At 38.7% G+C, this 72089-nt stretch overlaps 2 protein-coding genes and 2 long non-coding RNA genes across 6 annotated transcripts; 1 reads left to right on the top strand and 3 right to left on the bottom strand.

Annotated features, from left to right (window-relative positions):
- Positions 1-12884: 12884 nt before the first annotated feature.
- Positions 12885-44566, bottom strand: npm1b (nucleophosmin 1b). Its single transcript, XM_017704042.2, has 11 exons — positions 44483-44566; positions 43928-44010; positions 43470-43589; positions 40880-40973; positions 40496-40587; positions 39799-39875; positions 39536-39590; positions 29431-29514; positions 19034-19141; positions 16379-16453; positions 12885-14518 (listed from the first exon to the last, which is right to left on the bottom strand). Exons 1-11 carry the CDS (start codon positions 44532-44534, stop codon positions 14474-14476), a joined length of 885 nt encoding a protein of 294 aa, XP_017559531.1. The 5' UTR covers positions 44535-44566; the 3' UTR covers positions 12885-14473.
- Positions 31554-39498, bottom strand: LOC119263867. Of its 2 annotated transcripts, none has more exons than XR_005130593.1 (3): positions 37160-39498; positions 33369-33460; positions 31554-32610 (listed from the first exon to the last, which is right to left on the bottom strand). It is a non-coding gene; the product is annotated as an uncharacterized LOC119263867 (long non-coding RNA). The 2 variants fall into 2 exon arrangements; XR_005130594.1 differs by having other exon boundaries at positions 31554-32607.
- A 1190-nt stretch (positions 44567-45756) lies between the features above and the next one.
- Positions 45757-48741, top strand: LOC119263905. The gene is made up of 2 exons (XR_005130623.1): positions 45757-46012; positions 48480-48741. It is a non-coding gene; the product is annotated as an uncharacterized LOC119263905 (long non-coding RNA).
- A 2594-nt stretch (positions 48742-51335) lies between these two features.
- tlx2 (T cell leukemia homeobox 2) lies at positions 51336-71236 on the bottom strand. 2 transcript variants are annotated; one of them, XM_017704032.2, is made up of 5 exons: positions 70223-71236; positions 61445-61682; positions 52261-52441; positions 51876-51985; positions 51336-51712 (listed from the first exon to the last, which is right to left on the bottom strand). In XM_017704032.2, the coding sequence occupies exons 1-4, from the start codon at positions 70701-70703 to the stop codon at positions 51911-51913; spliced, it is 975 nt and encodes a 324-aa protein (XP_017559521.1). In that variant the 5' UTR covers positions 70704-71236; the 3' UTR covers positions 51336-51712; positions 51876-51910. The 2 variants fall into 2 exon arrangements, with proteins under 2 accessions (XP_017559521.1, XP_017559522.1); XM_017704033.2 differs by lacking the exon at positions 51876-51985.
- Positions 71237-72089: the final 853 nt, after the last annotated feature.

Genomic DNA, 72089 nt, shown 5'->3' with positions numbered 1-72089 from the left:
TGCATACATTTTACGTTTGTACTTGGACACCCATATGAACCTTGTCCTTGAACTCAAGTTTATACATGTATTCTTTTTTCTTCAAAAAAATGAACACAATAACTCATTTTCATGGTTTTCATGTCACACGAGCTGACCTGGTAAACCAAATCTGCCTAACCATTACTCAAAAATGGCCATTTTTTCAATATTTATGAAAGGGCTACTGGCCTTGAATTTGCACCATGAAGGTCATTAGGGGTCTTCTTTATAGTGCAATAACCAGCCCGCTGTTTCTTAAAAGCCTGTCAGAAAAAAAAAAAAAGTCCTTTATTGTTGGTTGAGCCATTTGACATATAAGGAAATGAGAATTTATGGACAAAAGCTTTTCAATTAGTTAAATACTATTTTGAAAATCATGGCATAACTATTTTATTTAGAATTTTATTTGAGAAAATTTTAATAGTTCAATATGATCTGGATATATGGTTGGGCAGTCACACCACCTGACATTTTTAGACTTTGAGAGGCATAAATGCCTAAAATGAATTTTATTTATACCCTGAGAATGTATTCACATAAAGGGGGTATTGTAGAATTCAATGGTATATGATTGCATTTAATAAATTATTTAAAATGAAAATAATGGACACAAAGAATGCATCCCATGTCATGGACCCACATTCAAACCAAAAAACCATATAAGACCCTTTATTTTAAGAGCATAGTCTTAAAATGTTCCTTGTCTCATGTCAACTGCATGGAACCATTTAGTGCTACACTGAAGTGTGTTTTTTGGTGTGGGTGATGTTGCTTAGATGTGTGTGTGGGAACGATAGTGTGTATGGGATTTAAGTGTGTGTGAAGGAATAAGTGGGTGCTGGTAGGTCAGAAGTGTTTGTATGGGAGTAGGTGGAAGTGAGTGTGTGAGGGGGTGCAAATGTGAGTGAAAATGGAGTTGTCTGTGATCCTGGTGTGCCACTATGAGTGTGTGTGTGTTGGGAAGGTGGGGGTGCTGTTCTGAGACTACTTTGGCAGCTGAACTTTGATAATTGTCCTGTCAGTCCTGTGCAAATACTGGCGTCCGTATAGAATGCATTAGCAGGTCTGTATGAGCGAGGAGCGCAGCGTGCCGCTAATGATGATATTTCCCTCCCGCTCTCCGAACACGATCCAACATCATAAACACTCGCTACAGCTCCCTGGTCACTCACTGCTAACATATGTTTTTATTTTCGGGACTGCATCAATTTGCACGCCTCACTGCACCTCTCGTTCCTTAATTATTCCGCAGTCGTTTGGGGAAAGCATTTTGCTATGGAGGTTAATAGATTTTAAAGAGCCTGGCTGTCGGAGCCTGTCACAATAGAGGAAAAGCTTGAAATTGAGGGTGAGTAATTGGTTCGGGAAAGGTTGCCCCCCCCCACCTTCTGGCACATTCTGGCCCATTCTGGCCAGTCTGACGGACCATGGCCGAAGAGCCTGGGCAGCAGCGACTAATCACACGCACCCATTTGTCTCATCAGTCCTGTTGCTGAAAGATGAGGTCTGCGTTACAATTCAGAAGTGGGTGGATATGGCCAGAGGGGGTTAACATGAATGATGTAAGACTCGTGTTGATGTCTTATGAAACACTGCCTTAATTGCCTAATTGTGGTCCTTAAGTAGGATACATGAAGCAGGCCCGGCACAAGAACTAAATCATAAGTGGGCCATCCGAAAACCACAGTGAGCCCGAAGATATGTTAATTCATGTGGCCAGGTGCTGCTGTTTCACTTCAATTTGACTTTTTTTCTGGTCGCCACTACAAAAGTACATACAAAATACTGTGTTTTTGCTTAGTGAGACACGATGATTGGTTGGTGGGGCATGACCCCCTGACGCTGGGCCTCTGCATCATATATGTGTGGATGATGGCGTATATTACATTTACACTGTCAAAGAATCCCTCTGCCCTGGACTTGACCTTATTTACTGCATCTATATAAAAAAAAAACGCAAAGGAGTTTGAAAACTAAAACTAAGCATTTTTAAAAAAATGTCTTGATGTACAAAACCTAATTCTCAAATAACAGTAAACAGAACACTGCCAAGACGTCAGAGCCCATCATGGTTCAGCTAAAGTCATATACTGTAGTTTAACAGACAAGCTTTGTTCCTACAATAACGACCCTAGTCAGGATTGAATGCATCCTGGTTTGCCAGTTGAATTTGATATGCTCTCTCTCTCTCTCTCTCACACACACACACACACAGGCAAGCAGCCTTGCTTGCAGGTGGAGTGTGGTCGTGGTGTTAAACGTTAAACGTACCCCTCCAGCTAGTTCCAACTTGTTGGCCAACTCCAGTTCAATGGGCTAATCCATTCCCCCTCTCTAACACCTAATGGGTCGGTCCAATCCATTCCCCTGTCTAACACCTCCTTAGAGCCTGCGCTTCCTTTGTTCTGACAATACACAAACTGCCATTCACATGGCCACTCTGTAATCAGTGAAATACTAGCCTCTGGGCCTTTGGGAGAGAGAGTGAGGGAGTGAGAGAAGGAGGGAGAGAGAGAGAGAGAGAGAGAGAGAGAGAGAGATTCAGCCATGACCAATCCACCTTAACTACCTGTCTGGCTTCTGGCTGCAGATGTTATTTGAAAGAGAAAGACTAGAAGTGCCCATACCAGCTGTAAAATTCAAATATCAAAGGAAGAGACATTGGCACCGCCACTTCAGCAACTCAAAAGGTTCCATACCTCACACTTTGACAAACTGTCTTCCTTTAAATTTCCAAAAAATATATTATGCATTTCAGGTTTAAGTATTGCTGGTGTTCTGGTCTCATCAAGCTTCATGCCTTGATTTATGACTTGACCTGTGCTGCAAAAATACATTTAAGATCCACACCTTCAACTTTTTTCACAAATATGACTAAGTTTCCTGCTTGTATGAAAAAGATCTGAAACACTTTCTGATCCTTGTCCTTGTTGACCTCTGCCATATCAACCAAATGCTACAACTAGGCTAGACTACAGCCTTTTGGAAGGACTGATAGAAAGATGTTTCAGTGAAGAACAGTTCTAGCAGTGCCAAAACCAAATATTTGATAGTTTTATGACCAATACATTTCACAAATCAAAGTCAAATCAAAGTTGGGATTATGGTCAAGATCCACAAATACAGTACAGTAAAAGGTACAGTTAACATGACTGATATGAACTGGGGTTTGGATCCAAGCCATGATTTGCTAATTTGACAGTACTGCCTAATCCATATTTCTGTGCTGCTCATAGATTGTTACAAGTTTGGACACTTCACAGCACAAACACACATCTGTTGTCTGAATCAGCCTGGCCAAGGCCAGACGATAGACAGAGGCGATCGCATTGGCACAAAAACGTTGTAAATCATGCGGCTTGTCACAGACCATTTAGCCGCAAATGGGTTCAATTCATCTTGATAAGAAGCTCCAGAACACACTGTTGAGTGCAGAGCAAAAAAAAAAAAAAAAAAATATTGCGACCCCCGCCCAATCATTCTCACAGGGCTACAGGTGCCCCACGCAACCCTGGCCGGAGAATGCGTTTGAAGTGCAATACAGCAGTAAACCTCAGGGGTAACAATCTCCTTGAAAATCCCTTTTTTCTCCACTCGGGAGATGTTTAGAAGTGACAAATTGTGCTTTTTAGCTTCTCCGTTTCATAAGAGGTACATTAGCAAAAGGTCTGTGTATGAAACATGACTCCAAAGCTGAGGCCACAATGCAGGAAGAGCTTCAGAGAGGAGGGGGAGAAATGGGGGAACAAAAGGAGATGTTTAGAGGGTAAATGAGTGCTCTTTGCCTCGTTTTCCTACCCCATTACCTCTCATTATAAAGGACGATTGCCCGCCTCTCCTGTGTTCATGGAGACCATCACTAACCCAGTCAGATTATTAGCATGATAATGTAGCTACTTTGCCATTCAATGGTTGCTGAAGTGACATTCTGACTGAGTTGTAATAACCGCTTCACAGAAGAGCCCCTAAACATACAAACAAGATCAAATGATGAAGAAGAACCTCCATTGTCTAACAGGCTATGGAGTAGCCAGTTAATTACACATGTTCTGTCTAAATGTATTAAAGTGGCCATCTTGCATTCTTCCCCTTGATGTCCATTAATAACTTAGGGGTCATGTACCAAAAACAGTCACAATTAATTTTTAATTGACCGTTTTCCAATCACTCTTTATTTCTTAGAATTAAAAGACTGCTTTTGTTATTGAATTGAATTCAGAATCATTAGCCAAGTGTGTTTTGCACACAGATGAATTAGACCTCTGCATTTAACCCATCCATGCAGTGAAACACCCACATACATGCACACTAGTGAACACACACACCAGGGGTCAGTGAGCACACTTGCCCAGAGCAGTGGGCAGCCCGATCCACGGTGCCTGGGGAGCAGTTGGGGGTTAGATGCCTTGCTCAAGGGCACTTCAGTCACGTACTGTCAGCCAAGGGGATTGAACAGGCGACCTTCCAGTCACAGGGCTCCCTAACCTCCAGCCCTTTAAAACAGATATATGATTTGATAATGACCTCTGTCATGATTGGCTGCCCTGTGTAGCGTTCAAAAAAACAGTACATGCTGAAATACTCCTTATAACTTCGATGTAAATTGGGCGGTGTTAAGATGCTATAAGCTGAATGGGAGGACTTATGTAAATGTGTCGTTTTTGTGATGTCAAATCGACATATTTACATAAATCCATACATTTTCAAACTTACTTGCTGAAATAATATTAAAATACTTTATTTCAATGAAGCAAGTGAAATTCAATTTTTCATCATATGAGGTATTCCACTAATTTTTTAAGATTTCTGCACAGTTTTATTGTTATGCTTCATTCTAGCAAAATTTGCAGAGGAAGAATTGTTCAGACTGGTGATGATAGAAACTAGACAATTGTGGTCTAAAATATATTTTGAAAAAGCCATTAATGCTGTAGAGATATACTCTAAGAAAAAAACGATCTAATATAACGATAATAAAATATTTTTTAGATTTAGCACTACTTTACTATCATCAACATATAAAACCTCAGAAGACCCTAGGCTGATGTTTATCTCATGATGATGGGCTTTTCAAAATGTATCTTTTAAATCAGCTTTTTTTTTTTCCCTTAGGCCCGGATGCCTAATTTTGAGCAGTGTGACTGAAAGTCCTGTTTGTCTTCCTTACAGATTAGAAGAGGTTAGACTGTCAAAGAACTGAGCTGTGAAAAAAGAAGAAATCCCTTGCAATGACAATGATGGCTTTCTCTCCAACTGATATAACAGCAGGTTTTCCTTCCACATTCAGTTCAAAGTCCCTCAAACAAACACTTCTTATGGTTATATCTGCTTTGTAGACATCGGGACCACTCATTCCTATCACCACCACTGAAACCTGTGCTGGTACATTTTTCTATAATGAATCATTTGACAACAAACAGCTCTGAGTGACCCTGTTTATGTTTAATTGGTTTAATAATGCAGATATTTTGAATAATCTGCAGAATTGTCCTTTATGCAATACGTCTATTTCTTATTTAACAATGGAGATAAGGTCAGAATGTTTCATTTAGATCCAGTAGGCTGTTCTTCTTGATCTGTCCTGTTCTATAAGTTCTATAGCAGGACTCTCATGCTGGGCTGGGTGTTGATGTGTGAGCCCAGGGAGTTTTGTGGGTCGTGGAATGCAACTCACATCTTTGCCATAGCCAGTCGTGAAGGTAATGTGCTCGCGTGTTGGCGCATGTCGAGAGAAGCACACGTTCTCTCATATTAATAGAGGCAGCAGTGCCTTACCAGCACTCAGTGCTTATCTGTTTCAGCAGTGTGAGAGAGGACACTGAACATCGCAACCTGCAATCACCGCACTACAGCTGTCCTACACTGATGTTTAGCTCATGATGACAGGGGATCTTTCAAAATATATCTTTTAAAATTGTTTTTTTTTCCTCCTTAGGCCCGGCTGCCTTAATGCAACTGAAATCTTCAGCCATGCGATTGAAAGTCCTGCGTCTTCCTTACAGATTAGAACAGGTTAGACTGTCAAAGAACTGAGCCGTGAAAAAAAGAAGAAATCCCTGACAATGACAATGATGGCTTCCTCTCCGACTAATATAAACATACCAGCATGATCACTTCTTTCCCCCTCAGGCAGCAGTATTGTTCCACTTCCATTTTGAAAGCTCTCCACAAATGCTTGAAATGTTTCCTTGCTTTTTTATTGCACGGTATCTAGGCAATGTGTTAACGTGTCACTTTTGATGTGCGTGACTGCTAACAGCTAAACATACAGAGCACAGTGAGTTTGAAGAGAGAGACTGTGCTCAGACACTCTTCTTGTATGTATGCACAAACACACATGCAAAAACATGTACTTTCCACTTTTACGCTAAAAAAAAAAAACTTGCCAAAAAATGATGCCAAAGAAGAACATTTCAGGGGAATTCTTTAAAATTCATTTTGTAAATAAGATCTACAGTGTGAGTGCAAAGAGTTTAAGAGCCATACCAGAACGTTTTTTTTAGTAAGTTAATCTTGCTCTTGTGAGCACACAGGTACGAAGTTTGTCCCGTGAAAAACTTTTACTAAATGGAAAAAGTCCACTAAATGGCCAATGTATTTAAACTCTTTCAATGTAAACTGGGCAGTCCATATCTTGGGGTACGTGTACATAAACATTATCTTTACCAATCAAAAGGCTGATGTGGGATGTCCTGACCACACAGCTTTAACAAAACCATATGTTCCCCTACAGTCTCTCTGTTTTCAGGTTGGAGAAATTTACCAAGTGAAAGCTAACAACCAAGTGAAAGCTTATCCAGCAAGCATAACAGAGCTGGAAATCTAGCTCATCTGTCAGCCAGCCCATCCATCCACTCATTCAACTGGTCACACAAGCATTCTTTACCTTCTATATGACTATAAGACATCACCATATAACAGCCAGATGTTTAGCGAGCCATGGACATAGCGGAGACAACCCACAAGAGCACCTCCATATTTAGGGCCCATTTCATTCATTCCTTCCAACTTGTATTATTTAGATCCAGTAGTTCTATTTTGCTTGTTTTTTTTCTTTCAAACTTTGTTGGATGTTTAATATAACCCCCCCAATATGTTGATGTCTTACACAGTGTTCCTCTAACTTCAGTGGTGTGCTTGAAACTTCCATCTCTCTTGAGATGACACAGAACATTTGCAAATGTATTTCATTCATGCATCTTCACTTATCTCACTCAAATTCTGGTTAAACAGTGAAACCCCAACAATAAGCCGACTAAGAATGAAATCAAATCCACTCCTAGCTCTTGATAGGTCGTGGTAGGGTGGGATGCACACAGACATGAAAGATTTGCTTCAGTGCTTTTGGGGCCGGCTGCCCAGACTGTGAAGAAAAGTCTGAAAGCATATCCTACCTATGCCTCATATGCTGCATGGCCTACTCCAGAAGCAACAAACGGGACCTTCACTGGGTCCATCACTACAACGTTGTGTTAATGTTGTGCAGCTGTTCAGCCAGCACTAGCTTTCCCACAGTCCTCTGCTGTGCCTGCGCTGGTGTGAACTCTCACAGGTAGCGTGGGGCTCTGGAGGAGTGGATTGCATAATCCTTTCTCTGCCAGAAGACAGAAAAAGAAAGCCTGGAGAATGAGACGGATGGACTAATTATTCTGTACATATTGCACTGGAAGCGGCACAGAGGCAAAGTTGGGTCAAGCATTGAATCAAAAGATTTGGAATCCTTACAAATCATGGCACCAAATCATCAATTCTCAGCCTCTTTAACCGAGGCACAACTAAAAAATTAGTTCCTGAGTAATTCACATTCATTTCCTTTGGAGTTCACCTGAGTGTAACTAGGCAACTATCTTGTTGTGCATATATCATACCTGCTAATGGATATTCAGTATTTTTTGAGAAGGAGTTTCCTTAAAAGTCATACAGCTCATGCTGTAGACAAAAGAAACTATTAATGTAAGATTTAAGTCTATTAGCAACTTTTTCCAAACATTTCTTGCATGCTAATAGTCTTCTACTTCCACTTCCAATCAAAACGGCCATTAAGTACAAGTTATTCTTTTGTGAGAAGATAGAGTAGAAATCGACAATCCAATTGTAAGGAAAGGGTAAGTCAAAAGAAAATAAGTAAAACAAATAAACCTCTGATAGTTATTAACATTTTGAGAAAACTCGAGTCCAACAACTGTGCAAGATCTTGTAGACCATCAAAGCTGTCACTATAAATTTTCATTTTTGAGGTAGGAGAATATCAAGCTTCACTTTTACTACAGGTCTGATAAAAATCTATCCTTCCTGCAGGGACACAGAAAGTGGGGTTGCTGAGGGGGCTGCAGCACTCCCTGATTTCAGCACTGCCACTCTTAGCAATAACAAAAATAATAAAACATTCTGAACTTTACAATAATCTGAGCACAGGAAAGACCCCCATGTGTACTTTCTTAACTGCAGAGTTTGTATGTTTATATTTTCTAAATCTGCAGTAGCTGTACTGTTTAAAGGAATGACGTATTTTCACTACAATGAGCCAAAAACTGGCTGCATGGGTGCTGCGTCGCTGAAACATACAAAGGCTGAGGTTCAAAGCAGGAAAGTCTATGCATGGTATTGGGCCCCAGAGAGGCCTAACATTGCTTTTTTTAAATTGAAAATAATTATCTTTGGTTATAATAATGTTTTATCAACCATTATATCTCCATGCTCACCATGTGCTTGTGAGTGTAACACAAACGATTACAGAGCCACATATGAACAATCTGATTGGGCACTAAAGTTCATTCAGAATGAGAGAGCAGAGCGATGATGTGAGTCAGTGGTTTGATGTGTCAGTTGTATTTATATATGGTTATCTTTTGCTTCATTGTAGAAATGCATGACACGATCTGATTGACAAAAAATATTGAAATAAATAAATAAATAGAGGTAAATAATTTTGTGTGATGTCATCGATCACTTCACACATACGCTGCTTAAAATTTCAGCACCCCCAACTTAAAACATCTTCCCGTGTCCCTGCCTTTCTGTCTATCCTTTCACTCAAAGAAAATACAGTGTGAAAGAATGTGCAGATGTCATAATGCCTTTGATGAGAAAATAAAATATACAAAAAAAAATGAATATTTCCAAATCAAAAAAGCTAAAGATATTCTCAGAACAATGGACTAACCACTGGGGTCCACACCTCAACATCACTGAAGGTGTTTGTAATTACTTGGATTAAATATGTACTTTCTATTTATTCCCCCTTTCAATAGAAAGTAAAATAAAAAATTAAACTTCTACTTAATGGCAGTTTTGACTAGAAATAAGATTAATGAAGGTGGTCTCTGACTTTTGCGCAGCCCTGTATATCCATTGTCTTCTGCATGATCTCAATGTCAAACTGCTATCAAACTCTTCCCCAGACAAGTCCAAGTTCTGTACACTACCATCAACAGCAGGCAGCACATCAGAAGAAGCCCAAGCCCAAGCTTCCACTGAGATTATGTTGATTTAGGGAATAACAGGGTCATAACACTACCTACTGAGCCATGATATAGTCGAAGAGAGAGTATCTGGGAAACTAAACTGTATCTAATGCGCTAAAGTCCTCTTGGGCTTTCCAGTCATTTCCGTGCCCAGCTTTCGAGCCTGTCTCTCATTGCTACACATAGCTTGCATTTCACCCATTACCTGTCCTTAGCCAGGCAGTAGGTTAGAGCCCAGGGACTCAATGTCCCTCTTATGCTTCTGTAATACTAGCAGAGATATGGGTCAGTGATGGAAGCCAACTAACCTTAAATTCTTTGACTTTAATGCAATAGCTCAGGGAAAAGTCTAATTCACAAGATCTTCCTCTTACTTCATATATAGTCGATAAACCGGATAACAAATAACGGAGGCTTAATACCATCTATTAACATAATGTAAACAACATGCCTGAGTCAACAAACATCCTCAAACTATGTTGTGGTTCATATAGCATAGTGGGCGAAAGCACTCCCTGCTACACAAAAGCCTAGGGTTTGATTCTCTGCCCTGGCAAACATACCACACTATACCAATAAGAGACCTTAAACAAGACACCTAATGCTAAAATTGCCTTCTGATGTAACCGGACAAGTCACTCTGGATAAGAGCATCTGCCAAATGCATAAATGTTGAGCTATTAAGCAATGGCAAATAGACTTGCTTCATGGCAGTTCATGGTTTCATTGGGAAATCATTCATCAAAAAGATTTGCCATTTCTTGTGGAGTCCCTCAAGGTTCAGTTTTAGGGCCTTTGCTTTTCTCTTTGTACATGCTACCTCTAGGTGCTTGCTACCTAGCTGTGTGTGAGATATTTCTCAGTGGATGTCACAAAATTTTCTACAACTAAATCGCAAAAAAAAAAAAAAAAAAAAAAATGGAAATACTGATCAGTGGTACAAAATTCAGAGAAAGCTGATTTATGAGAAAATGGTTATTTAGCTATATATACCAAACCTGAAGTACGAAACCTGGGTGTGAATCTGAGCTCTGTTTTATCCTGAATGTAAACACAGTCACTAAAATAGCTTTTTATAATTTTAGAAATATCACTAAAGTTCGGCCTTTTCGATCTCGGAGTGACGCAGAGAAACTATACTTCCACTTTGAAAGAACTGCAGTGGCTGCATGTATCGTTCAGGATAGATTTTAAAGTTCTGCTACTAGTTTTTAAGTTGTGTTAAGTTTTAAGTTATGTTCCAGCACGTGATCTTAGATCTGCAAATACTGGCCTTCTACAAATACCTTCAGTAAAATAAAGGAAACACAGAGAGGCCTCGTTCAGTTATGTTTGTTAAATATGGAACTCAATTAAACTTTTTATTAGACAGTCAAGCTCAGTGCTCACTTTTAAGAATCATCTAAAAGCCTCTCTTGAACCTAGCCATTAATTAAAATTCTACGTCTCTTGGTATTTATCTTTTTAATTTGATCTGTCATTTTCTTATGATTCTACATTAATACTTATAATTTCTTGCATTGTTATAATCTGTCTGTAAAGCACTTTGTAGTGCTAAATAAATAAAATGATTATTATTATTGCTTCTAACACTGTATGGGAGGCTCCTGTACTTGTGTCAGTCTTGAATATTCATCCTTCTTATGTATTTGGTCAGTACAACTGTTACAGCTTCAAGTGTTCTCAAGTAATGATCTGGCCACCAATGTCGTTTACACAACAGTAACCAGACACACAAACTAGGTAGTATGACTTTAGAAAGTACTATAAAGTGCTAACCTGCAGCTTCAAGTGAGTCAGACCTAGACCAACTTTGATGTTTCCTGGCACCCTGTTATACAGTCCCTCTGTCCCAGAAAAAGGGAAATTCCACACACCTTGCGGCCTCATACAGAGTCATGTCCTCACACACACGAGGGCACCATCTGCTGAGCTCACTTCCTGCACTTTGAGATACAGGAAATGTGTACAGGTGTGTAGGCCCTGTTAACAGGACATTAGGCATATTAGAGGGGCAGAAGGTATATTCAGGTAAAAAGGGTGATTAATTGTCCTTAAGCTACATTGGGAGACATAAATCATAGCCCACCACCTTTACAAGCTATTACCGCCACCAAGTGGTGACTACAAGATGAGCTACTGCATTTCAATTAGCTAGTCCAAAAGAAGTTTTATTTGAGATTCATTTGCGGGCCTCAACAACTTTCAAAACGATCCATTAAAGGTCTCAGACTGTGGATTGTGTTACAAAAGGAGAAATCATCACTTTTTCAAAATAGCTGCATCGTTCTATTGTTAAGGTGTATACAAAGTAATTCAGAGTGATCTGATATAAAATGCACCTTTCCAGAGAAACTGTTGACAATGGTAGTGATAGGAACCAAACAGTGTTTGACCCTAAAAATTATCTGACAAAGTTATTACATGAAACGGTTGTGGATATACTGCCTGATGCCTGGACATTGTTTTAGAAAATAGGTTTTGGCCTAAAATCAATGTTTTAAAAGTTATTCATAGTGGAGACATATATGCAGGGCATTGTAAGGAAATATAGTGCCCAAATAAAACTTTTGTTGGATTTACCACTATTTTACTACCATCAATATAATGCATAAAACACAGAAGACATGTAGGTTCACTGGTCATTCTGGATACCAAATAAAATGTTTACTAGCATTGCAGACCTCACGACTGCTGGTTCTTATTACCTATATAAAGGAGTTGTGAACATCATGACCTTTAGTTCTTATCACAACCACTGGAAAGATGCTGTGAACATTGTGACCTCTGGTTCCTATCACCATCACTATAAAGAAATCTGAGCAGACAAGTTTCTATACAATTAATTTCACTCCAACTAAACCACTTCAATTGACTCTGTATTTCAACTACTGAATTATATAGAAATTTAGAAACATTGGTAGGATACCCCTTTAAGAAGCATGTTCACTTACTGTTGGACTGAATTTTAGGCAGACCATTTTTCCTAAGACCTTCAACAGATGAACAAGAGTTGCTCTCTTCACCTTTGTTTATGAATCTCTGCAAACGCACATGAAAAATTACGCAATAAAAATATGTGCCAGACATAACATAACTCAGGCAAGCTGCATTATAGCATGGTATACACAGCACTTTCATAGCTTCATCTGAGTAATGAAATGTATATTTAGGCAAGTGTAAGTAAAAGGGGTTTTTAGCACATTAAGGAAGTAATCTTCATCCCAATCTGGATCCATCACCGTCATCCTAAAAGAGAGTGTCTGTTGTGTGCGATGCACGTGGTGCGAGCCAGGTGCCAGTGCAGAGAAAGTCTGCTGTGGTGCAGTAGCTGCGCCTGCCCCATAAAACCCTGCTTTGTGCAAGGTCCACATGGCGAAGACAGGGCATGGCACAGAGTCTGGATCAGTTTCATTTTATTCCTTTCATTCCAGGGAAATACACATGTATATAAAAAAACAGGCATGGATATGTTGAACAGCTTCAACTGTTGCAAAGTACAGTATTTCCAAAGAAATTAACCATCTATCACTCAACAAACTCAAATGTGGAGGACTGCAGAAGATTCTGAGAACAGTTTCAAACCACTGGCATTCATTCAGACAGATCAGAGACAGCAGTCAGTCATGAGTGAAACTTGCTTAGACCATCTCTCAGGCAACATGCACCTGGACTCAGCCAGAAAGATGCTGTCCAGGTGTTAAGGTGTATCTGTGCATGTGCACATTCGTGAGAAAAATGTGAACTCTTCAGGTAATGTATTAAAAATGATCTACCCTACTACATAAATCCATAATTAGAAACACTAGCCCTGATTCAATAGCTAGACTCAATAGCTACACCTGGGTACTTTTTCTCAAGACATTTCTGGAGTATATGATATCAACCCCCCTCCCACTCCCCCTAAAACACTCAAAGGAAAAGAGCAGTCCTGTTTAAAATCCCTTTTGAAGTTTCACTCACATGAGTAAGTACCACAACATAAAACAAATACAATTAGGATCTGTAAAAGCTTACGGGATTACAGTATATATGTATTAAACATTTCAATAATGACACAGTAACCAAAAAAACTTAAGAGTGCATTAATAAAACGAAATACTAAAATAACCGACAAAAACACACACATTAGCTATAATGCTATAAGTCAAAGCATTCTAGGAAAAATTTAAGCCAATGACCATCTTTCACTGTCATTTTCTGGCAACAGGACCATGGGTAACCTCTTAAATGATCACATTATATGACTCAAGTGCCTAGGCAAAGAGAGAGGCCATCATTTCCATTCACTTGCAGCATGTAAAAGACAGAGAGCTATGGTCCTGCAGCCAGACGGCATCCTCATAGCTGCAAGACCTACTGTGAGCCAGACGGACTCCTTGGTCAGATGGAACATTTTGAGCCAGACGGAATGCTGACAACCAGACAGAATCTTCAGCAATATTTCAGCTGCCATGTTTGCGTATTAAAATGAATAACACTATTTACAGAAAATGAACAGAAATTTGGGGTAAAAAAAAAAAACAAACAAAAAAAAACTGTGCAGAAGCAGGTACTGTAGGGCAAAAAGCTAACCTGTTCAGATACAGCAGGAGATACATTTAGAAATACTGTTCCTTAAATACAACAAACCAGTGCCTGTCAGTCTTAATTTGCTGCTTGTACTAGAACTACCTAAACAGATGTGTTTCCAGTATAACATTTAAACTACAAATTACCCTTACTACATACTTTATAGCTGTCTTACCATACTGACCACCTCTGTGCGGTTCTTCAGCTGTAGAGCAGGTTAAATGATGGTCATGATCTCCCTGTCACTACTCAGTGTTTTTCTACTCTAAACTGCCTCATTACACACAGAGCAGAGTGGACGGATTCCATTTGAGTGGAAGAGGCCAGAATTCACAGCTGAAGACAGTCACTAGATATTCTTAGTCTTCTGGTACATGAGGGGATGCAAAAATTGGGGGGGGCTGCAAATGCTGCCATTACTTTTTCAGTGTTTGTACAAAGTTCCAAAGGTCTTTGATCACCTGCAAGGAGAAAAATGGAGGGAGAAAGGGACAGACAGAGAGAGAGAGAGAGAGGGGGGGGGCAAAAAATGGAGAGTTAGTGGGACTGGAAAAGGGGTCCTCTCATGTGGCAACATGAAATTGCTTAATAATTAGACCAGCATGACTCGGTTTTGACTAAAAAGATCCACATTAGCGCGTGCCCGAGGGATAATAGAGGCCGAGAGAGAGAGGAAGGCGGGCGAGCGAGACTTGTACATACCAGAACGTATGACTAGTGCCTCTCTCTGACAGACATGTCTCATATCTCTGCCTGCTGCCTGGACCAAAGTGCTTCCAGAACTGGTTCCACACACACACGTGCATGCATGCACACACACACACACACACACACACACACACACACACACATACACACACTCACTCCACCCGGTCTCCATCAGAGAGTACACCTGCTCTGCTCAGAGTTTGGAATGACATGGTTCTGCTGCACTAATGGATGCTCTGTTACACCAAGGCCACAGTGCATCATCACACAAACCTCATTATGGATGGAGCTGACTCAGTGTGTGCCCCTCCTTGAACATGTGCACACACAGACACAGATGCAGATGCACGCAAATGCTTGCACACACACACACACACACAGTCAGATGCATCCTGAGTAAATGTATGCATGCGTATAAACGCATACTGACTCACAGGATACACTCTGTGAAAGACAGCATCCAAGCAAGGACTGACAGCCCACCGAAACAAAAGGAGCATTTTAAGAGACATCATGCACTTTTGACCTAAACACTGCCATGTGATAGGGCCTGAACAATATGAACATTTTATTAGCAATAAGGAGCTAAAAATTCTAACTTAAACAAATCAAAACATAACCACAGATTAAACAGTGATTTACTGACTCATTATATTCTTAATTGTCAGCTGTGAAGTGTTACATTTAACTGTTACTTCTCAACTGTAAATATCTAGTTAAAATAGCCATGAAGTAAAATACATTTTTAACAGCTTGGAAAAAAAGCAGAAAACATACATTTAACAGAACATTACAAGAAAACAAAAAAACGTAATATTTTTATGAATTTAAGGCACCCACACTTTGCTTTTATTACAGATTCTATGCTTTTTGGGAGACTTGCTTTCAGTCGCTCAAAGAAATCTGAGTGTAAGTTAGTGTAGGTTTAGCTGCTAGCATGTTACAGTGCTGCAGTCTGCACTAAAGAAACTCACTTCTCTTTTTTTTTCTTCTTGAAGTGGGAAAGCCCATTCAAATACTGATTATCTCTGATCTAGTAGTAAGTCGGTGAGGCCTTGAAGCTGCTGAAGTGCCTGGTACCAACAGCATACCTCCATCCTGTGCCTTCATTAAGGAGCGCAAGAAACACTTTACAGAGAACAGAGAGAGAGAGACAGCGAGGAAGACAGAAAGAGAGAGAGAGAGAGGGGCCACTAAATCATAAGTAGAGATGTTAGCCTTGGCAGTTCCCTCCTCCCTTCTCTCTGGGCTGTGAGTGGGGCAGCCTTGAGCATATTTCACCCTCTGCTTCACAGGCAGTGAGCTGCTCTAGAGAAATGAAAAGACAAAAAGAATGGACAGAGGGAGGAACGGGCCCTGTCAGACGCTCTTTAGCGCGTGGCCCCACTGACTATAAAAAGTCAAGATGCTAATGCACTTGTTGCACTTCTGTGTTTGAGAGCCTACTCATCTTTAGTGTAGAAGTTCGGTCATTTCTTAAATATAGACCTCTTTACGACACTGATGAACGATTAATGCCGAAGCTGTAAGAGGCATACATATGTTTCACTTCACTTGTAAATGTTCTTAGAAACAGGACAATAAGAAGAATAAATAAGGACAATGATACTCACTTGTTTATCTGATATCTTAAAACAGCTTTTGGCGTAGTTCTCAAACTTCTGTTCCGTCTTTGGAAACGGCTTACCCTGTTTGGGAAAAAAAACAACAAAACTAATTTTCAACACCTCTGTACCTCCACTGAGCTTTGAGATCTTGCTGAATTTCAGCCAAGTCATCACTCTGCTGATGAATAGGGTCAACTGCAGGGTGTTGGACTGCTCGTACTGAGTTCGTATTCCTGCTGTATCTAAGGTCTAATTCAGTTTCCCTTATCTATGACTGCTGACGCAAATGACTTAAAACATGCATATCTACATTCGCTTACATCAACTCAATCTAATGCTGTATTCCTAATCCAAACATCTTCATTGTTTATTGCTGTTATGATGTACAGAAAATCTGCACAGAATAATAAGTAAGGGTTGAATGAGCACATTTTCTGATAATCAGTTCACGTTCTGATATTTTCCAGAGTAGCGAACTGCTGGCAGATAAAATCAATGCAGTATTTCAGAGTCAGGATTCTGTAATGCCTAACAAATCAGCTGGACTCTAGAGGATCAAGGTGATGGTGAGGATGATTACCATGATTACAAGGGTCTCTGTGTGCAGTTGTCATCGTCACCATTACTTTCATCCTCTATGGAGACCATTTGGCCAGGGGCGTCAATGCCCAGCTCCAGTGAATACTGCATGTGGTAAGTGGTAAGTGGTCAGTGGAGGTCAGCGCTGATCAGAGTGTGTTGGGGTTGATTGAGGAAGTGAGTTGGCTGACCCATGCTGGCTAATCCTGAAGCAAGCCTGATATAATGATGCAATTTGAACAGCATGAGCACGAGCCTGGCTCAGGCTAATGTGAAGCTTTACTAACATTAGCTAACACTTCTGGAGAGCTAATCTATTTCTAGCTAATCCAAATCAGACCCCAGTGCATGGCAAGATGTGTTAGAAATACTGTGGAATATACTGAGATGAATAAAGGCCTCTATAGTGAGAGAAAACCTTAAAAGATGAGAAGAATGATATATAATATAGCTTATGCTAAATGTTTTGACGTGTTCAGTCGTATTTCAAGAATGAGTTCTATTTTATTTCAATGTTGTAGCCTCCCTACAGCCGACTGACCTTTACACTCTTTTAAATTAAACATATTATGTACAGACTATATATCTCTTACATGTAGGTGCAGCCTGAATAATTTGGCATTCTGAAGCTTTGTCTTTCGAAATCAGAAAAGGTGTTAGATGTGTTTTTTAGTTGTTGTTTTTTTAGCGGGTTTAGTTTAGAATTTATCGTAAATTCAGGTCAGGCATCCACATTACCTTGCCTTAACAAAAGGTTGGTGGGAACACAGTGGAGACACAAGAAGTTTAATGAATCCTTCTACATGTAAGTATCTTTAGCCAAGTACTGAAATGCATCCAAGCCAGACAACTTTCTTCTCCATTTTCTTCTTTAATTTTATAGTCAGTTTAAAACCTGACAGCAAAAACTGCAGATCTGTTTATTTTGACAAAATCGCAATAACAAATCACAAGTTTTTATTACTGTATCAGAGAAGAACAGCCTCCACGGACCATACGTACAGCACTGGAGCTGCTCTGCAACTATAACACCAAAAAGATGATCAAGTTTGAGTAAAATATTTGTAAAATGTATTGTAGCACACTTCAGGAAGTGTTACTGCTCGATTTAACTGCATCTCTTTGGACTTAAAGCTTTGTGTTTTGATAGAGCATAGCTGTTGTGAACTGAAAAAGGGTAGCGCATCTGTTCCTTCAGGTGGACAGTTCAAAAACTACTACAAATAGATTAGTTTTTTATGGATGATTTTGAGAGTGACTTGAGTACTGGTTCGGACATATCAACAGTATTCGATGCCTGTAAAATGCTGTTTGTCCAGCCCTATTTACATGTATTACTTTTTCTAGTATACTGTTTGTCACCTGCAAACAAGCATTTTACACTTTCTGTTGCCTCTAAACCATTTTGCAACACCCTATTGTGTGAGCACAGCTAAGTAAAAGTATCAGATGAGTAATGCAATTGGACTAGATGTGCAATGCGTTTGGCTGACAAAATGCTTAATTACCAAACCACATTAAAATAGCTGCAACTACATGTCCTTGTGACATATATCAGCAATTATGCAGATAGTTTGTTGAGTGTTTGATGAGTAAATGTTTCACCAATAACTCATATTTAGGAATACTAATAATAGAACTATGTCTTAATTCCTATTTCCAAACAGTGCCACCCTGTAGCAGTTATAAAGTAGCTGAAACATAAGCAAATTGGCAAGGCTTTAGTTATTAATCTTTATCTAGATAAATCTCCTGAAGCAGAACAGCAAAAAGGGCTTTTGATCTGTCAATAAATTGTAGACAACTATGGTACACTATCAGAACATTTTGCTAAAAGGTGGAACTCCATAAGAACAAGAATAGTCAAAACAGTAAAACAGTAAAAGCACTCTAAATTTTAAAGTATCTAGTAGCATGTAAAGCTACTATCAGAAAAATACCAGTTATCTTTGAATAGCACTTTTTTCAGGGGAAATAAACAGCTTCAGGGGAAACAGTCATTGTTAACATGTCTTAATTACAGGTGAATGCTGCCAGAACAGAGTCAGTGGAAGTGGAGTATGAATGGGTGTATTTGCACACCTCTTTAGCTGCTGTTGCTAGTCTGTTCTTGACCTCACTTATGCTGGGTTTGCTGGGAGATTTTCCAGAAGGCCCTGCTCCGGACTTGTCTTTCTCTTTTGCTGGAACCTGCAAATAATAATAATAATAAACAACAGTTCAGTCTCTCTGCAGTTCTGATGAAAAGTAAACAATCCAGTGATGGTCCATGTCCAGTTCAGCCTCATTTAGGGAACTGTCTCTGTGTTGCTTGCTTGCTCCATTGAATAAACACTCACAAAGTTTTTTTAAGCTAATGAGCTAATTCATCACTTGAAATAACCCTTTATTTATGTAAATTCAAATCTTAACTTCAATTTTAGGTTTAACTGCTAATTCAGCAGCTCAAAGTGAATTTTCCAATGATAACTAACAGTCAGAGTTATCATGCACAAAACAGCTTGATTAAAAATGCTGGCAAAAGAAAAACGCCAATGTGACACTGCTAATCAATCACCAGTCCTGTTCTCAACAACAACTTGATTCCTGATTTATGTTGAGAAAACCTCCTAGTAGAGATTCTGTGTGTGGCAGTGCCAAGAATCAGTCGCTGAAGCCTAAAAGCACTGTGTCCTATTCAGTTGTATTAACTAATGGCCCAGTCAGACCCAGCAAGGGAACTGGAGTTGGATTAAAGCAAAAAAAAAAAAGGGGCACCGAATTCTCCACTAATGACATGACAGCACCTTCTGATAAATATGGCGGGGTACAAATTATCCTTTTATTGCTTCCAAGCAGGAGAGGACAAGCCCAAACCGTTCAGTGGCGGAGAGAGGAAGGGACTCTTTGCCAAGAGGAGGAATAAAGAGGTTGTTTTTCAACGTCAACATCCTTGTTTCCCAACGCCCCAGTGTGTGAAAGAGGTCAAGACTCACATAATCAACAGAAATATAACAGGACAGAAACAGAGACCATCAACATTACATATCAGTCTACTGTACTTGCTACCACTACCGAGAAAGAAGTAATTCAGAGCATCTGATGGGGTCAACATGTTCAATTCTATCTCTCAAATGGTGGGTAATATGGGGAAAAATATAAAATCACAATACTTGAAGGCATCTTCAAGATATATGACACTACAATTTTTTTTTGTTTTCCTCAGGTTGGGACAGACAAAACCCCACCAGTAAAAATAGTTCAAATTCTTTTTTAAAAGTACGGAAAACTATGACCACAGTGAGTATTTTCAGGTTCTAAGACTACAATTGGGCAAAATATTTTTAATAATACAATGCCATATTGCCCAGCTTATACAGACACGCTGGCATATAACCTACTTTAAGGGTGAAAGAATTTCAATATGTTTTGAAAAAGCAAATTTGAAACTGTATCTAAATTTAAAACTATATGTCCAAATTGTCCCTCTCCCTTTTAAGTGTCTCTCATTTACCAACCTTTATGGAAGCCACTGTCAATGAGGAAACCTAGGCATCTGGATGCATCCTATCAGAGTAAAGTGGGTGACGAGAGGACTTAAAGTATGTACACATCAACCAGTGCTTTTATTCTACATAGCTTTTAAATACTAGGGGATGTGACCTTGTGGTACTGTGTGAAAAATATAATCCGATCAATATTATTGTCTGTTGTGAGGGGCAGTGGCAGGCAGGCTATTTATTAGTTTAAAATTAGTTTAAAAAACAAACAAAAAAGCCTGCTATCCCATGTCACAAGCACACTATCTGAGTGCTATTTCAGAGCACCCAAAGAAAAGACAGAAAGAAAAAAAATATATATATATATATAGGCGGCACGGTGGCGTGGTGGGTAGCGCTGTCGCCTCACAGCGAGGAGGGCCTGGGTTCGATTCCCCGGCCGGGCGGCCAGGGTCCTCTCTGTGTGGAGTTTGCATGTTCTCCCCGTGTCTGCGTGGGTTTCCTCCGGGTTCTCCGGTTTCCTCCCACAGTCCAAAGACATGCAGTCAGGCCAATTGGACATGCTAAATTGTCTGTGTCTGTCTGTCTGCCCTGCGATGGACTGGCGACCTGTCCAGGGTGTATCCTGCCTTTCGCCCGAAGACTGCTGGGATAGGCTCCAGCATCCCCCCGCGACCCTGACGGAGAAGCGGCTTAGGAAATGGATGGATGGATGGATATATATATATATATATATATATATATATATATATATATGGAGACTGCAGGCTGCTCCTTGTGTTCTGACTGAGGATTTTCATAATGGATATCCACATCTTTCTCTAGTAACCCGTTTCAGCACAGCAGTTTATGTGGTAACATTAACTGCCATGTCTGCTTAAACCAAAGAAAATATACATGCTTTCTGTCAGGAACCTTGTAAGCTAACTTTGTTCGTGCTATGGTTTAGTAGTTCTTGGTATAGCTTTCAAGTTTTTGCTGTACATTTTCTAAAGCAAAACATCTTACACATAACCATGTGAAGTGGCTCAAAGGCTGTTGTTTCTGTGGCTATGTGCTGTCCTTTTTGTTTTTAGTAACTAATGTAAATATGTCAGGGGCCATAAAAATCCTTTAACCCTCATTCATGATCCCTGTTCATGGCTTTACCAGTTTAACATGCATGACCATGAGTAAGAAAAAAGATCTACCTCACACTGCTAAAGAACTTTCTAAAGTCACACAACACATTATGGCTGATTCAACACAAGCATTACACAAAAACAGGTTGCGAGACAACTATAATTACTTTTACACATCTCAAAGCTGTGGGCATTGCGTTTTTTGACAGTTAAATCGTCCGACTAGATTGACTATCACAACAGAGGGAAACTATTGGTGACTGATGATACTACTGTCCACTGCCTCAAGTCTAAATTAAAGAGCTGTAGAGTCAATACACTTTTAAAATATCAAAAATAAAAAAAAATCTTGACATCAGAAAAAAAATCATATCAAATCTGTACATTTGTGCATTGTTACACATGTGGCAAGGCTCACACACACAAGCATGCATGCACACACACACACACACACACGCTGTGTATTACACAAGCAATAGCTTGTCCATACATGCTATACAGCCTGGAATCCACTGATTGCAGGGTGATGGACAGAGCCTTGTATTTCCAACAAGATCAGGAGATTGAAAAAGAAAGAGCATGAGAATCGATTACAGTGAGGCAACTCAACTTATTTTACCAAACCAAAACATTATCCATCTTCTACACAGAGAAATCTTAAACATGCAGAGGGAAGCAAACCTTTAAACAGACTGTTGGCTGAGGATGGAGGGAGAGAGAAACAAATCATTATCATTGTCTTTCCCTCTTCTGAGAAAGGAATAATCCTCTTTTTCCTCTTTAAAGACTGATGCGTGTGTCACAGATCAAAAGGTATCAAATTAAAGGACAAATGCACACACATATGCTCTCTCAGTGCTGGCTATTGGCCACAGAGGCCCAGTGTGGTGTAGTCATTATAAAGCTTTTTTTTTTCTTGGGAGAGGACAGCTGTGGAGCAGAGACAGCTGATAGGCAGAGTGTGCAGCCAGCTTTTTAATCTGCGCCAGACGCTGATTACAGATGCCACGGGACAACACTTAATCACTAGCACGCCAGCATTTGATGTAATCGTCCATCTTCAGCGCACACACACACAGCCAAGACACGTCAGTATGTCCTCTTTGACACCGCTGAATGCCAATTCATGTAGGCTTTCTTTTGGAAGTAATAACTGAGAGGACAACTGTCGAGCCTAAGTGACTGTTTATTTCCAAAACCGGAATCATTAACATTGACCCAAATCATTACCATCATGCTCAATTCTGATTTATGATTCTGTGCCTGCGTATATTTTGAGAAAATGTTATCATTAATTGTAAAATACAAGGCATTTTTCTTTTTCTAAGTAAAACACACAATAGGGGAGGGTATCTAATTTGCTTGAGCTGACTGTTGATAGTATTGGGAATTACCCATAGATTGTGTCAATTACAATGGCTATTTAGTTAAGCAATTTATATGTCTAAGAAGGCTTTGGGTATATATTATATCTTCCCTTGATGAAATGTATACATTGATGTGCCAAAAGTCATGGGACAGGACCTAGTATTGTGCAGGACCCCCTCTAGCCCAGCGAAGTGCAGCAACTCAACATGACATCAAGGTTCTCGGGTGTGAATGGACCTCTCCACCACATCCCATAAGTGCTCGACTGGGCCCATGTCAGGCAAAGTGCAGGCCACACCATTTGTGGGGGTACATGAAGTCCATGAAGGGCTGCAAACGGTCATGAAACATGTTTAGGTGGACCAGTAGATAAAACTCATGCCATGAGAAGACACCTCACACCAGTATGGAACCAGCACCAGCCTGCACAGTGCCTTTGGGGTCCACTGCTCCATGGGGTCTGCGCCACACATCAACCCTACCATCAACCCAAAACAATTGGTACCTTGACTCACTGCACTGTCCACTGTGGATGGTAATGCCTTCTATGATGTATTCCTGGTACACCATAACAATATGGATTGAAGAATGTTAAATGCCTACACAGCTTTGAAAATGCAATGTTCCATCCATCTGGCATCCACCATCACGCCTCATTCAAATTTTTTACAATTCAGCAAAACAGTTTTGCTCATATTTATAAGCAAGTATGTCATACTTTGCTACTATGAAACAAGAGTGAGACATAGTGCTAACTGTATAACTAACTACGCTAGCTACTCTAACTGATGTTAAATAACGTCTTGGCATTTTGTCCACTGAGAAAAAAAGACAATGAGTCGTAAATGGCAATCAACGTGGCTATGGTTAGCTCCACTGGCTCATTAATGTACCCAAAGAGGCAGCCCGTGTTACATATCCAAAGCAAAAACAAACCGTATTTCCCTCAGTATTTTCAGTATTTCAGTAACAGTATTTCTCTGCGCTTGGCTATATTTTGTGAAACACCAGTTCATAAGCTAAAATTGCGTCTATGGCACTTAGATTATTTTCATTATTTCCATTATTTCAAGGTTATCTCTCTGTCTGTCTATATATCCATCCATTTTTTGACACAGTTTTCTCTTCCCTACAGTTAACCAGATATCTGTTCATGAACTCTCATGAATACTAGAATATCAAACCACCATGCACATCCCTAGAAAATGCACCATCCACGTATATAGGATGCACCATGAAAAGCATGTGTGTCACATAAGCCATATCTTTTCTTTGCATGTCTAGTCTTTGTCCTAAATCAGTCCACTGACTGGCTTCAGAACACTCTACAGTAGCACAAGGCAGCACTATTTTTTACATTGTGGTCATGTTTGCCAAACAGATAAAGCTGCGCAGCAGCCTTTCAAGCACTGAATGTTTTTCCTTAAGAAACACACATTGCACACAATCTCAGTAGGCTAGTATCTAAGACGGCTTTGCTGAATGGGGAGATAAAAAATAAACATGGTTAGAGGTTAATAATATTTCCAGCCTTTCCCTGGTGCTGAAAATAGTCAGCTGACAATAGTCTGACAATTTTTTTTGAGGCTGACAATAGTCATCAAAAGTTGAAAAACAGGGTCATCTGGGTAAAGTCAATCTTATATGTTTGCAGTGATTGAATTATACATTTTATTGCTGAACTGGTAGTTGTTAAGTAACCTTGTTGAGTTGTTAACCAAGACACCAACATAAGCGACTTAATCTATTTGTTCAGTCACACACTGAGGCACTCTGTCTAGTTTATTTTGGACTGCCATAAACTGTTACTTTACCTCATTTTAACTAAACAAAAAGAGTAATGAATGCAGTGAAAGTGGTTAATCAAGGAGCTTTGTTTGCTATTTAAAATAAAGAAGTTCAAATAGTTCAAGCAGTAATTGCCCAGGACTAGCCATGAGTTTTTAAGACAAACATAAGACAGTATCTTTTAGTGAAGACAGTGCTGTTGTTTCAAAGTTTTAAAAACTGGCCTGCCAGTTGCACAAACTTCAGAATGTGGCTTTAAATTAGCCCAGAGTGTTGCAATCACCAGACAGCAGATGATATGCATTTTATGAGCCTCCCACCTGTTCAGAAACAGAGACGTCATTCGTCATCTGCTCCACATCACCCTCGCCAAAACCATCCAAACTCAGTCACTGCCACCGCCTTAAAGAGATTCCATTTAGAGAGGGCCCTGTAAACTAAGATTGCTGTTTTAGATCTTTCAAATGTGTTCCGTGGGCTGTAGCCCTGCACTACATGTCCAAACTGGTGAGATTATATGCTATGCTTAAATATGGCACCTGCAGGACCCTAAGCTTCACAGTACATTTGCAATTATTTGTGGAACCTTGTCTAACTCTTTTGCACTGGTCTAAATAGTGATCCTGCTCAGTGGTCCGTTAGGTCATGTAGCAGAAGGTGCTGAGTGTTAAGGAAAAGGTCGTCTGTTGCTCTATAATCACAGAGCACTGCGTTTCCGCTCTCCTCAGGGCCTGCAGCAACATCAAACACCAAACCCTAATGAGGACTAATGGCAGAGGAGTGGCCAACCGGAAATAGGGAGGTGTCTAAGTGTGTGTGTGTGTGTGTGTGTGTGTGTGTGGCAGATCAGATTTGGATGAAGCTTCTAATCTTTGTAGTCATTTTAAAAATGGTCTTGCTAAATATACAGAATGACATTATGGTTAGTAAGGCTGGCTTTAGCATTTATAGGCTTTGAATCATCATTGTTTCCAAATAAGTACTCAAATACTCATTCTTAATTCTGCCTTTAAGAATAATAATATCAATCAATTACCCAAAATTAATGTGTTTGTTTTTTTTTTAAATAAAAATATCCCAGTTTTCCATTTGTAATACATTGTTTTAAACAAATTCTACATCAAAGAAAATGGATGATCACTGGGGAGGCTCGGGGGAGTGTGGCTGTGTTAAGTCAGAATCAGAATCCTTTATTGATCCCAGAGAAAAATTGCATTCGTTACAGTTGCAACCATTTATGTAAATAAGTCATTAATTATTTCCCTTTTTCTCCAGGGTTTTTTGATGAATATTTTGTTTAAAACAGTAATAAACAAATCTCTTCAATTGTCGGGAATACACTACAGCAGGAGTCGTCCATTGGTGGGCTACAGGCTGGAAGAGGACCAGCAAAGCATTTTAGCGGACCAAACTTGAAAAACTTTAAAAAATTAAAAAATCGTGTTTCAAAGTTTAGTTCCATAGAAGTTACATTTACACAGGTAGGTGAATGTAGTGTTAGAAGCCTTGCTTCTATATATATATATATAAATATATATATATATATATATATATATATATATATATATATATATAGAAGCAAGGCTTCTAACACTACATTCACCTACCTGTTTAAATTTTTTTTTTTTTTTTTTTTTTTTTTTTTTTTTTTTTTTTAAATAGATAATAGATTTTTGTTCTTCTTTGGATAAATTTTGAAAGATATTTATTTTGTTTTTCTTTCAAAAAGTTTTCTTTCTTTTTACACAAACAATACAGCATTTTAAAATCAGATTCTAAGAGAACATCCAAAACAAAACAGTTTAGCAAAATATATTTAATGTGTTGCCTAAAAAAATCATTAATGGTTAAGCACTGCAATGAAACCATTGTCGCCAATCTCTTGTGTTAGTTCCGTTGACTTGGACATTTGAAAGTGGGACATTTTTGATGTAACTGGACTTTTGCAATTTTTAGTTGCAATACTCCTGCACTAGAGTGTTCTAGAATTGTGTTGGGGTCTAAAAGGTAATAAAATCCCTCCGAATACTGAATTAAAAAATCTATTACCAAGGTAAATGAACACTAGAGCATAGAAATTATTCGGGCCAGTCCAAACAGTCAGCCAAACATTCAACAAGTAAGCATGCATAAGAACGCATTCACTCACACACATGCATATACACATACACGCTGCACACAGACTGCCCCAGGCTGTATCCAGTAATTAGCACTCCTCATGACAAACAGCTCCAAAGCTAATAAGGTGCTAACTTGGCCTTTTTTTGTTAGGTCAAGTGAACTGACACCAGGAGTAATGGGAAGTCAGATTAGTTAAGCAGGAGGGGCTGATTGGTGTGTATGTATGGGTACACACTCGCATACACATTTAAAGTATTAAAGGTGGTCTGAATGCACCTAAGCAAAGGTCAAATCTGTCCTGAGGGGGTGATTTCCACATGTCAGATCTGTTTATCTAGAGGAACTTATCATTCGTTTTGCATAGCATTTGCCAACTTCTCCCTTTGTAATGACATTAACTGGTAGTTTCAGGTAATTGGTAACCAGGTTCATTTAACACCTTTGGTTTGTTTAACACACAAAGCCTGATTGACATCTAGACACCTTTCTGCATTTCACAGTTTCAGGGGGAATTTGAAAGTCTTTAGTGTTCTCGTGAACGTCATCAACCCCATCCTACTACGTGTACCTACGAAAAACTAGCAACGTCAGCCATTCCATGTAACATCATCAAACAGCAGTTCATCCACACACCTAAACGTCTACAGGGAAGATGAAGTCTAGTAAGTGTATTTCAGATCCAGACAGTCAGCCACTCTGCCAGACCTCTGGGGCTTGCAGACGAGTTTGTTTTTAACAGCGGACCGCAAACGACCCTTTAAATTGGATGTTTTGGGATCCGAGCCACCAGCAGCTCTTTAGAACGCTTTGCGATTTCTTCGCCTGGGAAAACAGTGCAGGATAGCTCCAGCCTTTTCCATGCACTGAAAGAAGATTCTTTGTGCCTAAATGTCAAGACAGTTTCTGTCTAGTACACCTGATTATTCAAAGTATATTTAGCTATTTTAAACTCACTATCACAAATAGACATGAATAACAGCTCTGAGGATTTGGGACCTCAATGTCCTGGAAAGGTCTGCCTGATGTTCCCTATCAGTTTGAGCGCTGAATACTGTTATAGTTTGCCATGGCTTTAGGTGCATTTTGACTAACACGTAGCCCAGATGTTCACAACTTAATGTAAGTCTAAGTAGAGTCTCGAGTTACAAGTCTTTAGTAGAGACTTTCAGGCTTGGTTTCGAAGGACAGAACTGAAGGACAGAACTGAAGCGCTACACTAAGCATCTACGGTGCTTAAAATAAAGGGGCAAAACAATCTGAAATGGGTGGTTAGTCTATAGTTTGTAACTATGTCTGCTAGCCAGTAATGGCTAATCCATCTTATGTTTCAATAAGCCTTAAAAATGTAATCTGTTGCTTACTAAAACTGCAGCAAAATCATATGACTACTAAAGCTAATTTACCTATTGCTTGTTTTGCTTCTTTCTTTTAAGCACCACATTTACATGTAGAGCTTTGATCTGTTGTTCAGACTGAAGGTGTATCTATAATGGAAAACCTAAAGCCTCACTGAACCTGATGCTGCTGCAAGCTGCAAGGAGAACAGTATTACAGTAATTACTCCTGTTTACCTTTCCAGATTTCTGCCTCCAGGCCTTGGTCATAACAACTCAAAGGAGCTTTTCCCGTAAACTAGCTGTAGGGCCAGAGCGAGTTAAACTTTTCTGTGGCACTTTCGCTTTTACAAAAGGATGAGCTGGACTGACATGTCAGTGAAGTACTTAACATTTATTCCAGATAGTTCACTTATTACAGAAACAAGGGAAAAAAGGAAGAACAAATATTTTGCATCACAACAATGACTATAATTTTACAAAAATATATGTAAATTATTTAACCATTCCCATAATATAATTTCCTGAACCCCCACACTGCACATGACCACAGTAAAACTGAAAGCCAAAATCACACGCAAGATTGGAAAAGATTTAACTGTTCTCCTGCATTATGATTGTTGGTCCTATTCAATTATTTTTGTTTTTCTCCCCCTATGGTTAAAACTTCGCAAGAGTTAAGTTTTGAGTCTGAGTTGAGTCATGAGTCAGTAAAGTTTGAGTCTGGTGAGCATGTGTCCGAGTCAAGTCGTTAGTCAAGTCAACAAGTGAGTCCTCATCTCTGCTAGGAAGCAAGTGCACTTGCTACAAAAAAACAGAACTATATTCATCTAATTTTGAGTAAATGAGCCTTGGAGGTGGGCTCTAGAACATTTGACTAGATCACAGGTTCCCAACTGTGGTGCTGGACTATCCCCTGTCCAGCACATTTTTTGTATCTTCCTTGCTCTGACACTTCCATTTCAACACTGAAAGCACTTGTTAATGAGCTGATTAGTTGGATCAGAGAGCAGCGAGAACATTAACATGTTCAGGGCGGGGGTACTCCAGAACGAGGGCTGGGAACCAATGAACTAGACGAGCAAGATGAGTTACATGGTCACAGGTTGGTTATGAAACTCATTTAACATTTGCAAGTGATGTAATCATTAAGTCATTAAACACCACTTAAATGTAGCGTTTATGGATAGTTTTACATAAAACAGATATTAGATTATCATCTTAATGTAAACTAAGGCTCTCTACTACACTTTCTTTGGTTTACTTACCTGGCTGTGTGGCTTCCCTGGTTTGGTATCTTTTTTCCCTGGTGAGCCATTCTGTTTATCTGCGCCCTTGTTTTTCTCTGGAGCCTGAGTGAAAACAGAGAGCACATCATGAGCCCTCTATCCTGGGCTAAAAGCAGAAAGCATTTAACATGAGTCAGACAGGGCTGCAATGATTATTCAACAAAGTTGTTTTGACGACAATAATGTTTATGGAAAAAAGGCAACATCCTTAAAAACATTGCTATAATGTTTATGATACGTGATTTGGTAATTCCAACAGATTGTGATATAATAAAGAAAATGGTGCAGGCAATAGGTCATATATGGTTTTGTTGGACCTTAAAAAGAAGAAATCACTTTGAATGATGGTGGTGTTGTGACAGGAAAATATGAGAGAAAAATAAAGTAGCCATAATGGTGTGATTAGTCAAACAATCAAATAACAGTTAATAGATTCATTGATTATGATTATAATAGTTAGCAGTAACATCAAAGACGAAGCCCCGTAGCTGTCAGGCTCATTGTCTGTTGGACAGTGCATGTGACAGAGGCCCTAACTTCCTTTAGTTTTGACAGACTTCTGCATGTAACTGTGTAACTGAACACTCTTTTATGATCCTTTTAGGGAGGTTGTCTGTGAGGAGTGATAAGAGTGTTTGGTAATTTGTGAAGTGTGTAGCCTGTCGAGTCATGACCTGGAGGGTCTACACAACACTGTCACCCCATGTGGGGAAAGAGGACAGAGAAGAGGTAAGACAGTTAGCAGAATATTTACACAAAAGGGAAAAGAGCTCATGAAGATAAGCAAAATTAGACCAAAAGAGAGAAATCAGACAAGTGGAATGAAAGGCAGATTAAACATGGCAGGATCAGAAAGAAATAAGAGAAAGAATGGGTTAAATGAGTGTGTGTGACAGCAGTGTTCAGCTGTCATCCCCCTTAGGGCAGGAATCAGCACTCACAAAGCTGGTATGCACTTCCAAGGCTTTGATCTCCTCACACACACACACATGCACACGCAGAAACCCACACAAAAACAATTTCTCCAACATTACGGAACATACTTTTAACTCCTTTACTGTCCTGAAGAAACACCACACCTCCTACATACATACCAATTTACACATACAAGACAAATAATTCAACACACACACACACACACAGCTGTACGTAAAGGTTTGAACACTCTCCGTAAAAAGGTGCCTTAACTTTGCACAGGCCACATTTTTCTTTTTATTCCACTATATTTTCCAGTATTTAGCAAATAAATAGTAACTGTGTATTAAAATGTGAGGAAGTGTGTTCTCTGTAGAGGATGTGTATTTATTCTCACTTAAAAAATCAACAAAATATGTAATTTGCCGTAACTTTTGCACACGACTATTCAGCAAAACTCACAGGAGTCTTAGGAAAATTATATGTAAAGCCATTTATCCAGACAATAAACATTTATTTCTTAAATTAAAAAAAAAAAACACTGGCATTAAGAAACCCACAACTATAAACGATATGATACTGTATGTATGAGTGTGTTAGCTTAACCATTTCCAAGGCTCACGCACAGTAGGTACCATTCAATACCAACTTCGGTGTTCTGCTGATAGAGTTTAATAAATCCATACAATAGCTGGAGTACACTGAGAATTCAGAAACCAAGCCTTCTTCTGCGTTCTTCTAACCAACATATTCTTAAATTTAATCAACACAAAAGATCTTATATTTTACTGCATTTAAATTTATTTGTGTTCTAATATTAGCTGTGTTTGCAGGTATGAGGTATACATACACACACACACATATATATATATATATATATATATACACACACACACACACACACACACACACACACATTTATATTTGAATTTAGTTCTCATTTCGCTCCCAGCCAAACGAAAAGTTTCCATCTTGTTTGCGCAGAACATGAAAATAGGATTCAGAACTCTTTCATTAACTCACCAAGTAATAATTAGGCAAGGCAAATGTATTTATGTAGCACATTTCATACACAAAGGCAATTCAACACTCATTTTTGATGTTGAATAAAATATTTATATAAAATAAAATATAAATTCATATAAAATAAAATGTATATAAAATAAAATACATTATGTTGAAGAAAATATACACCTGCATATTCTTTTCAGAAACACACTGTGGAAAACTGTAAAACAATAAATTGCAATGTATTTATCGACAAGCCCCAAAACACTGGTTCATAGGAGACAGTAACATCCACCATGGGAAAGTCGAAGTGAAGAAAACCATGGGGCTTGACTTTGGCCTGAATTCACAGGTTCAAAGACCACTGATGGTATGTCGTCATTCTGTGGGTGACATTGTCCAAATTAGAAACTCCAGGCCTAAGCCAGATTTTTCTGTGGAAAAAAAATGAATGGAATTTCCAAAAATCACTGCTGTACATCGGTATCGGGTTTGAAACCTCTCTGTTCACAACAGGGAGTGATGGTGTTGGTTTTCAAAAATCACATTCATTTTAGTCATACAGAAATCCTGCATAGGCCTAAATCCCGGATATAGACATGACAGACTACAGATTGACGCATGATGTCAGACATTTACCATTATAATGGATAAACAGTCCAACAAGACAAAGCAATCAGAGAACATATACAGATATAATAAATGGTAAAGTGAATTTTAAAAATATAGTTAACCCACATTTTATTTCTGTTCTGTATGATTCAAAACAGTAAAACTGCCCAACATCTACAGATGCTAGCAAGCTAATAAACGGGAACAACCATTTTACAACCTCTGTTCTTTTTATCTCTCAAATAACCACATGAACACGCACATTGTGCTGCCTTCTTGGAATAAAGTCCCACTCAACTCTCTCTTGAAAGTTGCATAACATGCCAACTAAACCTGGTAACTAATTGCTGAGTAGAATTAAGTGAGTTTCAGCAAGGAACTCATCATACTCCGCAGGAATCCAGCCCTCCAGGACCAGAGCTCTCCACCCCTGGTGTTGGTTTGGCATACAGTGTAAAGGCGCGGCATGTCCTACTCCCCTTTGCCTTTGATGTCCTGCTCATCCACTAGAGCAGCAAGGACCTGGAACATCTGAGTAGTCTGGACCTTGCTGCAGAGATGAAGAGGTCCTCTGAGATGTAGATCATAGTGTTTGCCATTACCAGAAAAACCGGCGGAGACCTGCTAGTGGACAACAAAACTGTGATGAAGGAAGCTCATAAATAAACGTATCATAAACTGCAGCTTAACTGTAGATTTAGTTGATCATCCACTGCATTACAAATGTTATTTTTGCATGGGTAGACCCAAGTTCTTGTACATAAATAAAAGTAAGCAGGTCCTCATTGACAAAATAAAAATTAACAAAATAAGAAAACATCATATTAAAATTATTATAACAAAATACTTTAATTCTTATTGATGCTTAAGTACATCCACAACCAGCTACATTTGTACTTCAAGCAGAAATAAAGCTAAAATGCTTTTACTGAAGTGTTGCACTTTGTTAACCCCTGCTTTTACACATTCATTACGTCTTTAGTTATTCATTGCATGAATAATCTTCCCTTTCACAGATTGTCTGATTCAAATGTGTGTATTGTGCACACACACTGCCATTGTCAACCCTTAAATGAAAGTCTCCTTTACTAAATAAAGGCTTTTGTACTTCAGTTTAGATGCAGACTTTCTCCTTACTTTTTTTCTTAAAACAGCAATGAATGCGGGGGATGTGATGTAATTTCTATGTATGAATATAAATGAGTTTCTAACCAAATCACTGTAGCTGACTTCATATTTTCATATATTTTGCATACTTTGTGGCCAAGTGTGCATATCTACAAAATGTGTAATCTGTAATGACATTAGGCATATATAAATTATTAAAAAATGCTCTGTATGTTTAAATTCCAAGTGGTTCCAGCTTTTGCATCATTACTTACCATAGTCTTGCACGTCCCTAATGGTAGGAATCACCACATATGTAGACAGCATAAATGGAAGGAACTGCTGTGCTCTTCAGATGACCATTTTCCTTAAATGAAAACATCAGAGTTATGGAAAATTCCTTATAACAACTGCTTACTGATATATGTACCAGATAAAACATTTTGTTTCAGAATTTATTTTTCACATTTCTTCCAACATACATACATACATACGTGTATGTACCGCTGCTGTCGGAAAACCTTGTATCTCCTTTGCAGAAGGAAAAAAAAAATACTTTACTTTTAATGTCAATGGAACCAGACACCTCCCCTCCCACAAGTCATTTTGGGATGTTTCATTTGTCTGTTCTGCATGAAATTTACACTCAGTGTAAAGATCAACAGGCATTGTAAATTGTTAAAAACTGAAAAATTATAAAAATGGAGATACAAGGTTTTCTTCTGACAATAGCGATATATATATATATATATACATATATACTATATTGCCAGAAGTATTCGTTCATCTACCTTCACACCCATATGAACTTGAGTGAGATCCCATTCTTAATCCATAGGGTTTAATAGGTCGTCGCCCCACCCTTTGCAGCTACAACAGATTCAAGTGTTCTGGGAAGGCATTCCACAAGGTTTAGGAGTGTGTTTATGAGAATTTTGACCATTCTTCCAGAAACGCATTTGTGAGGTCAGGCACTGATGTTGGACAAGAAGGCCTGGCTCACAGTCTCTGCTCTAATTCATTCCAAAGGTGTTGAGGTCAGGACTCTGTGCAAGCCAGTCAAGTTCTTCCACACCAAACTGACTCACTCATGTCTTTATGGACTTTGCTTTGTGACTGCTGCGCAGTCATGTTGGAATAGGAGGGGGCCGTCCCTAAACTGTTCCCACTAGGGCTGCAACAACTAATGTGACAGTCGAATAACCTACCAATTACTGAAACAAATAACCGATTATTCGGATTATGAATCAAGACCTTACCAAATAACTTTGATGTAGCTTCTAGGTTTTAAATTTAGCTTAAGGTTATTTTATTAACTACCAATGAAGACAAAGATGAATAACATTCAAGAATTCAATGTTTCAATGAACTTTCCTGCTAATACAAAAGAATAAAACTGCAATATATTTTTCCTGTCAAAACTTATAACCAAGAATGAGCAAAGCAGTAGTAATAAAATATAACAAAACTAAATTAGTTTTTCTTTAATCAAGTTTTTTAAAAAAATCAATCTAAATTTAAATGTTAAACAGTGCCATCTGTGCTTTGTGCATTCTGCTCTCTGTCAACACTTCACCTAAACTGGTGCTAATAACGGGGTTTGATCCCTGTACAGGCCACTAGCTCAATTGGGGTAGTCGTGGGCTGGAGGTTAGGGATCTGGCCCTGTGACCGGAAGGTTGCCGGTTCGATCCCCAGGGCCGACAGTCCATGAGGTATCCTTGAGCAAGACACCTAACCCCCAACTGCTCCCCGGGCGCCGTGGAGTGTGCTCACTACCCCCTAGTGTGTGTGTTCACTGGTGTGTATGTGGTGTTTCACTTCACGGATGGGTTAAATGCGGAGTTGGAATTTCCCCATTTGTGGGATCAAAAAAGCATCACTTAACTCACTTAAACTGTGCAGCCACAGGTCTTTAGCGAAACGGTTGTGAAACGGATGGATGAAGACTCATCTCGGTAAGATGCGCCACGTCCCAAATCGCATACACTAACTATAGGGTGCGTAAAAACGGCGCATATACCATTAGAAGTGCACTAATTAGTGAAGTGTGTGAAGTACAGAAGTGTGTCGTTTGGGACGCGGCGATAGTTGTGCTAGCGAGCTAGTTAGCTAACCTAACGTTAGTGTCAAATTCTGTCCTACTTCCTGTTCTGAGCTGAGCTGTAATATTTGTATGTCGAAATGCAGGTTCTGGTATCGTTAATGGAGTTTGAACAGAAAAGCAAGTAACTATTATTCAGTGACCCCGTTTACTTTGCAGATAACGTTTAAGCTTTTAAAAACACTGCATCGACAGTGGGACGATGCAGTGGGACGACGCCGGAGCGGTGGAGTAATTCGGCGAACACAGGAGAGCGATTACACACGGGTTTGTGTTCTCCGCGAACGCTTAGCTCCACTTGCTAACAGGTTCAGGGCGTCGTTTTCAGCGGACATACAGGGCATCTGGACGAAGTGATACCGCTGAAATGAAACATTCGCCGATATCCCACCCGCTCCATCAGAGCGCGCCTCCTCTGCAGCGGAGAGTATTTGCTCTCACAAGAGAGCGAGACTCTTCCTCTTAAGATGCTTCGACATGGAAGATGTGCTCCCATAGCCATCTTAGGTCGGCTTTACAAATAGCACAACTGACGACCTCAATTTAGCTCCCACACTTTTGAGGATTTTGTTCTTGAGGCAGCCATCGCGCATGTTTACATACGCACTAAACGGTATTTCCTTTTTTTCCTTTTCTCCCCGATCTACTCTGAGCCAATGCAACGTAAGCTAACTTCGTTCTAGAGCGCACTGTACGGTGTAAACTTGAACGACAAAGTCTAAGTCTACTCTCCAGTAATCGGTAATGTCAAAACGTTCTAAGTGTACGTGCGAAAGACGCGTAATGACGTCACGAATCGACTATTAAATAGTTGACAACTAATTTGGTTGTTGATTTTAGTCGACCAAGTTGAATAATCGTGGTACCTCATGTTCGCACAAAGTTGGGAGCATGAAACAGTCCAAAATCTCTTGCTGTGGTTGGAACTAAGGGGTCGAGCCCAACTCCTGAAAAACAACCCCACGCCATAATCCCCCCTCCATCAAACTTTACACTTGGCACAATGCAGTCAGACAAGTACCGTTCTCCTGGCAACCGCCAAACCCAGACTCATCCATCGGATTGCCAGACAGAGAAGCGTGATTCGTCACTCCAGAGAACACGTCTCCACTGCTCTAGAGTCCAGTGGCAGCGCTTTACACCACTGTATTCAACGCTTTGCATTGCGCTTGGTGATGTAAGGCTTGGATGCAACTGCTCAGCTATGGAAATCCATTCCATGAAGCTCTCTATGCACTGTTCTTGAGCTAATCTGAAGGCCACATGAAGTTTGGAGGTCTGTTAGTAATTGACTCTGCAGAAAGTTGGTAACCTCTGTGCACTATGCTCCTCAGCATCCCCTGACCCCGCTCTGCCATTTTATGTGGCCTACCACTTTGTGGCTGAGTTGCTGTCATTCCCAATTGCTTCCACTTTGTTGTAATACCACTGACAGCTGATTGTGGAATATTTAGTAGCGAGGAAATTTCACGACTGGACTTCCTATCATGTTACCACGCTGGAATTCACTGAGCTCCTGAGAGCGAAACATTCTTTCACAAATGTTTGTAGAAGCAGTCTGCATGCCTAGGTGCTTGGCTTTATACACATGTGGCCATGGACGTGCTTGGAACACCTGAATTCAACGATGTGGATGAGTGAGTGAATACTTTTGGCAATATAGTTTATATTATATATATATATGGGTCTTATCTCTGAAGTTAACTAGCATAATAACTAACTTTATTTGACTATTTTATTTAATGTCAGTGAACAACCAACCTTACATTAAAACAACTTAAGCTAACCAACCAACGTATGCTGTGACGCACAATAAAATATTAAATACTTGTTTAATCTACGTACTAGCTAGTTTCAGGAAACTTCACATAATATTAGAAAGACTAAACACTTGTTTGACTGCCTAGTTGGCTAATGTTAGCGAGCATCTAGGTTATTCAAGTATAAAAATGAGCCACTTACCGAAAACAACTGTGAAGAACTTCCAATCGAGGATCTATCAGAACAGTGTACTGTCCAATCAGAAACCTCTTTACTTCAAAATGCTCTAAATGAGCATTCAAAGTTATCAATACTGATGTCAGGCAGAGCCAATCGCTGTGCTGTGTTCGCTTGTGGTCCAGGCTGTAGAGAAACGAAGAGTGCCTGCTCGTTCAAGAAGCTGTCCATCAACTCAGCACATAGCTGTCAATCACCTCGTCGCCAGAACCTTTTAAATATCCCCAGACTTCTCTAAAATGAATCTATTGTGGAAAAAAATACTGGGATATGTTTTAGAGGCACAGAAGCTTGTAGATTTTACAACACCTAAAAATCACTGGATGTGTATACTTTTTATATTTTTAGTTTTACTAGTTTTAGTTGGATTCACGTTCATGGGAACGGACACGGTTAAAAGTTGTACTGCAGTCAGCCACCAGAGGGCGTCAGAAACGTTTTTGCTGCACTCCCCCCCCCACCTCCACAGTCTATGGGTTAGACGGTAGAACCATTTGTTGCAATGTTAACTGCAGTCTTCTGCAGTTCCATTGATGGCTGCCTTGATAAAACAAGTTACGTACAGCTACTACATTGTCTGTTCATCACCAAAGTACACTGAGTATCTTTTAGCAGTGAAAAAACACTGCTGATGCTAGCAATATTAATAATTTGGCAGATGGCACTGCACAGTGCTTATGACAGAACTACTGACAAATCAATGAGGAGCAAACTGACAAAAGCAATAGCAAATAGAAAAGCTACAATTCCCCTTAAACAAGATTCAACAGTGGTTGAAACATTCACCCACTGCTGCCTTCACTAGACATCAGTGATAATAACTGGAAACTACCTTTACCCAAGTTTTTTGTACACCCAGCTTTCACATGATTTTCATGTTCAGTTCATACAAACTTTGCATGATGAAAATGATGATCCTGCATTACTAAAAGTTATAAATACCTACTGATGAAGCTTTGGTCCACTTATACAGCTATAATAAAATGTACTGCTTTTAAATGAAAACAATTTGAACACAATTAATCAAAATTAACTACACAAAAGTACCGTGCAAATGTAAAATACAATTTAACATAAGAATAAATATAACATTACACAAAAGCATTAAAGTCTGAAGAAATTTCATGTACTACAAGTTTTGTTCCTGACTGCTAAGTGAACTCCAGTTATTTCATGCATTTGTTAAATTCCATCAGCAGACTTTAATTTAATGAAGTACTGACTACCAGAGCTAAGCACTGAATGGTAACTGTAAATGGTGGGCTTCCTCAAGGTTTGAAAATGGTTAAACCAACTCACTGACACATAAAATCACAAACCACAATGTACTGTTATCTGTATTTGTTCTACTGTTAAGCGTTCTTTTTAACCAAGATATATGGCTTTACATATTTTTACAGATAATTAAGACAGTCAAATACTTTTTGTAAGCTTAAATCTAACCCTAACCTAAATCTCAGTGGAAAAAACAGAAATGGTTTGGCCCTTTCAGTGTTAATAAATGAAACATGCAGCTTCCGCAAAAAGACTTTTCAAAGTCAGGACCTGGACCGTATACAGGCCACACAAATTGACCTACCAGACATTACATAAACACATTGTCTAAACACAAATGTCAGGTGGTGAAGGAGACTTGGTGACAAGAGTGAAAGAACAAAAAAGAGGGAATGGACAGAGCAAGAGAGTGAGAGATGAGCGAAGACAAAAAAGTGGTGTTGAGTAGTCTCATGCCTTACTATGTGACTTGCCCTCTTACAGAACAAAATGCAGATACCTGCTGCATGTGTCTGGATGGCCAGTAGGCATTTAGCCAGATTACAGAGCACTCCAGTTGTTATGCTCCAGACAGCATGCTTATGCCTCTAAAAACAGATGGGTGCAGGGGCCCCATCAGAAGTACGCTACCCCACTAAACACACAGCTCTGACGATGGTCTAAGTGGTAGTAAATTTAAGTGAATTTTACATAGCGATTTTAAACACTCCGCTCATATCTGACATGACCAAACAGAAAATATCTCCTAATGTCTGCAGTGCAATTGAACATGTATGACATACTATGCTGGACACTGCAGTGAGGGCTATCAAATGGGCGTTGGGATTAAACATGGTGTGTTAATGGAACAATTATGAGTTTGTAATGGGCGTGTTTTGAAATGGTAAGAATGTGTGTCTCTCTCTCTCTCAGACTCTATTTTTTGCACTCTCACCCTCTCTGTGGTTCAAAGCAGACACTGGCACCTACTGGCCACTCATAATACTCCTTTTCACACAATAAAAGCACAGTGTAGGCATTTCTCTTTCTCTTTTTCAGACAGAGTAAACAAAAATAAAGACTTACTTTCTTTGGGGATTTCATGGGGCTCTTTGCAACTGTTTTTTCATCTTCTTCCTCTCTGTACAAAACATAGAGATCAATTTGCTAAAGGTTCAACGCACAATTATGTTCAGGTTAGGTTCACGACAGTAACACTTACAAAGCATAAAACAGCAGAAAGCATTAAAACTGGATTTCTCATGCTCCACTATGTTTATTGACGACAAAAGTTCTATTCTACTGGGTCTTAAAATCATAGTGCAGTTTAATACATAAATAAGTCTCACTCATCGTCATCATCATCGTCGTTGTCATCTTCGCTGTCATCCTCCTCATCTTCATCAGAGTCCATTTTGAGCTTTTTCTGCAAAAACAAAGAGATACAAATCAACACAGAATCCTCAACATAAAAGGAGTGAAAAAAGATTCTTGGAATTCTTAAGCTAAAAAAAATTATATTTATGTAAAGCTTGTTTAACATTTTAAGATTCAGTGATTAAAAAAACAAATACACAACTTTATGATTATTAACCTACGTCAGATTACAAAAATAACGTCTAAACCATAATTAAAATGGAATACAACCCAACCATTTTTATTTAATATTTTACACACTGAGCTGCACAAAATTAAGCAGGGCTAAATGTGCCCTCTCTGGAATTAAACATGCAGTTGGGAAGTGTTTTTCAGCATTGCCAATATACAAAATGTACTCAGAAACATGTACTGTCATGTAATTATTTATGCTAACAACATATATTGTCATACTGCACAGCCCTACTGACAGTGATGTAGCCACAACAATGTGAACAACTCCACAAAAGCAGGCTTTTTTTCATTTGTTAAGCTTTTATTCTCTGGCACAGGAGAGACTTTAAATCTGTTTGAGATATAGGATTACAGAGGTAAAGTAACATTCAGCTGGGAGTGACTACAGAAACCACAGTGATATTAACATAGCAGTAGTAAGCACTACTTGCTTACCTGTGCCACTTTCCCAGGGGCCATGTTGGACGGTCTCTTCACTGGTGATGTGTTATTCTCCTCCTCTTCCTCATCATCAGACTCCTTCACACCTAAGCACAACAGAGATCACATCATCAGAATAGCATACTGAGAAAAAAACGTGGGTTTTAAGCCGAGCTATGAAGGCGAAAAGCGAGGGACAGTCACGAAGACATTGCGATAACGTGTCCCAAAAACACTATGATTTATGTTTCATGAATATGTTGTACATATTTTTGTAATACACAGAAATCAAGTGCTAATCCAGATAAATTAAGTTAATTAAATATACAAAGTATTAAATAAACATGGAAATGGTTTAATGGAAAATCCTAAGAAATTAGTGCAGAGACAAAAACTTACTAACAAAATGTTGCCCACTTATGTACACTGGGCCGGCACCGGATTGCAAACGGAATGAAACTGGAGGGGTGACTTCAAAACCCCCTAAACTTAGCTAGAGAAAACACACAGAAGAGGACTTTGTTACCAAAACACTACACAAATAAAGAAGAGATTTTCAGTCCTATAAAGCAGACATGTGAGATTAATAAAATAAGACTTTTTTTGGTTTCAATGGATGTCAAACAATCTCATCAATACAAACTTTAAAACAATTAACACAAAGCCTTAGAACAGGCACTGATTGTTTTTAATATAAATGTGAGATAATATATTGATCTGGAAAAGTCCTGGAGAACATTGCATGGCAACAGCAACTGTTTAAATCTTTAATTTTAGCACCCAGAGCTGCCCGTTTCCCAAAAAAAAACATACTGGACATGGTGCATTCTGAACATAGCATACCAGCAATTCTCAGATAGGCTTTAAGCTAAACAAACTCTTCCTTAGAACATTGTTGCGCAATTCTGGAATTCAGAGGCAAAGCCAGATTGTGAATGAACAGTCCGCAGTGTCAAGTATGAATATTTGTGTCCATAGCAACTGGATGTAAACAGCTGATGGCATGTGAGGATGTTCTGGTTAATGTTTATATGACAGCTGTGTAATTACATTAAATGGCAAGACACCCAGTGCAATCATCCAAAATCAGCACAGAATATCTGTTTCAACACAAAGGAGCTAACTGTTTCCTGAGTGAGTGTTAGACAGAAGCTTGTAATTAAGGTTAAATTCAGGTTTTGATTCTTCTTTTAAAGTACGCCCAGTAGACATGTTCACTCATAGAATGAGATGTTCTCACCTTACATGTACCAAGCACAAAAACCTTACAAGTCATATGCTGCAAAATTAAGAAACCCCTTCATTTACTGAATTCCAAGTAAGTCATATTTCTGAGAAAATAGAAGATAAAGAAGGTGACATGAAAATTGGAAGTGGAATAAACATTATTACACTGCTACATTATTGCTTCAGATTTGTGACAAGACAATAAGTAAAGGAACCATTACTGAGAAAAGGAAACAGACAAAAAATAAATAAATCAAATTTGGAACTCAACCAAAGAAGTTGCTGGTGCTCCGAGAACAATGGACTCACCACTCCAGATCCTAGACTTCAAAACTGAATGCATTTGGGATTACTTGAATTGTGAGAAGCAGAAAATACAACCAACTTCTAAGACTTAACTTTGGTGGTATGGAAAACTATTGCTGCAGATTTCTTTGAAAAACTGAATGCATGTCTCATGAAAAGAATGAGAGCCGTAATAAAGCCAATAGGATGTCACTTTTCATATTGAAAAATATATTACTGTGCTTTAATACATTGTTGACTGTATATTTTCTGTTCTTAAAAAAATGAATAACTTGTACTTAATAGCTGTTTTGCCTGTAAATAAATAAAGATTTGACTTTTGCACAGTACTATAGGAGTGCAGTTCACTAAAGGAAAGTTCAATGTCATTCTTACCACATTCCTAAAAGCTCTGTTTGCAAACTAACCAGACATCCATCCACACACGAATGTATGTAAACTCTGAATTCTGTTAACACACAACAATAAAGCATAGCGTCCCTCCCAATTACGGAATCAGATATTTTCCGGTGTTGAAAATAAGTGTGATTAATGACGTCATGGAGAGTTTGTGCTCGTTCCTCCGATGATGCAACTGTCCTGTCCCGGCCCAGCCCTGAAACAACCTGTCAATCATGACTCGACCAGCTTCAGCAAAGCAGGAATTTTTATGAGGCACTCTTCTCCAGCACTATAAAATGCACATCTTAACAAGTAGACATAGCTTTGCAAAGAGCAAGAGCAACCGTTACAGGGTAATAGTGATATGATAATGCAAATATGCGCACTAAAAACAGTTGAACAGCCACCCTCCACTAAACCATGTCAAAATCTAATGAAATACTACTGAACATTTGTTAAATAGTGCATGTTTCAGTTTAGAAAGATTAGAGAGACTGGACAAATGTGCAGGCACTAATCACAGGAGAGGAGGTGCGCCCATTATGACAATATTTATCGCCATCACATATGTTGTAGACATAGACAGTAACTAAAGAACACTGATCAACTGGGCGTTTCAGTACAAAATAAATAAAAAAAGATTTGTCTCTCCCATTTCCCATCCCAACAGAAGCAGCACTCTGAGCAGTTCAGCACTTCAGAATGTTGTGTATCTATCCAAGAGCACAATTTTCAATCTAGAGTTTCTCCTCATTTCTTTTTAGTCTAAACACAAAATATTTTGAAAACCACTACCAATTTCAACAAAAAATATTTAAAGGTTAAAGAGGCATATCTTACTACATTTCTTTTATTATTTCTTATTACATATCTATTATTTCTATTACATTGGGTCTGCTTCTGTCCGTTTAGAACTACAACTACCAGAAAAAGACTAATTACTGTATAGTGTGTGGGTATATTATATATATATATATATATATATATATATATATATATATAAACAAAAGGAATAGGCTACAAAGCTTTATTGAAAATCTAGTAAACTGACACTTCAGTAGTCTGAATCACTTACAGAGGGCAGAATAGATGGTTTCAGCACAGCAAGAGGGATTTTGGTCGTCTTGCCATCGTACGTCACTCCCTCTATCTCCACTGTATGGAAATTATCCTCTGCTTCAGCTCCCAGACACACCTGTGATAAAAAGTAAGCAAAAACAATACATTTTTTTTCCTTCTTTTCGGACATCTCCAAAGTGCTACCTAATAAACCTGAAGTAATTACAGAATTTCTGGATCTTGGTTTTCTTTAAACATATGATGTGCTTTATGGCTTCCACAGCCTATGGAATAAGTAGGCCTGCAGTAATAAACAATACCACACCAAGAAATAGATAACGCTGATTAGTTAAGCAAGCAGAAAACATTAACCTTCTAAAAGTTTGCATCATATTATGACTCTGTGTCTTACTTGGCTGCAAATTACCTGTTTATACCATATTAAATATTAGAAAGTAATAAAAGTCAAAATACCGCTTTCAGGGACAGCTGATGGTCAGCTTCATCATCGTCTACCTCGACTTTGTGTTCCTTCTTATCAGACTTCAGCACACATCCTGTGTTACAGGGAAAACACATCAGTGTAAAAGAGAATCCCTGAAATAAGGCACAGTCCCGAAATCTGCAATCTGGAATGCAGATTTTAGCTTTCTAGCTAACAAATCCTGCTATCAGCTATAGCTCAACCAATCCTGGTCACGTCTGCAGCAAGTATGTGTATTAAAACAAACTGCTTCGTGACTTCCCTGAACGCCTCCTAAAATGTTAAAGAATTATAGGGCGACACAATGTTTGGGGACTTCAGTAACTGCACTTCCCACAGGGATTTTCCTAGTTGGCCAACTGACTAAAAACAAAGGCACATTTGGTTAGCTTGCTGGCTAACTAGCCTGCGAGCTCGCAGCTAAACTCTTAGGTTACCTCGCGATCAATCCTTACTATGTATCAAGTGGTCGTATAATAGTGGAAGGCGAATGTTTATTAATCTCATATGGTTATGCAATATAGTACTTCACGTGACAGGCTCACCGAATAAAAACATCTGGGGTCGGCTAAGGTCTGGGACGCTGTCCTCTGCCATTTTTGCGCCAGAAATGACTCGGAAATAGTGAACAGGTCGGTCGCGAACGATCCGGCTCAAGGAACCGACTCATTGAAGTGAACGACGGGAGCCGGCTCCAGCACAGTGAGCCCACGAACAGGAGGGAGGGAGAGTCTCCCGCAAAGTGGGAGGAAAACGAGTGACAGGAAACGTAGAAATGTCTGGACACATTTTAATGTGGTAGACAGCTCCAGGCAGAGTGTAGACTGTGCAAAGTTGAGTGATGTTTTGTTGATGTTGTGTTGTTTCACTGTACAAATTTACAAATAATATACACAATCAGAAATTGGACATGTTTATCTTATTTAGATGGGTTTTTTTGTATTTTATAATTTATTTTTGTAGCACTCTGTTCCACCTTGAGTATATAAATAAAGCCATATAAATAATAAGCATTTGATATAATGCATGTTTTTACATTAGTAGTTCATTTTGCGCATAATTTGCAAAAAAATCTGAGGAGCCACTTGGAAGCGAAGAGTCGGCTCTTTTTAGTGACCCGAGCCAAAAGAACCGGCTCTCTAAAAAGAGCCAGAATTCCCCTCACTACTCGGAAATCGTCATTCCTTGAATTTTGATTGACGGCTACGTTAATCAATTAGTTCACAGAACAAGAGCCATATATGAAGAATAAGGTCGCACATCCGGTAAAAGACACGCCCCCATGTTTTATTTGCGGCATTGCCTAGATTTCATTTTTTAATGCAGTGTATCCGTTTAATCACACTAGATTACATCAGTGTACAGTGTACTTGACGAAGCTGAGAACAGTTACGAATAAACATAAAAATATTAGACAATAGATAAAAACAGTACATTAAAAACAGAAAGGCGTACATTACTAATGTTGTCGTTGTTGTTTTTATTTTTTTTATCTATAAACAAAATAAAATAAAATAATACTACTCCAAATAATCTATCTTTGCTGTGATCTAGGAATATAGGCTGCATTTTTCATGGATTGACGAAATGCATCGTTTGGATTCACATAGCTGTATCATATCTGTCCACTAGATGGCGTAAGTAAAATGTTGACGTGTGTTTCCCTCTCGCTGCGTCGAGGTTCTCCCTCCCGCTCAGCAACGCAAAATAACAAAAGCCCTCAAATCACTCGCTTTACTGATTCGTAGCCTTATTTTTGTTTTGTTTTTTTTATATATATATTTTTTTTAGTTTTAGGAGATCAATGCACTCTTCTCAACTATTTACCTACTTTATTTGCGTAATTTGTAAACATTTGCCATTGGGCATTAAGTGTCATTATTACCAAATGTACTCTTTATCTTCATCTTTTGTCAAAACGGAAGACAATAGAGCACAGTAGACTGCCCTTTAGAGTAAACACAGTGACCGCGTTGTTTACTAGTCAGGTCTGTGAGAGGATGGAGCTCCCACGCTGGCGCTGGCGATGAAAATATCCATCCTGAGACACAACACTACCAAACCAGAGAGCCAAGGTGAGTGACCGCTATCAAACACAGAGCTTAGCTCAGACACATGCTGGTAGTGTGATATATTCAAAAGAGCTTGTCATGCTTGAGCTGCTTAAAGCCTGAGACCTGTTTGTGCAGGTGAGGGACACACATACAACCAAAACAGCCCTGTTTGTGAATCATGGAAATGTATGTGTGTGTGTGTGTGTGTGTGTGTGTGTGTGTGTGTGTGTGTGTGTGTGTGTGTGTGTGGACTTGTACTCGCCTGCCCATGTTATGACTTTTGTCTTACCATATTCAGAACAAACTACGTTGTTGGCCTGTTGATTAACCCATTCATGTCTAACACATGTATTCAGTACAATAAGAAAAAAAAAACAGTATGTTTGTCCTTTTATAAATCACTTTCATATTTCAATTTAATCCCTTTTTTTGGATCAGAGAACATGTTGTGCAAAGGAAATGTGGACATGAAGGAGTTAAACAGATGTAAACAATTCTGTGTCACTTTTTTACCACATTGCTGAAATAAAGGAAATATATTTACTAAGCACAAAAAGGGGTCTTGAGGACGATGGTGATGATGATGCATTTACACTAGTAATACCTCAAAGTCATAAGCTCTTCCATTAATAATCATAATAGTAGTAATAAGAGTAATTAAGGTTTATTAAATTCAGGTTTTGATTCTTCTTTTAAAGTAGGTAGACATGTTCATTCATAGAATGAGATGTTCCATGTTCTTACCTTAAATGTACCAAGCACAAAAAACATTACAAGTCATATAGTGCAAAGTTCAGAAGCTCTTTATTTATTATAATTCAAATTGAAATGGCTAATATGTACAAGTAAGTCCTTTTTTAGGAGATATTTCTGAGAAGACAGAAGACAATCCACCTGCATAATGAAGAAGAAATGAAAATTAAGTCGGAAAAAACACTTAAAAGCTACACTATTACTTCAGATCTGTGACAAAGAAAATAGACAAAAAAAAAATCTAAAATTTGCAACTTCACCAAAGATCTATATTTATATGTACTTTGTTGGCCTCTATTCAACTTGTATTTTAAAGGTCACGAACCCTCAGGACCACCGCAGAGCAGATATTACTTGGGTGGTGGTGCGTTAGTGTGTAGGAGTGTCAAATAGTATAGGCAGTAAGTTGACACAGCATTTAAAAACTCCAGCAGCACTGTAGCACCCAAATAATAGATGCCCTGTGGTCCTGGGGGGTCCTGGCCATTAAAGAACCGAGTGAAAGGGTCTAATAAAGTATGCAGAGAAGCAGTTGGACTACAGTCTGGAATTGAAGTGAATATGAATATTTTTTGAAGGGACCAGGCTTTACACATACAAGAAATATTAGTGTTCTGTATTCCCTCTATCAAGAGCTGTATGAGTTTTTAGTGACGATGTCATATTATTAGATTAGAATAGATAGTGTTTCTTTTTTGAACACCAGTAGACAATTATTTGCGAAGGCAGAGTAAGACATAACACATCAGCTAGGCATAATATACTCTAAACTATCTGCATTTTAGGAAAAATTTGAACTTCCAAAAATCTTCCCACCATGCAAAGTTCAAAAATCCACAATGTACAAACATCCAAAGTCACTTGGGCTGTATTTCACAAAGCAGGATTTCTCAATAAGCTGGATAACTTAAGCCAAAGGTTGAGTTTTGCACAATGGAAATGTTTCTTATCTCTTCTCCTTGAACCTAAACCTTGGTTTGTGAAATACTCCCCAGGCCTGTCTTTATCATGTCAACATCTATCCTCGGTGTATGGGGCCATGATTTATATAATTTATATATTCTGTTTGACCTAAAGTTTTTTTTTTTTGGATTTGTAGTTGTGCTGGGGTAGTGTAGTGTAGTGGATAACATTTCTGCCCTCCATACAGCACTCTAGGGATCAATTACCAGGGCAAACACACCTCACACTGTACCAATTACAGTCCTTGGGAAAGACACCAATCATCTCCCCACCTCTGTGACATGATTGACACTGTAGGTTAAGAGTATCTGCCATATGCCATAAATGTAATATAAAAGAAGAAAAGTTAGTGTAACTCGAAAAGTTTTGGCTGAATGTATCATGCAGCAAACACTCTTATGCTAGCTCAACAAGATATTTCTTTTAGTGCTAATAACAGAACGCCAGTCAGTGTAACTAATTATTTACGTAAGTGTAGTACTGTTGAAATGTAAAAAGAGTGTCGTTTCACTTCTGCCACTGAATGTAAGGATGAATATAAAGCGATTTAATCTCAGTGCAGGAATTCTATTGCACATAGTCCCCTTTGAGGCCTGTGGTCTGTTGCATTTGTGTTCTTACATGTATATCTGTGATCTGAACATGTATGTCTGAGTTTATGTTTATCCAGATCTTTTTGTAGTATTGTTCACTGACCCTTGTCAGCCTTGTCTGGGTTTTTTTGTGTATGCAGAGCCTTACACATTTTTTCTGTTTTCCATTGCCTCTCTAGATCATGAAGTCAACAAGGCTACGTTCGGTTAAACACCTGATGAAAGCCACCCCACAGAAGCCCATTAGGAGGAGCACAGCAGGTCTTATTTACTCTTCCCGGGTGATAAACGCAGGAGTCTGTCTGCAAACATAAAGCGAGATAGGAAGTGTGATACAGGCTTACTCTCAACCTTCAGCTTCTTGTGTGGTGACATTTTATGGGAAAATGGGAAAATGGGGAGGCCCTCAGGTAGGCTGTAAAAAAAAAAAAAAAAAAAAAAGAGAGAGAGAGAGAAAGGAAAAAACAACACATCGCTGGAGAAGCTCATAGCACCTGTAGCCAAACACAATACCAGTTTTGAAAACAGTGGGCAAGAGGAATTTTAGCAAAAGCAGCCAAGTCACGTCGGCGTGGCGGTAGAGACATGAGATGAAAGCCATTCAAGGGCTGGCAGAGGAAATAGGGGTGAAGGAGGTGGGGCAACCGGCCCATACTGACAGGATCTAACCCACCGTCAAATCTGACTAAACCAGCGATGAGCAAAAGTAAAGCTAAAGTTAGACTGCTGCTTTGCATCCAACTGCAAAACTGAATCTATGTATAACGCTGCGAAATCGCATGAAATGGAAATAGGATGCTTTAGAAAAGGAATTTAAAAAGCTGACATTGTTTCTATTATGCTAGAGTTACTGACCCTATAACAGGTGTACTCGAAAACAATGAAAACACTTCTGCAGAGAGTCTAGTTTCGGTTTATGCATACACGCAATATTGTTTTGACAGGGCTTTGATGCACTAAGCAGCCGTTATAAAACACAGTTTTCAACACCTGGCAGTTCTGTGTTTTGGTGTGAAAGAAAGTGCTGAGCCTGGTTTTATTAGATGGTGTCAGTGTTAGAAATAAAGGTACTGTGCAGGTACATTTTTTGTTCATCAGAGTACAAACAATGGTTTTAAAGGCTAATTGTGCAAATGTACATATTTGTACCTTTTCATAATGTTGTGTTTAAAACAGAACAATAAAATATTAAAAGCCTAGAGACAAGATGGGTTGTTTAGATTATGATGCAGTCATGTTCCCAGACTAAAGGTACTGAAAATGTACCCTTGAGGATACCACCCCAGTGACTGTTTAGTACCTTTTTTTCTGAGAACATAGATATAAAGATATTTCCAATCCACTAAAGTAATTCTGCTAGAAATTGTCATTGGTGGTTCTGAGAAATAGTTTGAATGTACTAAAGTATATACTTCAGTCGTGCTGCACTTCAGCTTACTATTGTATAGGAATTTTGCCTTTTATTATGATGTAAGTGGTTTATTATAAATGACCAATGAGAATAATGAAAGACATGCCCAGCTATCAGGATTTAAAAAAAAAGAGAGATATCGGAATTTAAATACATTTCAACAACATGACACAACGTCTAATGTCTCATTTGTCTGGAAACTCTGAGACAAAAAAAAGACAATGCTAGTTAAGATTTGTCACCACTGAAAATCAAAACAGGTCAACACACATTGGAAAAATAAAAGACAAAAAAAGTTTTAAAAAGTAGTCAATGAAAAGATCTTGGATTAATTGCACCTCTAAGAGTAAGTCAACAGAACAAGAATCTGTGATGTTAAATTCTGTTAATAAATTTTCTAAATTGAAACCCCCCCCCTTTTTTTTTATACAGTGCATGCTCATCATTCATTATGAATACGAAAGAACTCTCGGTGACAGTTTCCAGGACATAGATTAAGCCTAAGCATGGACAAAATGGTCATAACGGTGGTGACTCACCACTGAAAATTCTTTTTATTCAAGGCTTAGTCTTAATCTGGGTCTGTAAATTGGCTCTTAGAAGCAAATCTGACTTAAGTATCAAATGTGACTCAAAATATACCAAAATATATCCTAAAACCCATCATATCTTAGCATCTCAAAGGACTTGACATTAAAAAACTTGTTTTCCTTTAACAGTAAATATGCATTATTATATTAGTATTCTTATAAATTATGTTTAATGACAAAAGCCATTTAAAATAGATCAGAACTTTCAACTCTCAGGGAACTGAGGAAAACTCACTGAAAAAGGGTAATAACAAAAAAAGTATCAAGACCCATTTTGTGTGTGAATCTATATTTGTTCTATGTCTATATATATTTTGTTCTGTATCTATATTTGTCTATACTCCCATAACTACATAGCTTTTCAGTGTCGTAGTAGTTTACTGCATAATTCATAATACTTAATGGATTATAAGCCTCAAGTTAAGATTAATAACTAAATACTAAGCCTAGAATTTAAAGAGTTTAGATTATGAGAAGAACAGAAAGCTGGGCTGGTCTAGTTCTGTGAATATTTCAATTTAAAACTGGCTCAAACCACAGCCCGTGATTTATGCTGCTGTTGATTCTCTGGTGGGGCCAGGGGCTGCACAACACACACCGCTCTAATCAGTTTACTTCTTCAGCATTTCCTGGGAGAGGCAGCCATGTGTACTGAAGAGTGTGAAGGCTCATTTAGTGCAGAGAACAGAGCTGTGCGTCTACACCCCTGTGCTGGAGATTAACCCTGATAGTGCTCTGCTGTGGCATCCAGAGAGAACATTTTTTTGTTTTGACTCAACTCTATTTTCTTTCTTACTGAGATGATAACGCTTGTTTACACGCCTACAGTGTCTGGATGGGCATAGGTCAAGAGCAACAAAACACCCTGACATATCAGGTTTTTTATACCCATCTCATTGAAATACTTCTACAAACAATGCACTGACAAAGGAAACAGCTACAAAAGAAGCATATTGTTGGTCTCAGTCATGTGACTGGACAGGTAACAGATGTTCTGACTGGGACACAGTGTTAAAAGAAAGCAAGATGCAATATGATTTTGTTAGAAGTCACAATCATGTTTAATATAAAACGGCTTTAAATGTCATGTCATGAAGGAATACATAGGGAGCGCGTCCGTAATTGCTTGCAAAGTTCAGGTGAAGAAGGAGGACTCCAGCTGGACAAAACCGACAAAAGTCTTCAGCCCCTGTGTACGCGCAGGAGACGCGGTCAACATGCATCACAAACACATCTTACAGAGTTCAAAGCAAAACAACAAGAACAAACGAGTCACTGGCTGCGTCGGTCTGGCCGATGCCAAACGGCACGTAGACAAGCAGCCGTCTTGATGGGTGAAATTCATCATACAGCTCCGCGGGGTTTCGGGTCAGAAGGGACAACGCAGTCCCGCCCTCTGTTAGACAGGCAGCTGAAGGAAGAGGAGTGAAAACGGAGGGTGAGGGATGAAACAAATGACCGGATTCAGGTGGGAACAACAATATTTATCAGCAAAAGGAGTGTGTTTGTTTTTTTTTTCTGTTACAGTCCATTTGGGAATGAAGAAATGCACAACATACTCATTTGTCACTGACCTCCCCCACATTTCTTCCCAGCCAGCATTATCTCATTACAAAGAGGAAGCTGAATCCACACCATCATTGAAAATAAAGCCTAAATTCTTTCCATGTATATATGTGTGTGACTGGAAAAGAACACAAAGATTGAGACTGCATGAGGTGAGAATCTCTGCTAGAGTTTCACAAAATAAATATGTTTTTTAACTTATGGCTTAGAATAAAGGCTCTTGAAACCAGTCCAAATGAACGTGGCTGAGATCCACCCAAAATGTCCCCCCCTAACTGCTGTCCCATAATCCTATTACACCCTGACTATAAAATCCTTTTTCCTTTCTCATTTACAAACACAAATGGCAGGCGTGGGTCAGACCACGGATGCAACTGAGGTGACGGAGGTCACCTTGTTGTCCTCTGCCCAGGGCTGTAAGTTTTGCAGAGCGTAGAGGGACGAGTTGTGGAGGCAGAGAGGGTCCGGCTGGAGGGGTTGGCTCAGGGTCTTCTGGAAAGCCTCTTGCTGGAGCTGAAGCATTAAACGGTTCGCCTGCTGCCTCTCCGCCTCTCGCTCCTCAGCCGTCTGTCTCCTGAGGACAGAGAAAAAAGGAAAAAATAAATTCAACTTTATCACAAAGGTTAGTTCAAATCCACAAGACAGTATTGTCATTTTACATTTAGCACAGCATGACACAATTTTTCTGACAATCCTCATAAGTCAACTGCAGCTCTGATACGTCTGAAATATATAAACAGTAAAAAATACTGTAGATCAGTGAGCCCATCTAAAAAAGTAAGATATAAAATACAACACACTGAAAAAAGCGTCAATTTCAGTATATTATTTTTATTAAGCTTCCATGTTCTTCACTGGTGGAATGTTTTGATGAATAAAGCATCTGAGAAATGTTATGGCCAAAATGTTGCACCAAGAAACGCTTTGGAATCTTTAAATTAGTGTGGAGACTTTTTTTTAAGTCATAAGCACAACATATACTCATCTGATAATTAAAGTTCTGTGATTTGTAAAATAGTATATAGTATAACTTGCCTGAATAAAATGGGTTGCTGGGGCGGTTGATTATTATTGTGACTGTGATAAATTATGACACATTATGTCATAATATGCTTTTATGAGCATGTTTATATCATCAGTACTTAAAGGACACTGGCCGACTGCATGTTTGATTACTAAGAGAGCAGAATTAGGCCTGTTTAATTGGATTTACTTCAATGCAGGTTGTGAAATGTGAAATAATAATAGTACTTGTATTCATAGTCTTTGATAGCAAGTTCTTATAAGTGTCACTTTTTGCCTGTTCCAGTTGTCTCCCAAAAAAAAATTATAATGATATTGTGATTCTTGTCATATATCATAAAAATATTGCAATATCATGATGTTACATTTTTGCCATATTGCCATAGATGCTACTAACTAAAGAAGTTTAATTTCAAAATACTGTATATCCTAACAATTTTAAATTTTAAGTTTTTTATAAAAGAGTACAAGCTGATGTATAATGGGAAACATTTGTATTACTCTTAATTAAGGTGGTATTAATCACAATATAGCACAGATATTTTGTCAAGGTGAAAAGTTCACTTGTATGTCGATGATGAAAAGAATTTTCTTGAGAATAATGTTTGAAATATAAATGTTCAAGAATGAAAACTTCTTTAACCCCTTAAATTGATTGCCAGGGGGTCTAAAGTTTTATTACACAATTCTATAACCAAAGGATGGCTCAACCAGTCCCTCTAGTTACTGAACTGAAGCCTAGGATTTTAAGGGGTTAATTTAAGGTTTAAAGTTTGAATGAGGTATGCATAAATTTCTTTTTAGCAATGCCTTTTGTAGAGACAATTAACAACAAGGGCAACTAACACCTAGAAACTTTCTAACTAAAATTATTTTAAATGAATACAATTTTAAATCAAATGTTTATACACTATATTTCCGAAAGTATTTGCTCATCTGCCTTTACACACATATGAACTTGAGTGACATCCCATTCTTAATTTATAGGGCTTAATATGATGTCGGCCCACCCTTTGCAGATGTAACAGCTTCAACTCTTCTGAGAAGGCTTGCTACAAGGGTTAGGAGTGTGTTTATGGGAGTTTTTGACCATTCTTCTAGAAGTACAGTTGTGAGGTCAGTCACTGATGTTGGATGAGAAGGCCTGGCTCGCAGTCTCCACTCTAATTTGTCCCAAAGGTGTTCTATCGGGTTGAGGTCAGGACTCTGTGCAGGCCAGTCAAGTTCTTCTACACCAAACTCGCTCATCCATGTCTTTATGGACCTTGCTTTGTGCACTGGTGCGCAGTCATGTTGGAACAGGAAGGGGTCATCCCCAAACTGTTCCCACAAAGTTGCGAGCATGAAGTTGTCCAAAATCTCTTGGTCTGCTGAAGCATTAAGAGTTCCTTTCACTGGAACTAAGGTGCTGAGCCCAAATCCTGAGAAACAACCCCACACCATAATCCCACCTCCACCAAACTTTACATTTGGCACAATACGCTTTGCATTGCGCTTAGTGATGTAAGGCTTGGTTGTAGCTGCTCGACCATGAAAACCCATTCGATGAAGCTCTATATACACTGATCTTGAGGTAATCTAAAGTCCACATGAAGTTTGGAGGTCTGTAGCGATTGACTCTGCAGTTGGTGACCTCTGCACACTATGCGCCTCAGCATCCGCTGATCCCGCTCCGTCATTTTACATGGCCTACCACTTCATGGCTGAGTTGCTGTCATTCCCAATTGCTTCCACGTTGTTATATTACCACTGACAGTTCATTGTGGAATATTTAATAGCGAGGGAATTTCACGACTGGACTTGTTGCACAGGTGGCGTCCTATCACTGTACCATGCCAGAATTCACTGAACTACTGAGAGCAACCCATTCTTTCATAAATGGTTGTAGAAGCAGTCTGCATGCCTAGACACTTGGTTTTGTATACACTTGTGGCCATGGAAGTCAGTGGAACACCTGAATTCAATGATTTGGATGAGTGAATGAATACTTTTGGAAATATAGCGTATGAGTACACTTATTCTAGTAGTTAATGATGTCTCCATTTTTGAAAAGAGCAGTTCATTTGTAGGGTATTACCCAGTCATCTTCTCTCCATAAGGAATGGATCAGTCAATGGAAGGTGTGTATTGAAGGCATTTGCAACGGACCATATGGCATAATCTTTTTTTGTTTGGTTTTAATCTTGTTTGTACAAGTACTGAGGCAGTCTGTGCCATCTTGTACTTATTTGACATTGTTTTTATAGGAACATTTTACTGGAAATTCATTTACACCAGGTCAGGTATAACCATAGACTTGACCACTGAAATGTGTTCAGGATTAAGATCTCAAAGACAACATTTCTGAACATTGTCAACAGCTGGAAAGAGCTAACTTAAGGTCTCTCCCAGAAACTACCTGCGGGGAGAGGATACCAAAGAAAAATGTAATGTAATGTAAATATGGACGCATGTCATGAATCAGTCGTTAGTAAATCTTGGTCAAAGGCGGTCAGCCTTGCTGGGCTAAAATACTGTAACGTCCATGCCAACCTTTTAGCTTCCTTGCCATGCCAGCGCCCATTAACCACCCATTATAGCTAACCGCATCACTGTAATGTGATTGCTCACTGCTCATTTGATGGCAGGCTTGTTGCCCATATGGTACACAAATACATGCTTTACTCTCAGATGGTTAGATACATATGGCAAAACTAGCACGTGCTTCATTACTAGTTTTGCTGTATGTATGTAATTGCTTTATTACATGTGCAGATTTTCAGTGCTTCAAATGCACATCTGTATTATGTGAAGTGTTAATCAGCTAAGTGTGAGGGCAGCAGGGCCTGCCAGTATGAGGAGGAGACAGAGAGGTCATAGTTCTTTAAGCAAATTTGTGGCGCCTCTCATTTAGTCCAAGTATATTTGACCTTGGTGCTGTAACACAATCCTTTAGGTAAGCAGCTATGGGCCCTTACAGAGAAAAACACAACCATTTAACATGTGAATAAAGTTTTTTGCACACTTATTATTTTTCACATATGTATAATAATTTTATGCCATTTAAACACGTACAGGTTAAGGTGTATTCTAACATGCTTCACATGTGAAATACATGTGGCTTCTCTGTAAGGGGGTGAGCAATATGGCAAGAAAAAATATACTCCACTGAAAGTAAAGCTGCATAGCCATCTGTTGTTTTTTTACATTAAAAATCTACTTTACAATTGTTCTCTAACTAATCTCACACCTCCTCTGTTGTATTTTCAAACATGATTCCTCCATTCAAAAATAAATAAATAAAAAGAGGCAAATAACAAAATATTCAGAAGTACTTATGATACTCATCTGATAGTTAAAGTCATATGATTTGTAAAATGTAAAAAATTGAGTTTTATTTCTACGTCTTAAAGCTAAAATGGATGAACATTTATATTAACAACCTAAAATATATAAATATAATTAGCTGCCTGAATAAAATGGGTTGCTGGGGTGGTTGATTAATATTGTTACTGTGATAAATTATGACACATTATGTCATAATATGCTTTTATGTGCATGTTTATATCATCAGTACTTAAAGGACACTGGCCGACTGCATGTTTGATTACTAAGAGAGCAGAATTAGGCCTGTTTAATTGGATTTAGTTCAATGCAGGATGTTAAATGTTAAATAATAATAGGACTTGTATTCATAGCCTTTGATAGCAGTTCTTATAAGTGATATTTTATGTCTATTCCAATTATCAAATTCCCCAAAACAAAACTGACAATGATATTGTGATACTTGTCATATATCATAAAAATATATTGCAGTACCATGATGTTACATTTTTGCCATATTGCCATAGATGCTACTAACTAAAGAAGTTTCATTCCAAAATACTGTATATCCTAACAATTTTAAATTTTACAAGTTTTTTATAAAAGAGTACAAGCTGATGTATAATGGGAAACATTTGTATTTCTCTTAATTAAGGTGGTATTAATCACAATATAGCACAGATATTTTGTCAAGGTGAAAAGTTCACTTGTATGTCAATGACGAAAAGAATTTTCTTGAAAATAATGTTTGAAATATAAATGTTCAAGAATGAAAAACTCTTTAACCCCTTAAATTGATTGCCAGGGGGTCCAAAGTTGTATTATACAATTCTATAACCAAAGAATACCTCAACCAGTCCCTCTAGTTACTGAACAATACAGCTTAGTGTGCAATAAGCCTAGGATTTTAAGAGGTTAATTTAAGGCTAAAGTCTGAACGAGGTATGCGTACATTTCTTTTTAACAGGGACCAACACCTAGAAACTTTCTAACTAAAATGGTTTTAAATGAATACAGTTTTAAATCAAATGGATATATGAGTACACTTATTCTAGTAGTCAATGATGTCTCCATTTTTGAAAGGAGCAGTCCATTTATAGGGTACTACCTAAGCTTCCTGTCACAATAATGTCAATGGATCAATCAACAGAAGGTGTGTATTGAAGGTATTTGCAACGGACCATGTGGCATAATCTTTTTTTGTTTGGTTTTATTCTTGTTTGTACAAGTACTGAGGCAGTCTGTGCCATCTTGTACGTATTTGACATTGTTTTTATAGGAACATTTTAACTGGAAATTCATTTACACCAGGTCAGGTATAGCCATAGACTTGACCACTGAAATATGTTCAGGATTAAGAGCTCACAGACAACATTTCTGAACATTGTAAACAGCTGGAAAGAACTAACTTAAGGTCTTTCCTAGAAACTACCTGCGGGGAGAGGATACCAAAGAAAAATGTAATGTAATGTAAATATGGACGCATGTCATGAATCAGTCGTTAGTAAATCTTGGTCAAAGGCGGTCAGCCTTGCTGGGCTAAAATACTGTAACGTCCATGCCAACCTTTTAGCTTCCACGCCCATTAACCACCCATTATAGCTAACTGCATCACTGTAATGTGATTGCTCACTGCTCATTTGATGGCAGGCTTGCTGCCCATACAGTACACAAATACATGCTTTACTCTCAGATGGTTAGATACATATAGCAAAACTAGCGTGTGCTTCATTACTAGTTTTGCTGTATGTATGTAATTGCTTTATTAATTGCTATATTACAATATTACTGTATTGTGTGGTGTTGATCAGCTGAGTATTTTTTGCACACATCACTTATTATTATTTTTCACATATGTCTAATAATGTGTAAATAATAAGTATATGATGAGATTTGACAAGTTGTAGCAAAGAAAAATAGCTAATACTGCTGCTATCAAAACGTATAAAATATCAAATAAAAATATCAAAAGCATGAGTTTGATTTTATGCAGCATTTCACCCCTCATAAGCGCTTCTGTCCTTTAGCTTCTCACATTTCCAGAAGTATATTGTAGATTCAAAATCAAAAAACCGAAGCCTCCTACATTTTGGAACTTACACCAGTAATAAAGTTCACTTTTCTATACAGTTGTATGCAAAAGTTTGTAGACCTTTGTCCAAATTGCATGTTCTGTTGATTTACCAAGTGAAAATAAGTCAACACATTCTCTACAGTGGCATTTTCGAACATTAAAGTTGTGCAATAACTTACACAGGCCACATTTTATGTTGTACTTTTTCTCACTATGTTATAAACTCCACAAATTAACAGTAACTTTGCATTAAAATGTGCAGATGTTTGATCTCTGTAGAGGATGTGTACTTAGAAAATCAACAAAACGTAATTTGGTCACGGGTGCCCAAACTTCTGCATACAACTGTGTTTCTATTTATTTTCATTTCTCATTGTTCTACCAATAGCAAAGTATTTCACAATGAATGTGAAATTACGGGGGATGCTTCATGAAAACCAGTGAATAGTGAAGGGACACAAAATATTTCCGATAAATTCAGGAAAAAACTGCCGACTAATTTCAAGCAGCCAACAGCTCGTCCAGCTCTTGGGTCAATGAATTAGAAAAGGAGATGTTATTGAGTTGACACGTCAAAATGACCTTAATCAATTTAAATTCCTTAAAGGCCATGACTCAGCTTCATTATAAATACATCAACTTCAGCAGCAGCTCTCCTGCCCTCTGCAGCTCGCTGATAAAAACCAAGGTAAGTAAGCCTGCCCTTAATTAGATTGCACACTCATTTGTTCTGAAAGAGCTAACAGCAACAGGTATATTGGATTAAAGAGAAAGGATGGACATGCACTCAATTATTCAGACCTATGGGCTCCATAATGCACTAGAAAGCAAGTTTCGACACAAGCTTTTAAAAGCGGCAGCACTTCTGCTTGGTCAAGGAAATTGGTGTCCAAAGAAAATGAAAGGGAAAAAAAATATTTAGCAGAGCTAAGCAAAACCAAAGTGTTTGTTTTACCAGGAGGCATGCAATGCCCTCTTCAATGAATCTCCCTCTTGGCTGAGTTAGAGGGCTGGCTTGGTGCAAAAATACAAGCATTTACTGCCAACAGGAGATCAAGCTGATAGATCCCAAATTTTAACAAATGCCTGCAATCTAAAAGCTCTAGTTCTTTATTGTTCACAAGACAGGCTACATTTGTGTCCTGCAAGCCTATTTTCATGCATCAAATTAAAGTTTAAAGCAGCACTTTGGTGATTTTTAGAGTGGTTTTACTTACATCAACTTCACTGCACATGGTCAGGGCTCTAAATGGCTTTCTTACCATAGAGAGCCTGTGGAGGTGTTTGATTCCAAAGACAGTGTAAACAAAGAAATTACAATTTCATTTATAGATTCATGTCATCACTGGGTCTTGGAGTTGCCCTGCTAATTAGCTGCTAATGGATAACATTCTTTTAACTTTTCAAGATAATAGCAAATTAAGTGCAGAGTTTACCTTTACATGGGAATATGTGTAATAAAGTGCTATGAGCGCTTTCATTTGAATGTTACTCTACTGGTTGTAGAAGGCACAGATTTCTGAAAAAGTGATAGTAAGCTATAATTGCAATAATCTATGAATCTCTTTTAATATTAAAGGCCTAACAGTAATATTAAGATACATTGTGACAATGCTTAGTAAGACAGGCCAGTAGCTGTGATGGTGCCTCTACAGCTGGGACATTGATCACTGGCTGTGCATAAAGTCTGTAGTATTTACACCCACGCCAGTGTAGTAAGTGTGATTCAGTACTGCATGTATTCCTAGCTGATTTAATAATGTGGTAAAATGTAGCAAAATCACATGTAATGACTTAATGATTTCCAAGGTGTAATATTCCAGCCTTGGACCAAGAACCAGAGACAACGTAAGCCATAAAATCTCTACGCTTTGTTCTGCAAGAAAAAAAATGTATGATAACTACTTCATTGAAAGTAAAACTGCATAACCATCTGTTGTGTTTTTTACATGAAAACAAAAACAACTTTCCAATTCTCTCTACTGCTCTGTTGTATATTCCAACATGATTTCTCCATTTAAAAAATAAGTGAATAACAAAATACTTAGTTCTTATGAATATTGGACAAGCAAGTAGGTTTCAGGAGCTGATAGAGTAACAGTCATTACTAAAACAGCCCTTAACAAACGCAGAGATTTTTTCAGTAGAAAAAATAAAAACTGTAGGAAAGCTGCCGCTTAAACGTGCTCAAAATTATTTAAACAATAGATTTTTATGTATTATATTTATACATTTTCCTTTCACATTATGTTTAATTAAGCTTCATTTTAAAAAGCAGGCCACACTGATTTTGTTCATAAAACAAGTTCATCACTAAGACAGAGATATCCAACCATTAAAAAGAGGCAGAATATTTACACTTTTATTTAGTGCAAAAAAAACTGTCTAACAAAAACAAAGACCCTGAAAAGTTTTATTCTCTGCATATATTATAAATTGTAACTCAAGTGTACTATTCAAATCATCACATCTCTAAATACTCTAGAAATGTATTTTTGTTCTAGTAATAAAAACGGTACATTGATGTGAACTGACGTCACTACATTAGACTGTACACTGTAAACTTAATTAACTTTGCCTTAAAAATCTCACAAACACATTGTCCTGAAACATTCAGTAAAGTTACTTAAGATGTTTAAGCTTAAGCAACTTTACATATGAGTTATAAATACTTTCTAAAGTTCAGTGCACACTTCTGAGGTTAACTCCTCAGTCATTATGAATGTTGTCCCCTGAGCTGTCAGGGCTTTACTTTTTATGTTGAATTTATCACGCGATCAAGCTATGACACAAATGAATATTTAGCAAAAATAATTGTATTCCTAAATTATAAAAAAAATAAGAGTTAATTAACAGAAACCAGCAAAAACCGAATGCTGGGAAGCTTTTTGGGCAAAAGACTGTTCAGTCTGTAGGACCAAATGAACTGAATTGAACTAGATTTGCCTCATAATAAAGGATTAGACCAGAAGAGCCCGTGTGAGTAGAATTGAATGAGTCATTTTAATAAAGGTAAGCCAAATAAATAAATAAATAAATGAATAAATAAATAAATGGAAATGATCTTGTTTTAATGATATTTAATTATTATGTATCGTCTATCCTCAGTGAGGGCTGCCGATGCACTGAGCTGCGGTAATGAGCAGAGCTGCTCTGAAGAACAGAAGACTTTCTAACCTCCATTTTGTCCTCCTGTTCTGGAACCAGGTCTTGACCTGCGCGTCCGTCATCTTCAGCGCTTTGGCGAGTGTCGCGCGCTCCGCCGACGCCAGATACTTCTGCCGGTGGAAGCGCTTCTCCAGCTCGCAGATCTGCACGCGGCTGAAGGAGGTGCGCGGCTTTTTCCGCTTGGGCGGCGTGCGGTTCTGGTACGGGTGACCGATCCGCCGCGTGACGGAGAACGGAGAAAGCGCGGCTGCGGAAGCAAGACGGACACTGTGAGTGACCGCTGACCATCACATTCACACAGTGACACTGAACACGGTCATTTACTAACACCAGTGAAGTCCGACATCGAACAGACCAAAAACAAAACTGCTTTGGTCCTTCACTCGCACTAATAAACACATAAACAGAGTAATAATCTCATGTAGCTTCAGTAAGGACAGCTGCTGACTTCGCTCTTCCTGATTTGTGAATCTTATGAACACAAATATCTTTCATCTTATTTTCTTTTTTTAAACGAAGGCCTGTTACAAATATGAAATCATTTACCTGAACATTCCTCTCCTCATTCACTCCATTAGAACTCCTGGCATAATACTGTCATTTTGGCACTTAGTAATTGGTTGTATGTTAACAAATGTAAAAAAAAAAACAGATTATTCCTCTGTTAATTTATTATGATCAGCTCCTAATTTTAATATTAGCAGAGAACTTACTTGTTAAGTTATTATACATAATATAATTTTGAAACAAATTGTGGTCTTAATATGAGTGAACTGTGTTCTTTACCTTCAAATAAATGTTCAGATAAAAGTGAAAAAATTCCTTAATTGTAAACTAAGTTTTAGAGCCTATTTAAGCTTGAACACTTCTTGGCAGTTTCAAAATATAAGGTAAATCTATCCCTCAAGCATTTGACAAAAAGATAAATAGGTCGACCTCAGATTGGTCTACCTGGTTTAAGTGGTCATTGGTGTCTTTTGATTTTTTGGCAAGACAAAATGATATTTAAAAAAAACAAAGTTTTAAAATGTTTGATCTTGTTATTGAAATATTTCTCTTGAGGGCTAAATCATCCATCCCTATGGGCTCAGCTTTGGCCCATATAGGCCACACTTTTGGTGGCTTTGCTTTACGTTATGCCTGTAACTATGTGCAGCATGTGTAGTTATGAATTCATATTAATTAATAGCACAAAACCGTTTTTTCTTTTCTGATATGCATATTGAAACTTTGGGTATCGGCCAAAACTGGACGGACATTACTTCTTTAAAACTATTAAACATGAAGCACTTCACTTAAGATGGGCATCTAAAGGCAGACTATCATACTGAAACTATTCAGATGACCCCACAGGAAGAAGCACACAGCTAACAACATCCCATCACAGTGTGCGTGCTATTTCAGGCTAGGTTTATTATAGGATTGGATCAGATTTGTTCCAGTTTTACCTTCGATATCCAATCTAACATTTCTGCTGATATTAGCCTGATACCAGTACCCATCGATGGTATTTGTAGTACTTGTGCGTCATTATTTTGGACCTTCTGCTGTTGTAGCACCATACATTTTCTACTGGGGAGAAGTAAGTTTCACAGAAAGGCATTAGTGTTGCTAAGAAAGGATCATTCCAATCAGCCTTAATGTAAATGACGTCATGCTATTCAGTGGTCAGCTTCAATTCATTGTTAGCCACATTAGCAGTTTTGGTCAGCTATTTCTAATGGTACTCAGCTAATAACTCTGTGGTGCTGGGGGGGTCTCACATGAGACTGTGAAGCTCTGCAGATATTTCAGCAGATGACCAGACATGAGCAGATCTGCTCTGCTAAAGGCTGATGGAGTCAGTCAGTCAGTGCTGCACACTAGAGCAATAGAGGGTAACTGATATTAGCTTAAGCACATCTCAGCCTGGGGTCTTGTTCACACCATTTTGCATGTGTGTCAATGTGTATGCATGTTATGTGTATATGTGTGTATGTGTGTGTGTGTGTGGGGGGGGGGGCTGAACTTGTGCAAAGAAACAGCTGTTCTTCTTACCTGTACACTGATATGATATGACAATTTTAGGCAAATACAAATTACTGACATTTCCATGTGCACATGTTATGGTGTTGAAATGTCAGAAATGCCTGAGACATTTTTTAGGTTTGAAATAAGCTTTTGGCCTAAAACATTTTTGGTAGGGAGGTTTATGCAGGCTGAATGAATGAATGCATGAATGAATGAATGAAGTATCAAAGCTTTTTTTTTCTAAATTCACTAATTTTATGATTAAGAACATTACATGTAAAGATGTGTAGCTTCTCTGGTCATTTCAGATAAGAAATAAAATGTCAGTATTTGCATAATAGACATTGTCACCCATGATTTATATCACTACCATTGCAAAAAATGTTTAGTTTATATTTTTTATAGTAAACTCTTTCACTTCAGACCACACTATTTACATAACAATCACTGAATTATGCTGAATTTTTGAAAAACTGTAGAGTTCCCCTTTAAATGGCCTAAATGGCCATATAAAAACATCATATGCTCTTTTGGAATGAAGGCTGATTGATGTGTGGTGGCTGATAAATACATACAGTGCTGTACAAATTCTTAAACTGTTTAAAACCATTTTGCAAGTACATTATATAACACTAAAATACAAAAAGACCATAAATACAGCAAGAAGCAACATAAATTCTGTATTTAAAAAAGTAGTTGATATCTTGTGAGCTAGTTAAAAGATTGTAGGTTTGGTTCCTGACTTCTCTGTGTGCTGCAGCCATCGTATGAATTTTTTAAATTCCATCTCCAGCACAGATGATTTAATTTAATGTGACTGACGAGCCAAACCAGGTGTTAGTCGATAACCACAAATAATACTGGGCTTCCTTAAGGAGAGGTCTGGCAATGGTTAAACTAACACCCTGAAATAAAATCACCACTTTTAGTATTAATGTTATTTGTATTTGTTCTAAAATTAATGTTTTTTCTTAGCAAATAAATGCCATTTGTCCACTTGAATAGCTTTTTTTAAAATTAGTTTCTCAGGAACCATATACTTTATGTACAGTACTGTAGCCTGTATCTGGGGTGAAATGGCAAAAAACATACTTAATGTTTAAAGAACTTTCACATAATTTAAAGGTTCTATAGCCATTTTTAAGGCTTTCCCCTTAAACCGTACCAGACAAGAACCACTGAGCTTCTTGGTAATCTATCATATTTGCTTACTTTTAAAATCAAAACTACATGGTGTTTACTTTGCCTGTGCCCCTTCAAATTCCTTCATTATCTATTCTGAAAGAAAACTGAAAGTAAGATGTGATAGATTCTGTACAATTTCCCACAATGCAGGGACAATGTGAGAAAACTGTCAATTCAAATTAGTGAACTAAGCTGTTAATCTGAGTTTTTTCAAAGCATCATTTCTCTCTACTGGTTACATTCATGAAGTAGATTTACAGCATTCAAATATTCTGTCACATCTGGCACCAGAATCCACCCATTCAACAAAGCATCTTCAGAGGAGCCTGCTGAGACTGCAGCTACAAGTGAACCGTATTGCGTGTCCATTTAATATTGCTAACTGACATATCCAGATGTAGCATGAAAATGAGAAATATCTTTTGAACAAACCAAGGTGATGACCTTCATCTTGAAACAAAGCCCAAAGGTTTAGTAACTTGAGTCCTGTTGACCTGAAAGTGCGAGCAGCTCATGTGGAAAAAGACAGTGTGCCTGGTTTGGTTCCACTGGCAAGCCAGTGTACAAATAATACCCTGTTGGACTTCTGTAAAAGTCTTTTCATGGATACACTAAAGGATCCTCTGCATTCAGACACGCTCCTGTGTAACACAAGTTCAGCGTGCACTCCGCTTTAGGCAGCCAGGGATCTTTCACATGTTCACGCTGGTCGTATTAAGAGAAAGGACATGAGGGCAGACACTGGATCTGTTTTGTTATAATGAGAAATTGAGTCAGGTGTCCACTTATTTCAGTCTGGCCTTCTTTCTAAATCTAAAGAGACAAACAAACGAGAATGAAATCATTCTTTCTTTAATTGCATTATTCACTGGCGCCTACTAGTGCAATCTCGACTGTGCTTTTACTTCCATCAGAATATCACAGTGTCCTCATTAGTTCACTGTCCACCTTAATGGAAAGGCAAGCCAACAGGCCTGTGATGTGATTAAAGACACAGTCTCTTCATTCCTGTGCATAATTGTGCCTGATTGCTTTTAATTAAAGCATTGAGTTTGAGTGACAGGCTGTCAAGGTCATGACATAATCAATCTGATATGAGAGTAATGCCCTATTACACTAAAGGAGGACTCAAATGATAGTGGGGTAGCAGCTGAGGCTGTGCTGAAAACAGCAACAAAAGTCTGCAAAGGTAGGCAACAGAAAACAGCAAAAATACAGCAGAACACAAAGACATTTTTTCCCATTTTTTACCCAATACCCCAATAAAAGCAAAAAGAGCTCCATATAGCACTCAAAACAAAACAAAAATATCATAACATAATAGCAGAACCTGCTATATAGAACCTTTTTTAAATGTTCCTTAGGGAACCACATACAACAGGTCTTCTATCATAGAGGAGAACAAAGAACCATTTATGCATTCAGGAGGTTCTTTAAGTTGTCATGGGTCAATAACCAGTGCTTTTCTGAACAACCTTAGGGTTTTACAGTCATATATTGGAAATCTGTGCACAATAGGATGAGAGTAATGTGTTAAATCTGTGCCGAAAACAGTCTGCAAAAATAGTCAGCAGAAAAAAAAAGCAGTTTAGTAATTTAGAAAGAAAAGTGTTTAACCTTAACGCTATATCCCATCGACTTTTCAAAATGTGTCCACAATTCAAACAGTGACATGAAAACAAATCCATTCGGAGTGGGTTGATGTAGAGAACCTTACCCACTCTGATTTTTGACAGTGGTGGTGATAAGACCCAGGGGTCAACAAAAATATAGTCATTTAAATGAGTATATAAAATGACGAGTAAATCTACATGTGTCTTCTGAGCCTTCATATGTTTCATATGTAAATGCCCTGCGTGTACCTCTCCGTCATAAATGAATACAATTTGTATGTACTTTCTGTGAGGGAGCTTTTCAGGCATTCAACGCTTTGGGTGTCTGGTTCCTGTCACCACCGCTGTGAACAATTCTGGTACGTTTATCTAGAACAGCGCATTTCATATTAATCTGCTCTGAGTGATTTTGCGTTCACATTTAGGACATTTTTAAAAATCTATAAAATTCCCCTTTAAACTTCACGTGTTTGATCTGAACATAATCCCAAAACTTGGAGCCTTTTTTTTTTTTTTTAACCAAAATCTACGGCTGAGCGGCGAAGACTTGCTATTAGGTCACCAAGAAGCCCTCACTTGCCTCCAAATAAATAAATAAATAAATATAGAGGAACCAAAAAGCTGGAGCCCTTTCCGCCGAGCCAGCAGGGACAGTTCTAAATCACATGTCGCTGTAATAGAATTTAGCGTGGGCACATCAAAAAATCAGCCCCTGCCTCAGAGAATATGCGGACAGCAATAAAATCATTTATACGTGATACCACCTTCATGCGACAGTGGCTGCCTTCCCCGCTGCGAATATTACCTTTGTAGCAATCTAATAAATATACATATAATGGATCCAACGGAGGGGGGATATTGAAATATAACATGGGCATTTATCGCTATTTATGCTCGGTGAGGCAAAACAGAATGCGCTTTTAAATTTTCCCCCAGACTAGGGAATTGAAATATCGAATCAAATAAAATAATTGTCAGGGAGGGGAAGAAGCATAAAGCGTCCGCGAGCGCTGAGCGTTTCTCCCGTTACAGGCGGTGTCACCATGACTACACGGCCTGCTCTCCCCTTCACCAGCGTTTGTATTTATGGCTGAGTAAGATGATTATTGTCGTTTAAGATGGAGCGCCGTCCACATGCAATTTCATTTCCCCTCCTGTTCCTCCCTCGCCGCGCTATCTGCTTACGGATATCGCCTCCGCTCGCGCTGCAGCCTCCTGAGCCACGAGGCCATCTGTAACATTCACCGGACCCGCTGATGGAAAAGTGGCGAGGAGAACCGACACGAGTTCTCTCCAAGGGTCTGTGTGTACGAACAAAGCGGAGAGCGATAGCGCAGGTGTCGACGGCGTGAAATGCTTGGCCCCCTCGCATTGCGTATTTTCTTGCTGAGTCTATTTTAAGGATGTTTAGAGCTCATCTGATGGTCTAGGCTGTTAACACCGTGCGGTAAACGACGGCTGAAAGAATAAAGGGCGCTGTGAGGTTAAGACCACCTCTGTTTATTGGCTGGAAAGAGACTGATCTGTTTATGCATTTCCACGCCATAATAAACTCGCAAACTGCCGGGGAGTCAATTAACAAAAAAGGCGCGCGGTGTTGCGTTTCAGTCTCCACAGACCGGGATGGTATGACTGGACTGTGGTGAATATGAGGTCTCAGACTGCAGGCCTTTACTCTAACACCTGATGGGAAAGGCAGACGTGAGACTGAGCAGATGGAGAACACATTACTGAAAATACACAAACGATCTACCGAGTTCTGGCATCCTGAAAAACACCCTCTAGGTGTGATTTAATTGGAGACTGATTGGATGGCAAATCTGTAGTAATATTCTAAATTACTTTTAGGGGATTCTTACAGGAATCATGTATATATGATGGTAAAATAGTCAGAAATCTGAGGAATTGTGTTTTCACTGTGGACTATTTTGCCCTATATATATATATATATATATGTGTGTGTGTGTGTGTGTGTGAGTGTGTGTGTGTGTGTGTGTGTATTACACTGAAATTAAATTAATATATGTTTTATAGACGTATTACTCACTATAATAATCATATAGTTCCTTAATGTATTACTGCAGTTCTTTTACGAAAGACAAAAAGAAAGAAAGAATCATCGGGTCTGAATGTGCCTCGCTTATATCTAACTTTAAGAATCCTCACGTTTTGAAATCCACATATACACCTAGTTGTGTTTATTGGCTGACTGAGAAGCCCAGTGGTGTCCAATTGAACATATTTTCCACAACACACAGCAGTCGAGATAAAAGCCAATGTACCATTGCGCAACTCCAGAGCCATTCAAACACACGGCCAAGATAAAACATATTAAACGAGTGGCCCAAAGTGACTATGAGTAAAATTGATAAGCATATTTACAAAAGAGCTTTTCCAGTTGACATATCATTCTCTCATTTTAATAATGAATGAGAATAGAGCGGCTTTGTGAATATTTAATGTGGAGAAATCCATATTGCTCTCCATGTTCATCTTAATAAGGGTGACGTCATTGCTGAGGTGAAGTCGTGCTGGCCGAATGCAGACTGTGGCCCACTAAAGAGAGAGCTATTGCTCTTAGCCCTACTGCAAATGTTCTAATGCTGGTGCATTTAGACTCGTTGTTGTTTGTGATCAGAGTATATTTCTAAACAAGTAGGTATATTACTGTATTATGCACTGCTGGTAGGCCTTGACTGTAGGAATTGAAACCTGTGTTTCAGTGTTGTCTTTTAAACCTACTCTTCATCTGGTATCTCGTTTAGAGCAATTACACATTTTGCTGTGCAATATTTAGGTCAATGAAAAATCGAGTCGAGTTAAGATGGCCGGACAAATTCGTAATTTAAAAGTAATATAAACCAAAAGTGCACAATGTAATTGAACACCAGCTCCATGAAAATGAATCTGAGGTTTTATTTTCTCATTTTAATATTTACAATATGGTGAGTCTTAATATAATGCATTATAAACGCATTATAAATATTCTGTTACTGTTACTATGCACTATAACACTTTCTGACCGTGTTTTTATTCTTATTATTATTTTATTTTTATTTTTTCAGAAGAAAAAAAAATGTCCTTTCTTCTTATCAGTCGTATATGTGCTTATCGTCGTGTACCGTGTACATTGTGAAGCATTTGGTGAATCCGCGCGATATTTAAATAAATCTGCAAATAATCTGCAAGGCAAAGTCTACCAGCGCAGGAGGCCTAATTCAGACAGAGTGAAATACTGACCGCTCCAGGGTTCAACTCATCAACCACCAGGCATATAATCAGGTAAAAGTCACAGAGAAAAGGATGCTCTGCTTTTGAACAAAGGACATTTTACAGGGAGGGACAGAATAAGAACATTAAGGTTGTGTAAAAGTGGACAAACTGCTGTTCAATATTTATAAATGGAAAAAAGGACAAAGATCAAACAGAACAGGTTGTGTTGTGAAATCAAATCGAGCGCTTTAATTGAATTTATTAAAATAGACAGATACATATAAATAATAATGAGTGACAACCCCATAGAATGGGTAATAATCGTTTTCGCTCCGCATAAATTTAATTAATGCGCAAATTACACTTTTTACATTTCTTGAAACATGTATTAATTAATTTATTATTTTCCCTTATGTTTGTCTATTATTATTCATATTTTATTATTGGTCGGTTATTACTGGTATTATTTTGTCATTATTATTATTATTATTATTATTACTATTATTATCGGTAGTAATAGCAGCATGAGAATTATTATAAGTATTCCTGTCCTTTTCGTAATTCTTGATATTGCTGTCTTTGTTGCTACAGTTATTACTGCGTTATTACAGTGTCATTATTCATTTTAATATACTGTCATTTGCTCACATTGTTTCATTCTGCAGGATTCGTGTGAATTACTCCCTTCACCTCTCTGCTATGTGCACCACACTTCGTGTAGCATGACCTCAAAAGAAAAAAAGAAATAAATAAAACAAACCCTCACCAGTGAGTCTGTCCTTGGCGAACCTCCTGCTACTCTCCATCCAGGGGAAGGTGAAGCTGGACGGGCTGCCCATGCTGGGCACGGTGGGCACTGTAGGCAGTCCAGCCGCGATGCCCGCTGGGTGGGCGGCGGTTGGTGGATGGGGCGCGGGGGGCATGGGCCTGTGCGCGGGCACGCGGATAACTCCCCCTGCGTTCCCCGAGCTCACGTTCACGTTCATGTTCATGCTCACGTTCATGTTCATGTTGACGTTGTAGGAGCCCGCCAGGCCCGGCGCCATGGAGCAGGCCGGGCTGTACACGCCGTTGTAGCCGTTGGCATACACGCCGGAGGCCAGCGGATAGTCCGGCTCGCTGGCCCTGCTCGGCACCATGCAGCTGCTCGGCTGCTCCGTGTTGTTCAGGATCTGGTCGATCCCGAAGCTGATGGGCTCGTGCTGCTGGTGCGTTTGGTTCACCTCTTCGATGCCCGTGTGCTCCATGGTCGCGTCTCTCTGTCCATACAGCGCAAAACGAGCGCAGAGTTGTTCTGTGTGTGTTTGTTTGTTTGTTTATTTGTTTACTCCTCTCCTTCAGCCTTTCCAGTTAAATCCTCACTGTAGACTAGCAGGCAGTTTTCTGCGGAATGTTCGCAGCCCTCGAAGTGGGAGTCGCAGCCATTCGACGCCGTATCAGAGAGGAAATCAGCAATCAGAGCAAATCCATAGCGTCCGTCAGACACCCAGGACGAGCCGCGCAGCTGACATTATCCACCACCTTCTTGCATGTCGTCTGAAGCGGCTCTCAAAGCCTCTTTAGCACCTGAAAAAAGAGAGAAAAACCCCGGACTCTTCACTGACCGTTAAATCCGTGTGATGAGTTGCTAAGTTGGCGTGAAGAAACCTGGCGGCGTGTTGCGCAGCACCACAGCGGCGAGGCACATGGCCACTTCAGCACGGCCTGCTCATCTAAAGTGAACTGCTCGTCTTGTCTGCGCGTGTTAATTGCGGAAACCAGGACTGTCCTGTTCTCGCGCCTCCTGAACTGATTTTCTGCAGGTGAGACTCTCCTCCTGCCCAAACTGCCTCCCGCGCCAGTTCATTGGCTCCTGCACCGCTGTGCCGCCCGCGCCCTTCTCTTAAAGGGGCCGCTACCGCTTTTCCCAGGGTGAAGATTTTTCAAGGCGTTCTCCATTCAGTAACGGATTGGATTGTAGCTACAAAACGACACTGAATGGTAAAAATAATGGTTAATTTATTTTTTTCAGATATGCCTGGGAAAAAATAAGCGCGTGTTCTTCGCGAACGGTGAGCGTTATGTGCTTATATACATAAACAGGTGCGCACTAAATGTGAGCGCTAAGACCAAAAATAAACGTTAAACAATAAAGCTAATTCTGATAGAGAGGGCAAAGCGCTGCTGTAAAAAAAAAGATCATTAAAATATGGGAAACCTGTGCACTTGGCACGCGACGGTTAAATCAAAGGAAAGTGGATTGCGCTGATCTATGTGCTGGCCCGTGGGCTGTAAAGTGGAGGCTAAGGCTGTAGCGCAGCCTCAGTGGCCTTCAGTGATGCACGGGCTGATTGGCACAAATAATTTAACCTTTCTGCGCCTCAAGCAACGCGGAGGATCCTCCGCTTTCAATTCAATAAAAATGAAAAATGACGCATAATAAAACCTCAACACGGGGGAAACGAATTTAATATATCATCGTTTTATTACGCACTTATTTCAGCTTTCGCGCGAATAAAAATATTTCTCTGCAGCACAAACTGGCTAGGGGGAAGCATAAAAATCAATTTTGTGAATTCTAGGCTATATCAATAATAAGCGTTCCTGTGTGTCTCAATAGGAGGAGAACATGCTGGATCCTCAGTAAGACAGAA

Source organism: Pygocentrus nattereri, chromosome 8 (genome assembly GCF_015220715.1).
Source record: "Pygocentrus nattereri isolate fPygNat1 chromosome 8, fPygNat1.pri, whole genome shotgun sequence".
Classification (NCBI taxonomy): domain Eukaryota; kingdom Metazoa; phylum Chordata; class Actinopteri; order Characiformes; family Serrasalmidae; genus Pygocentrus; species Pygocentrus nattereri.
The sequence above is the reverse complement of the archived record's forward strand: the minus strand, read 5'-3'. Positions and strand labels throughout refer to the sequence as shown.

What these genes read in the sequence shown, in the direction of transcription:
- npm1b (XM_017704042.2), bottom strand. Translation starts at nt 44,534, where the DNA reads ATGGCAGAGGACAGCGTCCCAGACCTTAGCCGACCCCAGATGTTTTTA. An exon ending in CCCCTGGGAAAGTGGCACAG is followed by an intron (nt 39,876 to 40,495) that starts GTAAGCAAGTAG and finishes TTGTTTTTGCAG; the next exon opens with AAAAAGCTCAAAATGGACTC. An exon ending in GACGATGATGATGACGATGA is followed by an intron (nt 39,591 to 39,798) that starts GTGAGACTTATT and finishes TGTTTTGTACAG; the next exon opens with AGAGGAAGAAGATGAAAAAA.
- tlx2 (XM_017704032.2), bottom strand. Translation starts at nt 70,703, where the DNA reads ATGGAGCACACGGGCATCGAAGAGGTGAACCAAACGCACCAGCAGCAC. An exon ending in CGCCAAGGACAGACTCACTG is followed by an intron (nt 61,683 to 70,222) that starts GTGAGGGTTTGT and finishes TTGCTTCCGCAG; the next exon opens with CCGCGCTTTCTCCGTTCTCC. An exon ending in AACAGGAGGACAAAATGGAG is followed by an intron (nt 52,442 to 61,444) that starts GTTAGAAAGTCT and finishes CTCTGTCCTCAG; the next exon opens with GAGACAGACGGCTGAGGAGC.